Below are 71092 nucleotides of genomic sequence, written 5' to 3'. Positions count from 1 at the left end.
TCCATGGCTTTTGTTTGTTAATGTGGTTAGTGGTTGTGGTTGCTTTTTCTTTCATGCAATATTCTAGGGGTGAAAATGGAGAGCTGCGAGTTGGAGTCAGGAGGCTCATGAGACAGCAAAGCAACATGCCCTCTTCTGTTATATCTAGTCACAGTATGCATCTTGGTGTTCTGGCCACTGCATCTCATGCCATTGCCACTGGAACGTTGTTTTCTGTATTTTACAAGCCCAGGTCTTGTATATAACACTATGAATTTATTATTCATCTTATATTTAATGTTTTTAGTTCATGATGTTGGTGTTATTTACTTGTCATGTTTTGCTAGTGAGTACTGATTTTTGATACCTTGAATTAAGGGAACAATTTTGTTTGTATATGTGCATGTGGCTGCCTGCTTTCATGAAATTAATGAACTATTTTCTTTTTGCGTGATATAATTTGATTGGGATGATATTTGAGTTTGCTTTTGTTGCTTTACTGAGTTTAGACTATTTGCTGACTTATCAATATTTATCTTAGGACAAGCCGGTCTGAGTTTATTGTGAGTGTCAATAAGTATCTTGAAGCTCAAAGTCATAAACTTTCTGTTGGAATGAGATTCAAAATGAGATTCGAGGGCGATGAAGTTCCTGAAAGAAGGTGCACTAGCTGGTTGCTTCAAAATTGATATTTTGATTTTAGCATATCATGCAATCTGATAAATGTTCCTCTCCCCCTGAATACAGGTTCAGTGGTACAATTGTGGGTGTTGGAGATAATAAATCATCTGCCTGGGCTGATTCTGAGTGGCGGTCATTAAAGGTTTGTATTCATGGTTTTAGTTACTCTTCCGATGCTTACTTTTGTAGTAGGCATTCAGTAAATTCAATTTGTTTTAAATGTTGCAAAATCCTTTTTAATTTTAGTAAATATACCAAAAAGTAGAGTTATTCTTGCATCTCTTTGAATTTCCCTTGAATGGTCAAATATTGACGTTGCTTTGTTTGTGGAACAATCTAGTAAATGATATTTCCTTAGATGGTTGGAAACTCATCAATGGACGCATTGACTGACCTAAAAGGAGATGTCATAAAAAATACATTTAGCTGCCCAAAATGGCTATGATTTTGTATACATGTTGAGTACAAAATAGAAATGCTGACACCTCCAAATTTCTATTCACTAGGGTTTGAAAATTACAAAGCAGCTTTTGGTTCATTAATCTTATGATTTATAATGTATTTCAGGTGCAATGGGATGAACCATCATCAATTTTGCGTCCTGATAGAGTTTCTCCATGGGAATTGGAGCCCCTTGTGTCGACCCCTACTGCAAACTCCCAGCCGACACAAAGAAACAAGAGATCACGGCCTCCAATTCTACCTTCAACAATGGCTGATTCTTCTCTGCAAGGTGGCTTGGTCATACATAATTACTCTATGCCAATTCTGTTATCCATGCTTCTATTCTACATAATTATTTTTTTCTCTGTGCATCAGGTGTATGGAAATCACCAGTTGAATCTCCATCTTTCTCTTACCGTGACCCTCAACATGGACGAGACCTATATCCATCACCCAAGTTCAATTCTACTGCCAGTAACTTTCTTGGTTTTAGTGGGAAGACTTCTGCTTCCAACAAGTCAATGTACTGGTCTGGTAGGATGGAAAACTCTACAGAATCCTTTTCTCCTATAGCACTTAAAGAATCTGGAGAAAAGAGACAAGGCCCTGGAATTGGCTGTAGGCTCTTTGGAATTGAGTTACTGGAGAACTCTAATGCAGAAGAAAGTATGCCAACAGTCACTTTGTCAGGAAGGGTCTGTGATGATAGGTCTGTTCCATCTTTTGATGCTGAGTCTGACCAGCATTCTGAACCATCAAATGTTAATCGATCTGATATTCCTTCAGTAAGTTGTGATGCTGAAAAATCATGCCTACAGGAGTCACAAAGCAGGCAAATAAGAAGCTGCACAAAGGTAGCATAACTGTTTTTAGTGTAATACACTGTCACCCCCTCCCCATTTTCTTATACAGTCCCAGACCTTCTTGGCATATTTTTCCTATGCACTAGTTTTGTTGACTGTGACAGTTATATATATTCGATATTGCATCTTCAATTTACGGAACTCTATGATGATTGTAGCTCCTGATGATATATTTTTAGAATCCATCTGCATCATTGACAGCATCTGATACACAATCAGCAAATATAACGGGGTAGGAAGTTCTAACCTGTAGCAAATGTAGTTTATTCCCACCTGATGCACTATAAATTCCAATGTTTTCGTATGCGCCAGAATCTTTATCAAATGGTGCATCTAGGAAAAATGTTTCTCCTTTTTCTTTGAAGCCTCAATTGTAGTTTTGACTTCTCTACCATGGCCATTCTGCGATTTTGGTCCCCTTAATTTTTTGCGGCAATTGAATCCCTCAAAACGAAGTCCTGTTGTCAATCTGCCACCAATTACTAATAGAAGTTAATGACATGGCTAACAATTTATATATGTAGCATGACACTTTATTGAGCTGACATCTTGACGGAGTCACTAGTGACTATAATCTCTTTAAATCTCCCAACATTAATCTATTTAAGTAGATTAAAGTCACAAGTGGATTCGTTAAGATGCTTTACTCAATAAAGTGTCTTCCCGCCTATGAACATCGTTGGCTACGTCAATAACTACTGTTTGTAATTGGTGATTGATTGAATGAAGGATTTGAATTTGTTAATTAAAAAAAAGGGAGATTTGATTGCTACAAAGAAATTATTAGGGGATAAAAATCCTACATTTCCCGTAGTAGGGGGACCAAAAGTGCAATCAAGCCTTCGTAATAGAATACATAAATTTTCATTAGCCTGAATATTCTCTTAGAAGTTTGGGTGATAGAACCATAAGCATGGTTCAGGAATGGTCGAAGAAGGAGAAGGCCTTACAAGTTTATACCTGTACGCCTAGGACTGCTAGAGCTTAATTGTAATTATGAGGGAAACATGTAAGTGCAATGGGGAAGTTAGTTATCGAGAGTATAGCTGACATAGAATATAGATCTGATACAAAATAGAAAATGTAACGAGTACGTTCTATTTAGAAGTACTGCTTGTTAGAATAGTTAAGAGTATATCTAAAAATATCATGATTATGTGTTAGAATAGTTCAATGTATCTTAGATGATCTCTTAAGATGTTTCCATGATTATATCTTAGTATAATTTCGGGTACCTTAGATGATTTCTGAGGATTGGTTTTTATGTTTCTTTATATTTCATGATTTGTGTTTTTATTTAATTAGGACTAGAGTATGCTATTAGTATAAGTAAGGGATATCGCCTTGTCTTTTGTAACATGTCATTCATATAAAATCCAGTCTTTATTTTCTCTTTTCCGCCTTATGCTAAATCCCTATAATCTTTACATGGTATCAAAAAGGTATCGTCCTCCATGACCAGTCCCCTTTTTTTTCCTTTATTGAGTTTCCATAAATATGGAACTCTATTATAACAATGTTATCTCCATTATTCTTTTTTTCTTGTATATGATGCACAAATTCCGACCACCAAAACCCTAGACTAAAGACAATTACTAATTTTTTTTTCTTTGCTCTCTTTCCTGTTGGGTATTATTGTTGATTTTCCAATGCTAGCTTGGCATTGAGCGGGGAGATCAAGAATGAGAAAGTTAGGTCTTTCCATGCTGATGAGCAGTTCGACAATCTTACCAGTAGTGACTTTTCTTCCCATATTCATTGTGACTCACACCAGCCTTGTCTTTGTCCCAGATGCAACTTGGCCCTGTCTCAACTCATAGACGCGATGCTTTTTACATCATCTCTAGTCTTAGATGTGGTCTGGTCCTGTCTATCGCAGTTGCAATCTGGCCCCGCATTCGTCCCAATTTTTTTTCCTGAGTTTTAATTGGGTTTCTTAAGATTTTTTCCCCTATAACTTGAAGCTTCCAATTGTTCTTGATGAACTTGGAGAAGTTGTAGTTCTTGCTATCTATAATTGCTAGCTAGGAAATTTCCCTTGATGACCATTCTAGTGAAATCTCTTCTTCCTTAGTCATGTAACATTCCAACCAGCTCTTTTGGTTGATAATCATTCCAGTCATATTATTGAGTTACCTTTCCTGCAATGCTCATCTCTTTGACATTTCTAGCATCCTTGACTTCACTTTCTAGCCATGTTTTGTGAAGCCTAGATTGTTTTATTTGTAACAAGCTTAAAGCTTAGTAAGCTTTGGCTTAAGGGGGAGTGTTAGAATATCTAAATGATATCTCATAATATGCTAATTCTGTCCTAATTTCATCATCAGTACAATATTCCTTTTGTAGATAGGAACCGTTTCTTATCAGAGGTTTAAAAGGCTTCTATTTTGGGTGGTTCCAATTGAATTTTATTGTTCATCTGGTTTCTCTTGAACTAGATAGTGGTTTAGCATCCTCTATTAGAGGGAAGTGCCTGCATAGTATAATAAGATTATTTATGATACAAATTTAATATTATTCCAGGTTCACATGCAAGGTATGGCTGTTGGAAGGGCTGTGGATTTAACACGGTTTGATGGATACGAGGATCTGCTTAGTAAATTGGAACAGATGTTTGACATCAAGGGTGAGCTCTCTGGATCCACAAAAAAATGGCAGGTTGTCTACACTGATAATGAAGATGATATGATGATGGTTGGAGATGATCCATGGCTGTAAGATCATTTGTTTACTTGGACACTTCTGTTTGTGGCATAATATTATGCACTTTTGAATATATGTGTATATTAAATCCTTTCTTGCTAAACTGCAGTGAATTTTGTAGCGTTGTGAGGAAAATTTTCATCTACACAACAGAGGAGGTGAAGAAGCTTTCACCCAAAATAGGACTTCCAATGAACGAAGAAGTTAAACCAAGCAAAGCGGATTCTGAGGCAGTAGTCAATCCTGAAGACCAGTCATCTATTGTGGGGCCTGGTTGCTAATTCTCCTAGGTCTTCCAATACTTTTGTTGTTATATACAATAAATATTGGCAGGAAGTAGAACGTGAGAGAAATGAGAATGAACCTGGAGAGCACTTCATTCTGCATCTATGCTGGAGCAGCATGACAGCACCAACGCAGAGGGCTGGTTTGATATAATGCTGTTTGATCTACCTAGGCTTCCGGTATTGTGGGTTTTTTTTATTTTATTTCTTCTATAGCTCCGTTTTCGCCAAGAGTCCTGAGGCCCTTGCTTGTTCATTTTTTAATGGGCTGCGAGCGTGAAGATATGTCTTTGGTCAAGTACCTTACTATGTATGCATTTGTTTTTTGGTTCTTTTGTGTTTCACTTGATGTGAGGCATCGCATTTCTGTAGATAACTTAATATATGTGTAATCTTTGAATACTATTTAATGTATGTATATCGAGCCATTTTTTATCATTTCCTTAACTGAATGCACAATCTGATCTCTAGTTTTTTTTTTTTTTTTTTTTTTTTTTTTAACATTAACGATTTCATCGGCTGGGCAGTTTCATTTGAATCACTCTGATCACACAAAACTTGGCTGGCTATTAAATTAGATGATTGATGATCAAATGGTGGGGGATGAACCTCTCATATAACAAAATATCACAACTGCATGTGAGATCATCTCAGCCGTCTATAGGTAAATCAGTAGTGAAGAGAGATTAGAGAGAAAAAGCATTAGGGTAGAAAATAAGGAAATGATAACCGTTGATTTGTTCACGAATGGTTTGAATTGTCTTACATAAACTAATCACGTTAAATGAGATATGAGATTATCTATTCCTCTCGTGATGGGTTTCAGCGTATGATTGCTCAGTACTTACTTTGCAGGAATGGATCCTCGTGTCTCATGAGGTCATGTGGGAGGATACCCTTACATGACTTTACTTCGCATGAGGGGAATCAGTCTCCTCGATCAACATTGTATCTTGTGGCTTGTGCAACTTTTTCTATATTTTATTTTTTTAGCTTTTTATTTATTATTAGAAAGTGGGATTTCACTATATATTTCTCAAGATTAGCACAGAGAATGCCTAATGTAACCCGTTGGTTTTGTATTTAAGCTCCCAAAGCCAGTGTAATTTAATTGATAATTCTCAAGTTATTATGGTTTTTTGGCATTTTGCATTTTTCTGGAACTCATTTGGAAAATGCAGTTGTCTTTCCCTATTTTCATTTTAGAAAATAGATTGGTTTAGGATATTATGAAAATAATTAACTTTCACAAAAGAAAAAAGAAAAAAGAAAAAAGAAACTTCACTTGCGACTTTTTGAACCTTTTTTCTGGAATAAATTGAATTAAAAAAAAAAAAAGTGACATTAAATTGGGTGAAAAAAGTGGACGGTTTCAGTAGTTTCACAAGGGCAAAATCTCTTGATTCCATTGGTTTTAGGGATCAGAAGTCTAGCTTTGGACAGATCATCATGCCTTTCGTGTCTTTGAAGGCAAGTAAGTCCCTAGGCGCCGGGAAAATAAAATAAAATAAAATAAAATTCACTAGTAGTTTTTTATTTTCATCTATGTCAAGCTTGAATTTTTAAATCAGGTCTAAATTTTGTCTAAGTTCAACAATTAAGCTTAATTTTGAAGTCCAAACCTTAAATTTTTAAATTCGAATTAATTTTTGGGGCAATTCCAATTGCGCACCCTAGGAGCCATACCTGGGAATTGAGTACCAAACTCGGTACTTATTTTTTACCAAATTAGAAAATTTTCATTTCATATGAATTTATGCCTTTATTCATATTTCCTTTTATCTCCCAAAAATTTCTTCAAAGCGTTGATTTCCGTCAATCTAACGATTATAATTTATTGGGTCACACTTATTAATTAATTATTAAATTTCAATAAATTACAACCGTTAAATTGACAGAAATCAACGATTAAGATTTGATAGTAAGAGGTGGTAAGAAAAAAATATAATAAATATAACATTTTATTACATGAGAATATATGTATATTACATGAGATAAAATTTTCTTTAATAGATTTCATTCACTTTTTTGTGTGTTGAAGGAGATAATTTTATCTCACGCCCAAACATATTCGGTGTAAATAAATTGATGATCCTTCTACTTGTGGGCCTAAAATGGAATTATTATGTAACGGAAACTGAGCTGTAGAAATTAGAATAGTAGTGGATAGACAACGGTCAAATATTTGAAAACAAAGAAGAAAATGTCTTCAAAGCGCGCTCCTATTAACGGTAAATCGCTTTCCAAAGATGTTGTAATTGCATATTTGACATTGACATTCATATTCATATATGTATGCGACAACAGCATAAGCCAAGCCATATCCTCTCGTATTAATGAAGAACGTAATCAAGGCTGTGAAGAAACTCAAGTTGTGGGCCAAAAAGAAAAGGAAGAAGAAGAAGAAGACCCATGAGCATGAGCATGAGCATGAGCATCCTCCTCCACCACCCTGTCACTATTGCTGCTCCTCCACCTTCCAGCCATCTGCTCCCACATTACCTTCATCTTCATGGCTTGAAGCTGAACCCAACTATGGGACATTCTTGCCACCCCAGTCCCAGGAAGTGGTCTATCCAATTCAACCACAACAACAACCACAACCACAAGACATTGCTGTCAGCAGCAGCAGCAGCTCTAACTCATTGTATCAGCAATATATGGTTTCAGTTTCAGAACCAGTTTATGGCATTCCACTACTGCCAGTAACAAGAGAGAGAACAGCTGGTCATTTTGGATGTGTTTTTAGCTATGGTACTAATTTGTTTCGCTGCTTATGCCCATGTTTTCATATTCGAGAACTAGTTTGAATCCACTACTTGTCTCCCCTTTCGCAACTCATGCATGCTCCTCTCTGTCTCCCCTATTTTTTGTTGAAGATCTTTATGTACCACCCAAACAATATTAGCTTCTTTAAAGTGCTCGAGATAAAATATAGAAAACTTTGGAGATAGTGTTTGAAGTTTAAGGATGTAATAGTCAATGTTTAATCCTCCAAATCTTGGATAGCTGAACGAACAAATGCAGGTGGCCTGGTTCTAAACCTTATCTGCTTAATCTCAATAAACCAGACTGATTATATGTGAACTAGTTTATATTTATGTGTATCACTTGAATTTTTGAATCGCATATTGTGTGCACTGTGTTTATATGCAGTTATTAGGATGCATTTCATCGGGACAATGTTTAAGATTTTTTGATACTCAGAAGTATTCTGAAATAATACAAATTTATTACTATTCAATATTTGTTTTAAACTAAGAAAAGACAAAATATAAGATTCTGACAATTTTTAAGATTTTCATATTTATCATTCAATATTTTTACACTTTAATCTTAATAACGATTTATTAATAATGTTAATATATTTTCATATTTGCTTTCTCTCCTCAATACCAACTCAAACTCCTCCCCTTCTTCTCTCTCATTTTTTATTTGGGTTGTCATTATCATTTGCTGTTTGGTTCAAAGGCCTATTAAGATACAATGAATCGATCGTATTAGACACAGCAATTCAAACGTAGTCGGAAGCATTCTGGTGGTCTTCGTCTCCGACGGAATCTTCACGTGTCTTGAGAGTGCTTGGGCTTCGATGGAGTTCAGCGGGAATCACAACCTTAACGCCTTCCTTGCATCACTGACAAGCCACAGAGAACATGGAAACAAAGAATGGAAGAAGAAAAGAAAAGAAAAGGGCAAGATGCTCCAGAGTGGCAAGTATTCCACTGCGCATAGTAAAATATTCGAGCCTATTTTACATTTGCCAGTTGGCAGGAAAACATTACAACTGCTTCCAAAGCTCGGATAACACAAGGACAACGAGATAGCACTCCCGTTAAGTGCATTAGTCCAAACAAAATGAATAAATAAATAAATAAATTTTGACTTGACTGAAGTCTAACTAACAAGTACTGAGAATATCATACAAGTAGAATTAGGAGTGTCTCAGTACCAAAGTCGCAATTCTCAAGCAATGAAGAGAGTTGAGAATCCCAAGCAACAAAACTAAGGCTCTTCTAATCCCCACTCTTCCTAAATCCTTAAGAAATGGACTTTTCTAGGAAAACTAGAAAGCCTTGGAAAAGATTATTACGCGTTAAAATACCTTCTAGCAAAACCATCACATTAGAAAACATCCTGTCAAACATCATATAACCCTGACACTAAATTCATCTGTCTGCAACTATTTTCTGGAGTCACAGCCCTTCCTCAGTCATTGCTTAACCATGTTCTACCAATATTAAGATCATAACCAGTCTTCTCAATATAATAAAAAAATTTAGATTCTTTAGTGTGTTATAAGTAATTATATCTTCCTTTGCTTTCATGACGATGTCTATCCCCGCTTCAGTTCTTTACCATACCACTCTCCACTGCTCTCCTGACTTGCATTCTTAGTGTCTCCATTGATGGAATCCGATTTCTTCTGGTTTTTTAAGCTCTTCTTTTTGCGATGATATGCTCGTCTGTCACTCTTCCACCTAGACCAACCTCCATCGACATTGTCATTTTCATTCTCATAGTCTTTATAGTCTTCCTGAAGACCAGATCTTCTGAGTCTCAAGCTTTTCCTAGAGCCATCATGTTGTGCTTCCATGTCTCCTCTATCAAGCAAATCTTTCTCAGATTCAGATTCACCAATTACATTACTGTTGTCCCTGCTCTGATGTCTTGAGCTTTTCCTTTGGCCAATATTGCGCCTTTCTCTGTCTATATCCTCATCTAATCCAGCCTCATAAATCCAGTCACTCCTATCCCTGTTCCACTTTCGTGAGTTTCTTCCTTCTCTTCTGCCATGCTGTTTTCTAGTTATAGTAGCACAATCCAAATCAGAATCCTCTTGAAGGCTTCTGCCAATATCATCCTTGTTCCTATTAAAGGAGCTTTTCCTAGCGTGATCATGGTACTTTTCACTATCTTCCTCTTTATCAGTATCAGGAGTTCTGCCTCGCCATTTTCTTTTACGATTGTCTTTAAAGTTGGCATTCCATTCCTCATCCGGAGTTCTTTGCATTCTTTCATCTTCATGTTTGCTTCTGCCATAACGACCACTATTTAATCGATCCATATTCCTAGATCTTGATCTTCTTGAGTGATACCTGCAAAAGATTATGATATTATAAGAACAAGTATAAATTAACATGCAAAAATATACAGAAATACTGACATAATGAGACAAAATATGATAAATAAAATATATCTAGACAAAATGAATAACTTGGACTTCAATCCGAAGAAATTTATTTAAGTTACTTTTTCTCTACATCCACAAATTTTATTAGCCATAAATTGTAGTTATTTCCCTTGATGTAGCAAGGGAAAAAGCAAAGCTGTATAGTGTAGTCTTCAAAAGAAATTCTTGTATTTGATAGGAAGTTCTAGATAATTGCTGTTTTTTTTTTTTGGGTAGACTTTACAACGTTCTCCCTGGAGGATTCTTGACGTTGATCTTTTGAATGATCTACAAAAGCAACATTAAATAGAATTTCCATCCTGTTTGCTCTAACCCTTCAACCTTTACAGAACCAATCATAAACACACAACTATTTCTTCCAACATGCCCAAAATTATCATAAATTTCCTCAATATACAATCATTTACAAAGATTCTCAATTTGTCCAGTAACCAATTAAATCCATTGCATGCCATGGAATGCGGAACAATAATGTGAAAGCACACCTGTCAGAATCTGCTATTGACATGTTGCTGGAGTTCTTCAGCACACTCAAGTTTCCTTCCTCCCTTGAGGTCTCATAATCATCAGAATAACCAAATAAAGCGACCATCTTTTTTACCCAATGTTTTGGAGGCCGTTTGTCCAAATTAGCCCATTCATAGTCTCCACCAGGATTACGGAAACAGTGGATAAAATTGCAAGCTGTTCCACGGCAACAAGTCTGTTAAGATGCAAAAGAAGAGCAGCATCAACATATGAATGATAACGATTCAGCAATTCAAAACACTTTCTCACACACTATTCGATGTAAAAAAACTTCAGCTGAAACCAATCGAGAGCAAAGGTCATAAGATTTGCACAAATGTACCAGGCAGCAGTTGGTTGAATCCAAAAGACAAAATAAAGATAGTCACTGCTATACTTGTATACCTTGAAACCAGACTTCATATACTCGCCACATATGGCAACCTTCCATCTGGTCAAATTAACAAATGTACAACTTACCTGCCATAAATCATAGTCAGACAAACAGATGGACAATGTCAAGAAATTCAAGTATTCTGCACTTGACCGTAAAAATCCTAAATCTTTCGATCTACCAACCTAAACTGTCATCTGTCAGAGAAACTCTAAATTTCACATAACCTTTCAGTACAGAGCTGAACCTTCTCTGCCTTATTCCAACCTAAATATGGTCTACCATTAACCAGTATTGCATCAAATATTAGTTCAGGCTTTCCTTGGATTTAACAGGAGTTACAGCACATTAATACAAAACCAGGAAATTAACGTGTTACTGAACATACTAGAGGAGAAGTCCTAAGTATATATCCAAAGGCACACAAATTACTATCATACGTGGAGTTTTAATGAAATTCAATCAATCATACTTACAACATTCAAGATATAGGAATGCAATACCTGTTTCCCAGCAAAGTAGCGACCATTAACTGAGTTATAAGCAAGCAGAGCAGAATCCAAAGATTTATACTGTACATAGACATTTCCTCGCAAGTGATATGAACCATTCTTACACACCTGAGAGGGATATATATATATATATATATATATATATATATATATATATATATAATAGGATCAATGCCCTAGATTAAAGAAATTGTATAATCGGAAGGTGCAGGGAAATAAAAAAGAGATATCTAAAGACCTTCAAATTTGATTTTCACATCAGCTTCAGATTTCAGTTTACAAAATATTGTTCTTCTTCTATTTGCTTCACAAAATGGAAAAATTGATATCCCTTTTTTTGACTCATTTTTAAATACCTCCACAATTTTATTTTTTTCAAAAATGTTGGTTTACATATAATAAGAAAAGAGGGAAAAGGATAAGACATAGCAAATAAAAAAGGGCAACTTGGTGCTATAAAGCTGCTAGGCTCAGGGTCCAACAAGGGTCAGACCCATTGTGAGTTCATATTAGGTTGCCTTTACCTTACATTTGCAAGACATGACAAATACATACAGAAAATGCTTTAGTAAGTTGTCCAATTGATTTTTTTTCTTTCTCTATATAGATATATATAAACCATCACGGATTAACATTTATGATGTTTGGTGTTCCATATAGAACCTTGACAATTCTTTTCTATTTAAAAAAAAATTGATATGAAATAATGCCAAAATTGTTTGAGAAATATGATGTCAAAATTTCATGTGTAAAATACATAAATATATATGCATAGTAAAAAAGAACCTTGAAGTTGACAATTTCTCCAAACTTCAGGAACTCTGTGTGAACATCCTCATAAAATTCCTCAAAACAGCGTTCAACCTCCTCATCTGTACACTGAAAAAGTAAACAAAACAAGAATTTATGTATTAAAATATGATAAACATAAAACATATAGAGTAATAGTCCAATGAGTCTTACATGGATGGTCAAAATCAGTTTTACTCAAATATAATCTTGACCATCCGTGTAAGATTGAATGGTAAAGATCAACTCCTCTCACACTCTCACTTAATACGCCCCCTATCATAGTTGTTAAAAATGCACTATTCATGATTTGAATCACATGATTTGATAAAATTCGGTAAGTAAGCGATTTGTATCATGTATAATGTGATCTATAGGGGATGACTTTGAATTGTGCAATATATGCATGAATTGGTAAGAATCGCACCATTCAACAATTTAATTATTTTTTTTCTTTTTATGCGTTTCCTTCATTAATTCTCATAAAAAAAAAAGTCAAATAAGCATAAATTGTTAAATAAAAAAGAATTAAAGGAGTGTTAATGAATGCATTTTATTTGATTATTCAATTGCCCTATTTTTATTCTTCTCAAGCAAGACTTTCAAACAGTCACTCAGTCATATTATGTATCCTATTTGGCTATTTCATTGCTCTTTTTTATTTTTTATGAAACCAATGCTTAACACCTGTTGGAGAAGCAAACATCTTGCCTTGGCAGGGCCCAGTGTGGAGTCAGAGTCAGATCGAACTATGGCATATAGGCTGGTAGGGGTAAGTAGAAAGAGTTGCACCCTGACTAACAACTATAACTTTTGGCCCAGTGGTAACTGCTCGATCCAACACTTGGTATTAGAGTAGAGGTCATGGGTTCGATTCCCCGGGATTACACTTTGCAGAAGGTGGGTATTAGTGGGGGATTGTTGGAGAAACCAACATCTTGCCTTGGCAAGGCCCAGTATGGAGTCAGAGTTAGATCAACCCATGTCACTAGGGTTGGTAGAGAAAATTAAAAGAGTTGCGCCCTAACGAACAGCAATAGCTTTTGGCCAACTGGTAAGCGCTCGATTCAACAAAACAATCACTGCTCCCTCTATATGCACCTATTTGGCTATATCATTGCCTTATTTTAATTCTTATGAAACATAGGCTTCATACTGTCACTTTATATGACTCAATTATGATCTATGGTTTTGTTTTGTGAGAGTTATTGTCAAGTTGTCATATCAGTTTCTAGTTTAAAATTAGTACATCGAGCATTATACATCATTCATATGATATATTTCAAGCAATTATTCGTTGTGTCTTTGAATCTTACAATTCAATACAATTTATGATTCAAATATTAGTTTGTTGATTCGCAATTTGAATTGTGATTGGATAACCTTGCCCCCTTTATATACGTTTAAGTTGACGCCCATGTAAATAGTGTCTATGTTCGTTGTATGGACAAACTATAATTATGTAATTATTACGGTAATGAGGATAACCATGATCTCTATATTTATTACTTTTCTGGTTATATAATCTAGTCTCTGTTGTGTAGTTTAGACACACAGTTTCAGCCAATGTCTCATGTTTCCTCTTTACTTAACATGGTATTTAAAGCTTGACAAGAGGCAATCCTATTTTGTGCCTACCCGATGGATCCATTGCTAAGAGTGTAAATAAGCCAAGTCAAACTAGACTTTAGTTTAAATAGGCTAGACCTATGTTAAATATTGAGTTTGACCTGACTTTTTAGCCTGGTGTAACCTAAATTATAAGACTGATCTGACCTATATTAAAAAAATAAAAGGCCTGACCTAGACTTATTAGCCTATCAAGCCTTCAATATCTATTAATTAGAAAGAAAAAAGAATTACGATATAAGCTGGTCCGTAGGTTTGTAGGCCATACTTTGTAAAAATAAGCCTATGACCCTGTTTTCTAAACAAGTTGTTTTAAGACTTGAGCCTACTCTATATTGCTAAATTTATTAAACTAGACCTGACTTGATGTAAGCTGGATCGTACACCCCTGATAGGCCGTTTGACCCATTTATCCTCGTAACCATTTCTGGTTGATGATAATTTTTTTCGAAAAACCATATTTTCACTTCGGTTTCTAGTCTCTCGTGTCATGTCATCCTCTATACTCCTTGTTTTAGCATCATTTGCCGCCACCCCCTCTAAATCCGAAGTGCCTTTCCTTGTTCGGCCCTTCCCTGGTAGGCCTGCTTATACAGCCCATTGGATGCATCCAATCTTCGGTCTGCTTATTCTCTTCTCTGGTGCCGCCCTCTCAACCGCATGTGACAGCACATATTTCTAGCCACAAACAACTGTGTCGTGCTCTCCCACGCCTCCTTTCCTCGGATCTGGTGTTTACCAACTTAACCTGCACCCCGTTGGTGTCCATCCGACCTTTATCTCAATTGCCTAGGGTGCCCATGCCCTCCTCTACTAACATCTAGTCCTTTCCAACCTTTTTCTCCATTGCCCAGCGTGAACCATTGTTAAGAACTACTTCAACCCAAAACCTTAAGGTGTTGGGTGAATGTCTTTTTTAATGATTTACATTATTCTCTAACACACCCCCTCACGCAAGAGCTCTTTGAACTTGAAACGTGGATATTGCATAGGCCCAATTTTTTTTTTTTGGTTTTACTGATACCATGTTAAGAACTACTTCAACACAAAACCTTACGGTGTTGGGTGAAAGTCTTTTTTAATGGTTTATATTATTCTCTAACAAACATGGCTGAATTTGGTCCCACAGAGGCATCCAAAGATGTTCCGAAGGCTGAGGCCTCAATTTTCACCAACTATACGAGTGCACCTCTCTCTACAAACAAGTTGGTTGGTACTATGACACTTGGGCATCTAATATAGCTCTAGCTCAGCAGTTAATAATATATAGACCACCTCACTATAACAGCTGACTCGATCTATGTACCTGACCAGTCTAGATGGGCTAAGGTTGATGATCAACTATGCAGCACCATTAAAGCTACCATTCATCCTTCTTTGAAGTAGATCTTTTGCGAACATGTCACATGAGAATCAGTCTAGACTCAGGCTAAAGTATTCTATTTCAATGATACCCAACACCTCGATTGAGTACGCTGGAACTTCACGAGCGTCATTGCTCCTCGAAGGTTCAATGGTTCTATGTCTGCCTTGGGCAGATTCATGGAATGCTACATGACTTTAATGAACTTCTGCCCCCAACTGCAACCCCTGCCTAGGAGCTTGCATTGAGCTTGAGCAATGCAGTGCCTTCTTAATGTTACTGGCTATGTATGGGGGTTTACCCCAGAGTACTCCACCAAACATGATAAAATTTTGGGACCCTTGCTGTCCCAGCTTTGAACACGGTGTGATCCACCTTGCTATGTGGTTCAGCCAAACAAAACCGTTTGATGTGCCCCTGCTCCAGTTCCTGCTCCGGTCAATTCCTCAGCCCTTGTATTCCAATCATGCAACCATTCCTTATGACTTCAGAGAATTACTCCTTTAAACCAGTTTACTTAACTGGCAGCAAAAAGAGAGCCCCCTGCTCCAAGCTTCAGTTAAGGTTTTTATAATCAGCCTTTGAATTAGTTAAGGAATGATAAATATTCTGATACTGCATTAATGCATAGACCAATGTATTGATTTTTCAAAGTAACTTCAGTTTAAAATGTATTATTCATTTAGTATTCAAATTTGTAATGATTTTTTACATTATATTCAATCTGTATTGAAAATAGTACAATTTCATGAAAAATAATTCATTTATTCTATCTTAACCATCATCCCAAGGGCAGTAGTTAGCAAGAGTCTTTAAATAACAACAAGATTCATTGACTAAGTACCATGCCTGCTACAAGTCTGGAATTTTATGGTTGATAATGAAATATATAAGGTCTCAAGGTCGAAGTAAAATGGTCAGTATTATATATTAACCCCAAAAAGGTGCCAGCTGACATGAAGAGAAATACTCAACTAAGATGCACAATTCTATCTGAGACCATCTAATCACCGAAGAACCAATAAAACAAGAAAAAAGCACGCATGGAGGAATTGTAAAAGAGACTACAGAAATTTTGTTGACATAAATCACATAATCAACTTAGGCACAGCAGACTCAAACATGACACAAAAAATGTTAAAGTTATGTCTAGAATCCTCCCTCCCACAGACAAAAAATAAATTAAAAAATCACAATTGCGATGTATTTTAAGAATCACAAACTGCATCCGCTTTTTTTAGGTCTTGTTGCTGCAATCTCAAACCCTTGGAAGGTCATGACCATTAGCCTGCAACATAGCTCCATAAGCCATGACTCAGATATTGCACGACAATTACTTATGGTTAAGGAGCAAAAACATGTCAATTATTAGCGTAGGAAATTTTAGAAGCTATGACAAAGATTTTTTTTAAGAAAAAAATAAAGGATTTTGAATATACAATCTAATTATCTATTTTAAAAAATGTTATGTTGACATAATATTAATTGAAACATCATGGTAAAAGAATCTTAGCCTCCTACATAAGAAAAAAAAAAAAAAAAAAGTCATAAAAGTATGATGCTAATGGTATTAAACTCAGATAGTAAAAAAAGGTAGATAGATCAACATTTGATAGCTTATTCCCAAGCTCAGCTAGTAGGATACAACAGCTAATATCTTTAACTTCGAACAACCAAGGCCAAAACCATGAGCATCCACCAAAATGAATCTTGCAATGAATATCTGATTATTATTAAGTCAAAGAACAGACGAAATATCTATTAAGTAAGAGATATGAACTCAATAGACTCCTTTTACAAGGACAAATATCAGATGAAGCAACTGTACGAAGAATTCTGCAATCAAGAAAAATGAATTTCAGCCTATCAAACCATACACACTTTATGCACATGAGACGTAGGAAGGGAATAATTAGAATAGCTAAAAACCAACCACAAAAAGGAGAATAGTATACTTTATATTGGATTTCATTTTTTTTTTAATCAATAAATGAAGCACATCACATGTAGACAAAAGACATAAAAGGTTTATTATTTTATTAAAAAGGAAGAGGATTGATATAGAGTAACAAGTTGTAAAATGTAGAGCGTAAGTGCAGAAATTATGAGGATACAGTGGAACAGACCTCAAGGCCATCATCTTGCTCCCAAGAAAGGCCAGGACCATTGTACATGTTTTTGATAAGAAAGGTGCATGACTTATCAGGGTAAAGATGGACTCTGCTACAACGCTGACCAAAACGACATGCTCCGGTTTTTAAATGAAAAGGACAATGAGCTTTGTCCTGCCACACACAAATAAAGATAATAAGAAAGGGAGTGAGATATTAAATAAGCATATTGATTGAGAATGAGACTATTAAAAGAGGAAACCTGTTCAGTTCCAAAATTTGGTATTTGTTGAGCAACATTGTCGAGCAACTGTTGAGGGGGTGATTGCGGGGGAAAGGGATTTGATGTAGGTCGATTATCAGCATCCTGTTCCTGATGATGTTCCTGTTCCAGTTCCTGTTCCTGATGATGATAATAGTTCATAATTACACACAGATAGAGTAGAGGTGTAGGTGTAGGTGTAGATGTAGGAGATGAGAAACGCAATTCGAACATTACCTCGTGTTCCTTGTTTGGAGGTGGAACGGTAACCCTAACCCTGACTTTTTTCTTCTTGACGATGATCTCATTTCCTTGCCAAATAATCTGTGGAGGACCTTCTTCGTCGACATATTCGTATTGATCATCATCAGCAGCAGCAGCAGCGTCACCGTCAGTCTTGGATTCGGATTGCTGGAGAAGCTTGGCGGTGCGTTCTTCTTCTTGTTCCTTGATCATCTTCATGTTCTCCATCCAAGCCCTCTCTCTCTCCTCGAACTCTTTAATGTCCCTTTGGATCCTCTCAGCCTCTTGCTGCTCCATCAACTGCATCCTCCTCTGTTCCTCGGGATCGTTGAGACGCGCCTCTTCCTCCTGCCGCTCCTTCTCCGCCATCTCCTTTCTAATCTGCTTCCGCTTCATTTTCTTCATTGCTTTTCGCTTCTCCTTTCGACTCATCTCCTTCTTCGTCTCTTCCTCTCTTTCTTCCATACTGAAACTCAACTCAACGCCTCGGGATAAAATTACTAGACGCATTCTTTTGTTTTTAATTTATACAAAGACATTATTTTACGAGTAAATATCATTTTTTTCTCTAATAAAAATTACGGTCTCTACTTTAGTTTTTTATAAAAAAAAATTAGTCGACTAGTTTCTATAAAATTTAAAGTTGATTCATTTTAGTTCTTTTAAGGGAACTAATATGAGTCTTTTTTGAATTTGTGAGGACCATAATTTCAACTCAATGAGTCTATTTTAAATTTGTTAGGGATCTCAAGACTAATTTTTTTTTGTAGAAGACTACAGTGAAGATCGTATTTTTCGTTAGAGACAGAAAAAATATTTACTCTTATTTTTCATTTAATTTCTAAAATGTTTTTCTACGCTACTTTTTTATTTATTTTTGAATTTAATATTGTTGTTTTGTTTAAGACTTTAATGTTTTTAAGAAAAAAATATAAATAAGTTATTTATATTCACTTTTAAAATAATATTATTTTGTGTAAAAAAATTATTATAAATCTGAAATATATTATATTATAAAAAGGAGAATGATATTCTGACAACCAAATTGTGTTACTACAAAGTGACTATCAATTAATCTCACCGTCAGATCGATTATGTTGATCCAACGGTTATATTTATTTTCATCTTTGTATGGTTATGATTTCCCATATTTAAAGTGAAAGCATTAAATATGGGAAATCATAACCATACAAAGGTGGAAATAAATATAAAGTATTAAATTTGGGAAACCATGACATACAAAGATGTAAATAAATATAACCGTTAGATCAACATAATCGATCTAACAGTGAGATTAATTGGTAGTCACTTGGTAGTAACCCAACTTGGTTGTCACAATATCCTTCCCCTTATAAAAATATCTTGATTTTTGTAACAAAATTATATCATTTTGAGCTCAATATAAATAACTTATTTCCATTGACCGCAAATAACTTATTTACTTTGGCGGCACGAAAAACAAATCCTCTGTTTAATGGATTTAATTTAAAAAACTTATTAATCTCTGTTGTTGGAGACATCTTATCTCATATTATAGAGATAAATATGTCAACCTCTTTAATTTTATTTTTTTATAAAAAATAGACATCATATATGATGTAAGAGGAGATATTTCCAATAACAAAAAAAAATATTTTACCTCTTTAATTCTATGTAGATGTTTTCATTGGGTTAACAACTTTAATTAAAGCTAAAGTTTATATGTTCATCTTACTCACACAAACATATAATAACATCTAGGGCTGTTTGGTAGGAGTATATTTTTTAGAATCATAAAAAAACTTATTTGGGATTCCAATTAACTTACGTTTGTTAGAGGTTTTGCAAAAAAAATTTCCATGATTTCAATTTGTCCTGCATTTTCATTCTAGTGTAAAATAATGGTCAAAATACCATGAAGAAATACCACAAAGTAGGTGGTATTCGGTGAATCCGGTTTCTTGGACAAATCTACTTGTTTTTTTGGGACTTTTTTACCCTTTTTGTTGCTGAGTAATGTGAAAATTGCAAGCATACGTTCCACGAATACCTGGTCTCTGATCTTGGAAGACATAAGTGCTGAAGGGGTCCAATACATTGTCTTCCTGTCGACTGATTTGCTAATATCCGATGAGTTTTGTGCTTACCATCCGATACTTGAAGCTAATCTCCATTAATTTTGTTTTGTTTGTTTTGTTTAGTTACCCTTTTATATCCATATTGACCTTTATCTTCCATAAAAAAATTTCATTGCAGCCTATGAAGTGTTGGGAGAGATGTTGAAGAAAACCCAGGGAGGAAAAAAATCATCTTTTCAATGAAGATGGATCTATGAAACCCAGACTGTAAATCATGCAAAAGTAAAAATACAAAGGGGTTATTTTTGTAAAATAATCTCATTTTTCTATTAATATTTTCTAACCAACCAAACATAGAATCAATAATTTTTATCTAATATTTTCAGTAATATTTTGACCTATCAAACAATTTTTTGATAACATTCTCAGAAAACTCACTTTCCTATCATATTTTCGGAAATCGTGATTCTCGAAGAAAAAAAAAAATTCCTCTGAAATTTTGTGGGCTTTGTTATTGGGTCACGGTCCACTAGTCCAGTAAAATTACCCACGAAGACAACTGTCCAAATGCATGCCCAGTTCAAATCTTAGCATGTTATATTAACTAGTTTTCCTTCTGTCTACTCAATAAGATGAGTTTGAGGTATATCTACTATGACTATAGACTATAGATATCTTCATATGACATTATTGATAGGTGGTCTGAGAAACAATTCTGGCCATTCTGCTCAATCAAGGTTGCGGGAGATGACTCACTTCAATTTCACTATCATATTAGTGGCATGTTCTATTCTTCCTTCCTATGGTACTTGCAAGCTAGAGGCTTGCTTTTGCGTATAAGAAATGAAACAAAGCTCGAGTGCACACGGTCTGAGCTTGCTTTCCACTCTCACTTTAGTGCACTTGAATTCAGACATGAGACTCATTTAGTATATGGCTCAATAAGAGATAATCAAAATATAGATCTAATATAATTAAAGAAAAATATTAATTGAAGATATCAATCCTAATACGACGACATCATATTTGGACTTGGGCTAGAAGAAGCACATAAGATCTACAATCCTAATACTTACATGTAAATCTTATAAATAAAATCCACAAGTATGGAGGATTCTCTCTCTTTACCGTTATATTGTCATTGTGCACACACGTCATCCTTTTGACAAAAGTCATTTTCTTCTTATTTAAGAGTATCTAATTCATAGATACCTTAGAGAGAGCGCATCTAGATTCAAGATTAATTCATTGGTCCCTTAGACTTGACATATATGTCTCCCAGACATAAGAACATTGATTATAAATAGCAATCACGCTCTGAACCTACCAAGAACATGAAGCATAGATACGTACATATTAATTTTGAGTAATAAAGAATTAAGATGAGATCATTATAAGTAAGCAATTTATACAAGTAAATGTGCTGTCCCACCCCACTTGATGGCTGAAATCCCATATGTGGCCTTTGAGTTAGACAAGTTATCATGTATTGAACATGATAATGCATGGGACGTTCTTCAGGGTCACCAATAGCAAAGTGTCTTTACCAGCCTCCCATAATTGGTTGTGGTGACTTCTTTCCCTCTTTAATATGCCAATAGCCCAATAGTACTTGAATCTTCATTATATTATATTTTCTTTTAATATGTAGAATTTTTTTTTTAAACGGTTGCATACACAATAATTACCAAACATCATGTGTTTATTTTACTTATTTACTATTTTTTTATCCTAATTTTGTAAGTTGTAATTATAATAATATTTAAGTAAATCATTGTCATATAGCTTTATTAAGAAAGCAAGCAATAACAAGAGTATGTCATTTTAAACGCTATATCCTCGCCTCTATCTCTCTCTTCTTCGGTTGGACATTGTTTCTCTTCCTTAAGAATTTTTTTTTTTTTTTAATTTAAAATTGAAAAGAGAGAACGCCTTACCTAATAGAAGAAAGGAAGAAAGAGATCCTCTAAAAAAGAGAGAGGTAGAGGTGAGTATTTGGGACCTATTTTTTTTTTTAATTTTATTGTGTTTCGGAGCTATTGATATGAATCTAATGTGATGGTGCAAAAGTAATAATAAGGGTGGTAAAAAATCATGCCTTATAATAATCTAAGGAGGAACATGCAAATCGAGGAAAAAAAAAAAAAACAAGTTCCAAAAATCAGAGGTAAAGAAACAAAGAAATTCATATCATATCCATGCATTGTGCCCCTCTGTCACATCTCCCAGAACTACAAGCTGATTCAGTAAAATCCTTTGTTAGTCTGTAATACGAAGGGATTCCATGATGCTTTATAACTAATGATAAGGATTTTATGAAACAATTACAGCATAAATCATTATAAATTAGAAATTTGAGGTTCAGGATCATCTGTTTCTTTGCGGTGGTTGAAGAGAGGGAATAATCCCAAGACATGCTCCCGCATGAAATCATGCCTTGTCAGGATCCCAACAATTGGAGGAATCTGCACAATTTGTAATTAGAAATGTTACTCCAAGTCATCAATATATAAATTATCAGACACAAACACAGAGAGAGAAGATGAAGAAGAAACGTACTCCGGGTGTTTTAGGCACCACCAGCATGTGCCTGAGGCCAACCTGTCGAAAAAGAAGAGCAGCTTTTGCAAGAGACATTGTTTCCAATACCGTATACGGTGACATATTAGTAATTGGTTGAAGATCAACAAACATTTCCATTTCCTCTTCTGAAATGTCTAAATCCTCCAGCTTTAGCCCTTTGCCCGAACCTGGCTTTGCAAAATCATGTGCCATAAACATGCTCCTCGTAATGTTAGGCCCACTTATCAGCCTCTGCCGAGTGAATGTCCTCCTTTGTTTAAGAAGCACAATCAGATGAGACCTCAAAACCAACCCATACAACTTTGGAGCTTCCGAGAAAGGAGGCTTCTCAATTACGGGAAACCCATTATGTCCCGTCATCTTTAAAGTATGCACTATATTCCCCACTTTTTCAACGCTAGAAAAAGTAAACAAGGGTCCAAAAACAACATCACTAGCAACTAAATGTCTCATGTATGGCTCTGCATGTGCCTCCATATAAGGTAGCCCCTTCATTTCCATTATCTGATCATAAACACCTTTGTTAAAACAATCAGCCACGGACTTTGAAATAAGCAGAACTAGCATGACAGGCGGGAGCATGAGAAGGTTATCAGTGAGCTCAAGAAGTATGATACAAATAGAAACGGTCATTCTCATGGTGGCACCAAGAAAGGATGCAGCTCCAAGGAGGGCAAACAAACCTTCATCAAGAACAGTGAATGGTTTTAAGAGACTCCCCGCAAGACGCCCATATGATGCTCCGGCAAGTATCACAGGAATAAAGAGCCCAGAGGGAACGGCAATGCCATAGGTGATAATTCCAAGCAAGTATATTGCCACGAAGAAAATTACAAGACTAGAAAGCTTAAATCTGTTGTCAGACCCAGCAATGAATAGGTTTCGGATAGCATTTTCATTGGTTGTAAAAAAGAGGGAGGTAAGGTCATTGTAGTGGTTGGGTGGACATTGAGAGAACCCCACCACGCTTGCGCTTCGGCACTGATCCCCAATCTTCGTGTTAGGAAGACAAGGGACGCACTTTGATAGCAATGGAAGGCCCAATCGAATACAAGAGGTTACAAAGGAGATAATCATGACAAGTACAACTTTGAATATTGGGCCTCTCCTGCAATTAGTCATTAATCACCCACAATTAACACAGAAATAATATATATATATATATATATATATATATATATATATATATATATATATATATATATCAATTCATGGGAGGGACATAGACATAGACATACTCATTTATAATGGTGTGAGTGTGAAGGACCTTATCCACGAGATGATTGTAAAGGCTTCCCATAAGACCTCCAATAACTCCAAGAAATATAACTAAGAACAGGTCAGATATGCTGTACTCGGGCTTTGTTGAATTAACATCAAACATAATCAGACCTCCTTTCCCAAAAAGACCACATTTTCCTCCCTCACAATATTCTACCATAGTTCTCAGCACTACAGCTACTACAGCCGTTGTAAAGAAGGTGCGCCACAGAAGAGCACTCCTCCACCTGAAATTAAATATATATATATATAGAGTTTTATAAGAGTTATATTGTAAGAAAAGTGATTGTGTAATGTTATAGAAATTCGTTTTGCGTGCAGTAATTTTCTTTTTTTCTTTAAAAAGTGTGGGCCCCATAAAATATTTTGTGTAGAAAAATTTGTTGTGTGATGTTAAATGACAAATACAAACTCCGTGTATATATATATATATATATGTATGTATGTATATTATGATGCATTGCATGAAACAAAACATATATATAGGCTAGGACCTAGCTAACTAGGATACGAGAGAAATTAAGAGAGGACCATGAAGCTATTTCTTCAAGTGCGAAAAGGACACCACCAACAGGGGAACGGAAGGCACCGGCAACACCAGCAGCTGCACCACATGTGATCAAATCCCTTCGATCACGATCATTCTTAAAGTATCTTAGCCATTTCCACGTCAGCCGATATTTTCGAGAACCACCTTGTCCGAGTAAATTGGCTATGCAAGCACCAGTATGTACCATCGGTCCTTCCTTTCCCACAATAAATCCCGCAGCAACCCCAAAAATTGAACCAAATATCTGCACACTTCAAACCATATCTATCTTAAAAACTGCGTTAATTCCACATATTCATGTATGTATTCCTTTTTCTATTGTCTATTATTTTCATCAAGCAAAGCATGTCCCTAACCTTTACAAAGAGGGTACTCGGAGCCAATATAGAATGTGCATCTATACCATTAAGGTATGCCTTCACCTCGGGTATGCCAGACCCTGCTGCTGCAGGGGCAATGTAAGCACAGAGGGCTGCAGCAGCCATGGCTAAAATCATGTTACAACCAACATACACTGCAAAAGCCTGAACATACCTGTTCCACAGTAACAAAATATATCTTTGTTATTCCAAAATACAAAAACTGAACAATTGCTCCATAACATGTAAAATTAAGTCGTGTGTATCACACTGTTGTATAGAGACCAAATGATTAGCATTGGCAAACTTAGTACCTTAATGTTTCTTTTATATATATGCTATCCAACATTTTGTTCCTAATTAAGTTTTGTAAGGTAGAACATTTACTCAAACACCATTACAGATATATATAGACTGGAATACCAGATAACCCAAGTCTAAAAAATGAACTAAATCTACAATTATAATTTAATTAAAACTCAAAAAGATTGAGGATACTAGAAATTACAATTACATTATTAAACCTTAATTAAGAATATAAATAACGCACCGTAGTATAGGCAGGAAATTAGAAGCAAAAAACTCAACTAGCTAGTATAGAAATAGGATTGATAAGAATACACATACTTTTGTCTGAGCAAGAGATTGTTGGTGAGCAAAAGCTTGAAACCAGAAATATTCTCAACTCCAAGATTATTAAAGAAGGCAACAAACCCAGTAAATAAACCAATAAGAAGTGCAAATGTCCACTTTAGGACAACATACTGGTACATCTCAACCTTTGTTCTGGACCTCCAGTCCTGCTTGAAAAGATCATTCTCAATTGTCCTGCATGCAAAATGAACATAATCAGGCACAACTTATGCGATGCTTTTTTTATTAAATAGCATGACTCAAAAAACTACGACACCTCAAATGAGGAGAAACTCATAGGTGCTACTGTTCTTGCTCTGTATCATTAAATTAATAGCTCAGGCGGTACACGATAAATGATATTCTTCTTGTTCTAGGGACCACCTAAGAATTTCACTTAAACGAGTCCATGGTTAATTCATGAAACGTGAACTATCCGCTCTGATTAGTAACCATTTGGATTAATTTATTTTGAAAAAATAATTACATATTTTCCAGCTTCTTGAAAGAGCTTATAAAGGTAATTATTCTTCTTGTAAACATGACATTTATATTTTTTTAATGGGGATTTTGCTGTCAACTATGGAATTTATTGTGTTTAAATTACTATATTCTTTTTTTTGTTCCTACCTTAAAAGTTACACGTTTATGTCATACAAACAAACCGATTTTCTTATTAATTCGTTTACGGGACAAATAAATCGATTTTTTTTTCTCCGTGCATCGCACGGATAATCAACTAGTGTAAAGAGGTAACACGGATTGTGTAACGCCTCCCGGTACAATATTGTGGTTCAAGAACTCACATATACATAATACAAAAAAAAAAAAAAAAACTCACGTATACATTTTGATGAGAGAGTTTTAGGAAGTAGTGCCAAGAGCGCATGACTGTAAATCTTAAGGGTTTAACTACTCTTCTGTTGCTTTAGATAATTGTCTTCTGTCATTCATATATAGATAAATGTGCAATCTTTTTTTTGTTTTATTTTTAAAAAAACAATGGGATACATAGCTGAGTTTGTTAGTGTAGGAAATTCAACTTTTCAGAAGCAAAATGAGAAAAGTAAATCTCAAATCTTAAATATATTTTGGTAGGGTGAAAGATAAGAAATATAAATTAAGGCAGCAATTTCAATATGAGATTAATTTTTCCAACCCTCAACTTAAAACATTTTACAGTGTTTATATAATCATGTATCTAAATAATTTAGTAATATAATTTTATGATGCTGTATAAATTTTATAGTCAAAATTAAGCTCTTTGAAAAATATTCAAGCAACTTTCCAGCGATGGATCAAGAATTGAAAAATATATAATTTAAAAAAGGGGAGAAAAACGATGAGAAGTTTTTAGGTGCTGAGTCAAGAGTTCAAACTGCCCATAATTATGCAATAAGTGAAAAATGATCTAAATTATGATTGAAAAATATGAGCAGGAAGACAAAAGCAGAGAACTAGCAATAATGAAACTAAAAAAATAACATTAACAAGTACTGTAAAAGCTCACCTAGACGGCAAACATGTTTTTTTTTGGTACGTAAAAAAATAACTCATTGTACTAAAAAAAAAAAATAACTCATACATGGATACCGAAAATTAAAGATACCCGCAGCAAAATAATTATAATTTTCTTGGGTTCATCACAGCCAATAAAAAAACGGCAGCGGGAGAACCAATCAGAATCCTGTCTTTTGAGTTCAAGATTAAACAAACAGAAACTCACTCTGATATGGTGGACCATAATGTTGGCCCCCACGCCAGGAGAACAAATCAAAACGGCTTATCTCAAAGGTTTATCAATTTTTTTTTTTTTTTAAAACAAAAAACAAAACTCATTTGAATTAGAAGACAATTAAATTCGACGGTTTTAAATCATCAACATATCAATATCACCTTTATCTTGTCAGTGTTACATGAATCCAAATAAAATAAAATATATTGTATAACGAAGAGAAAAAAGTAGAGAGGATGGGAAGTTATAATACTCGTAGTCAAGACTCTGAATCGGAGAAAGTTTGGCTCCGACAAGAGCATACTGGGAAGTATTGTTGATCCTATGATCATTCTTCACAAGCAAGGGCTGTCGGAGCCTCTCAGCTGATTCGAACTCATTCTGAATCCCATCAGTTTCTCTCATCTCTCTCAGTAGCTTCCAAAACAATAATCTTGTTTTTTTCTTCCTATGTGTTGGGCCAGGACAGATTTAAATAATTATAAAAATCTTTGTCTCAAAAGAGTCTCTTTTCCCGTGTTTGGTTCAGGTGTCCCTCCTTTTTAAGATTAGACAGCTATAGATTAGACTGCTGACTTATCTGCATGTTTTAAGCAAATTATGCTTTCTGCAAAAAAAAAAAAAAAAATATTGGGAGACAAATAATATTACGCACAATGTTACGATCACATTTTAACTATTAATTTTTGTCAATCAACGATTATAATTTATTGTGAATTAATAATTAATTAATGAGTTTAATTTAAAAATGACAATCATTAATTGGCAGAAATCAACAAATAAGATGTGATCGTAATATTGTGCGGAACATTATTTGTGTGTCACAATAATTTATCTCGCAAAAAAAAATGTAAAATCAGAATATGGGAGTTACATTATTATTTGTCGCTTTCCTTTTCGTTTACTTGGACGTCATTCAACATGATAAAAGTACTTATTTTGCTTATTCCAAAAAAAAAATTACTTATTTTGCGGTGCGAGTTCGGAGTTCATGACAAACCGACATATTGGTTCCCAACTTTAGTTTTCTTTTAGATGCTCACAACCATAATCCGATTAAGATAAAAATATAATATAACACAATAATAAGAATTTATTACAGAATCTATACTATATTATAATTCAGAGCTATTCTCTGAAAAGTTTTGTCATGTATAATTTATATAATAATTTGGATTATTTTAAAAAGTATAAATTTCCATCTTAATCAAGTTTTTTAAAAAAATAACTTAATTAATTTAAATGTTAAATTAATAAAATTAATTTGAATTCTAATTTGAAATTTAAAATTTGAATTTAAATATAATAATAACATTAGATTCGATGACAATATAAACAATTAAGGAAACCAATTGATCGTCTCAAAATAAGGAAATCAATTAATTAGATTGATTGACTAGAATTAGGGAATTCAATTGATTGGATAAAAAAAACGAAAAGTTAGCTAATATGACTGGGAAGTGATGGGGTGCCAATCAATGGGATTGATTAGCCATCCTATTTAGTTTCCTTTTTTTCATATTCAAATGAGATATTTTTTTTATTTTGCTCCATCCAAAACCCTAGCCAAAAAGTACTCCACTATTTGGAAAGTTGGCTTATGTGCACATATTTCTTTTGATCTCTGTCTGTTTTTCTTCTTCTTTTTTCTCAAGTTGTGCTTCTGCATTATGTATTATCAAGTTGTTGTTCTTTTAATTTATATGTATTTGGAAATTTATTTTTTATTTTTTTGTAAACTATATGTTAATTTCTTAATTATGATTATTTTCTGAAATCTTCTGATATTCCTTTTTTTTTCCTGAACCTTCTTCTAATGGCTGTTTTTCATCTTCTGCAAAGTAGAGAGTAAGTGAGAAAGAGAGACAGATGCTCTTGAAATCTCTTCCAATGAATTTATTATTGTAGATTTTTGGAGTCACTAATGTAATATTCTTAGAGTTTATTATAGACACCATTCATTATTAATTTGCAAATCTCTTATCTCTTATCTATTTTATCTTTTAATTATTTCTTTAATATTTGTGTCCTAGAAAATTTTATTTATAAATTTTATTTAAAATTTGCGTTAATTTTTACAAAATAAACAAACTGACTTCTTTTTTTCTCCGTGCAATCGCACGGATAATAAACTAGTATTATTATATTATTAATTTTATCTATTATCTGGTATTAATATTTGTCAATTTTTAAAGTATTATAAATTTGTGCCATTTTAAGTGAAATTAATTTTTTGATTGTTTTTAATATTTTTCTCCTCTACAATACTTTCATTTTCTCTTTTCTTTTAATTTTGCGGATGAAAGAGAATATAAAAAATATTAAATATGTATCAAAATACTGTATTTTCACTTAAAATGACACAAACTTATATCCTTGAAAATGACAAACATTTTTGTATATTACTAAAAAGTAAAAACTATGAAGCACCGACACTTCAAAAACTCTGACGTGTCGTGTCCGACACTCCAATACTCGTTGCAAAGACTCAAAAAGGGTTCAAAGATTACGTTGCGTTGCATTTTGAATTCCAACCATTAGATTCGTTGAATTACGATTACCATTTTGTTGAGTTTAATATAAAGGTTTGTGATATCTTATATATGTTTCTTTATAAAATTGATAGGAAGTATAAGTGTAGCTATATTTTTTATTAAATTATTGAATATTAAATATAATATACACTACATAAAATAAAAATATTATATAATATCAAAATGTGTCATAACGTGTCAAAATTTAATATTTTTTAAAATAAACATGTTGTATCGTGTCGTATCCCGTGTCGGTATCGGTGCAAGATAAATTAAAAATAAACGTTTTACTATTTTTGATAAATTTTGAAAGAGTCAATTACTTGCACATGGCTTTTCAAAATTCAATTTTACATTTAATGATTAGCTAATTTGATACAAAATGAGGGACAAAGATAAATAGAACAGTACAATAGGAGTGATTGAGTCACATAATATTATTTTTGCATTATTAACTGATTGACAATTGATGCATATATAGGATTAAAAAGTTTGTGATACTCATTGATGAAATAATATAAAATTTATTTTAGTACTCTATATTACATACTATTTTGCAGGCAATAAGAATAGAATAATCAAAGGTAGAGATTAACGTTATATGATATATTCAATAACTTTTATTTTAATTGATTCCAATAAGGTAAGTTTTTAAAAATCAATCAAATCTAAAATTTCTTAAGAAATTTACAAAAAAAAAAAAAAAATTCTTAAGAAAAGGAGAATTATTTTAATGATAGTATATTACAATCCAATTATCATTAAACACTCTTAAAAGTAAAAGTAAAACTCCCTAAAATAAAGAAAATTCATTAAAAATCAATTGACAATAAATACACCTCAAATGAAGAAATAATTTTAATTAAATAGTGTCACAATTAAAGGAAAATATTATAAAAGAAAAGTTCTAATAATAATGATTACATATTACAGTCCAATCACTTTTATAAGAATTTTTTTCTAAATATAAGGATAATTCATTACAAATCAATCAATCATAAATACACCTAAAATTATAAAATTATTTAAATTAAATAAATATTAATAATTAAAGGAAAATTATATAAAAGGAAATTTGATATTTTATCAAGCTCAAAATATATAGTCAGAATTTCAACCCTTAACGTGCTTGATTTACATTAAAAATCATTTTTTTTTTTGGTAAACAAAATCATTAATATCTATGAAATCAGGTAAAAGGAAATAGTTTTTTTTTATACATAGAATAGGGATTTTTTTATCTTTGACTATATATCTCCACACAGTATTCATAAAAAAAATTATAAATATTAAAACGTATTTCATAAATTATTCATTATGCTTATATATATATATATATATAATGTTTTATACCAACTAATTAAATCGCAGGATTTGCTTAATTAAGTGGTAATATAAGTATCTGGACGGATGAATTGTCAAAAAAATGAAAAGAACATTTAGAGTTAAAATTAGATAATTACCATGCGTTGCTTAACTCGCTCACAAAGATAATTAGGGTTATCGAATAAAAAAAATAAAAAGGCAACAATCTCAACTAGAAAAACATAATATGACGATGGATGGCAATGCAATAAAGTTGATGTTGGACTGCTTTGACGATGATGTTATATTAATTTTCTTAACCAGGTTATATATAGTTCAGCGAAGAGATGTGAATGTATTTATGTGCATTAGTTGAACATCTACATTTACTAATTAATAGCTAAAGTTTGCACACATTCTTTTACCCTCATTTTATCAACTAACGTGCGATTATAAATTAGATAAAAACTAGTTTATATGATAATTGATAACCTTTTATTTCTCAATTCTCAAATGAAAATAAACTTGTATCCTATCAATCCTTACGAGATAAAAATTTTTAAGCACATATATATTTATCTAGCTATTTCCAAGATTCATACTAAACATCTTAGTTAAGGAAAATCACGCTTTTATGTAAATATATTTTCAAACGAAATTCAGAATAAACTTTTTATTTTGAAAATGACACTTTGAACATTTTTTAATTAGGTGATAAATTAATAATCCATATAAATATATGCAAATTCAATTCATTTGATAGAAGTTCATTTAATTCAATTCAATAATATTGTTATGATATCATCAAATACTTGAATTAATTGATAATGACTTATTCTACCTTAACAAGTAATTTAGAGTTTAAGGTCTAAACACGTAATTATCATAAAAACTTAGGGAGGGGTTATAGCGTTACTACCTTTTTTTTTTTTTACTACTTGTTACTACCAAATCTTAACCGTTGATTTCCGTCAATCTAACGGTTATAATTTATTAGAATTAATTAATAATTAATAAGTGTGACCCAACAAATTATAATCGTTAGATTGACGGAAATTAACGGTTAAAATTTGGTAGTAACAAGTAGTGAGAAGAAAAGATAGTAACTATAACCTTTCCCAAAAACTTAATAAGGAAAATTTGCCGCATTTTGCTTTCTCTCAATGCAACGACATAATTCTTTTTAGGTAAAAGTTTTAAAAATTCCTATAGTATTGTTTTTAATCACTTAATTCTCTATGATATTTTTCATCCACATCCATCCTTAACATTGTTATAAAATTAATTAAATATACATATTCTATCCTTTTTAGAAGAAGAAAATAACATGATAAAAAAGAAAAAAAATCAAGACCAAATGTTATGAAAGACTAAAAGAAAAAACAGTAAAAAAAGTCAAATGTGTCTAAATAAAAAAAATGTAAAAAAAATAGAGTAAGAAAAAATATAAGAAAAACAAATCATAGTTATGAATTTCCAATATATTTGCTTTTATTTTTTCTAATTTTTTGTCCTTGGTCTTTTTATTCTCTCTATTGAGATATGTTTGATATTTTTTATATATCTATTTTATTCTCTTTTTATTTTTAATTTTTTTTTACAAAAATCTTTACTAGATGGGGCAACATAATAGTAAAAAAATTAAGAAAAAAATAAAAAAAAATAGACCAAAAAAAAAACAGAGAACAAAATTAAATCTATCTAAATAAAATAGACGAAGGAAAAAATACATAAAATAAAAATAAAACTAAATATATTAGAAAATCATAACTCTGATTTTTTATTGATTTTTTATTAATTTTTTTATCTTAATTTGGACTATTTTCAATTTTTTTTTTAAAATTTTAGTCTTTTTTGTACTGTTGTGATTTTTAATATATTCGGTCTTATTTTTTCAATTTTTTTTTGAATAAATCACAAATATCCTCCATGGAAGGCAATTTTGTTCTGCGCAGGTCCAAAATTAAAGCTTTAAACCCTTATCGAAAAATGATATTGTGGAGGATCAAATGCATGCTTTTCCCACCTGCGTAGTTCTCATGCGCCAACTGAGATATCATCGTTTGATTTCTTCTATTTTCCTTTTTTTATACATTTATTTTCTTTCTTTTTTTATTTTGACACATGTGATTTTTTTTACTATTTTTTCTTTTAGTATTTTATTAAGTGTTCTAAATTTTCATAATATTTGTTTTATTTTTCTTTTTTATCACTTTATTTTTTCTTTTAAAAATGGTAAAATGTATATACTTATTAACAGTATTAAGGAGAGGTGTAGATGAAAAAATCACAAGGGGTTAAATGATTAAAAAAACCACAAAAATGTAAGTGATTCAAAACAATACCACATAATTTTTTTTTAACTTTTTCCTTCTTTTTAAAAGAAATATAGAAAAAGAGATAAAATAGAAAAATAATTACATTAATTACAATTAATAAGGCATTCAAATACTTTTAATTTTAACTTTGATGCAACGTAAAGTGTTAAATATTTTTTACTATAATTATTTTTTTTATTAAGTCTTAATTTAATCAATTTGAATATGTTACTTTTATTTAGATATATTAATAAATAATATTAAGGTATAAACTCATTAAATAATGTGTGTATATATAAGACAATTTAAAGTTTTTCTTGTAAGATATATTTATCTCTTATACATACATGAAAATGTGTAGGCTATTTTTTTTTCTCTTTTCTCCTTGTATTGCCCACATATTTTATGTGTGTATCTCCAACAATATAAGAAACTGTGAACCTGTATAAGATTTTTTTTTTTTTTTTTTTTTTGTAAAAACCCTATCTAAGATTTAATTTTGAGAAAAATATTTATGCTTTTGATGTAGATTTTTTTTCTACCACACACATAAAAGTGAGTAGATCCTAATATAAAGAGAATAAAGAGATAAAATTAGTGGAATTCATTAAAAAAAATCATTTCATGTTAAGTCCGACTAGCGAGTGTGCGAGTGTAGGGTGGAGGAAATCCTTGTACGCAGTCTTACCCTTGCATAATTGCAAAGAGGCTGTTTTCTGGATTCGAACCCATGACATTTCAGTCATAAACTAACAGTTTTGCCACTGCTCCGGTTCAGTAAGAGTGTGACAGATAAATTTTTTTATAACAAAAGCAAAAATATCAAATCCTTTAATTTTACATTAAGAAATACATTAAAATAAAATAATAAGATATTGATATGTTTCGCAAGGGAAAGTGTTTTGTCTTTTTTAAAAGGGAAAAAATGTTGGTAATTTTAAATGACATAAAGTTATGTCATTTTAAGAGAGAGATAAACACAGGATAAATTTTTTTATTTAAATTTTAAATTAAAAAAAACTACACACTTTCTTTCTCTCATGTTTTTTATTTTCTGTGTCTATATCTTTCCTAAAATGACATAACTTATGTCATTTAAAATGACAAACATCACGCACTTTTTTAAATACACAAGTTGTGTCATTTTAGCAACTTATAATTATGGATCACGGAAAGTTCATAGTTATAATATTAAAGTTGTATTTTTTTTTTCACTTTTCATGTCAACCAACAAGTTTTATAGAAAGAAAAAATGTAACTTTAATATTATAACTGTGGGTTCGCTTTTTCTGAAATTATTGCAGATAAGTTATATGCAGTAAGCTTAACACGACATTGTTTTGGAACGAAAATCATGATATTTTTGTAATTATAATTTATTTCAGAATTATTATAGTCTTTATAATTATAATTATTTAATTTTTTTAATCCTAAAATAACATCATTTTAAAAATAAATATAGATAACCGCGGTAAATGGAGAAATATTATTCAGGATAACTATCTACTAATAGATAGTTATAAACAGTTAAAATTATACTTGAGTTGTCCTGTAAATGCAAGTGTGGAACAGCATAGGAAGTCGAGAGGTGGTGGTGCAATTGCCAAACCGGCTTGTTCTGGTTGTGCTGTGATCCCTTTGGAAAAAGTAAACATCACGTGGTTCTTGTTTCCCTGAAAATTGAAATCCATACAGAGACAGAGACAGAGTCATGTCACGTTCTATGATAAGTGACTCGTTACTTGTTTTTTAGTACTTGCACATATACCTTTACCTTGGACTCATCCATAATCTCAACTTCAGTTCTCACCCACTCCGTTGACAATAAAAAACAAAATCCAACAGAAACAACACAGGCCTATAGATGTTCACAAACTCGGGCTTGTGCTGAACCACAAGAGCCGCGACAATCAAGCTTTACTTCCATAGCCCAAACCATACTCTGTAAGCCATTCCTCCACGACCCCCAATATATATATATATATATATATAAAGTAGAATCCTTTGATATCAGTGTTAAATTTTAAATTTGACACCTGATAGCCGTTAGATAAAAAAAGATCAATGACGTCACATGTTTATAAATCAGAGTCGTTGATCTTTTTTGATCTAACGGCTCTCAGATAAGTTGTCAAATTTGAAATTTAACACTAGTGTCAAATGATCCTATATATATATATATATATATATATATATATATATATATATATATATATATATCTGATATTTATCATTTTAGGAAAGAAATAGACACAGTGGTTTTTTAATTTAAATTTTAAATAAAAAAAATTATTTTGTGTCTATCTCTCTCTTAAAATGACATAACACTTTACGTTATTTAAAATGACAAATATTTTTCTCTATATATACAAAGGGATAAGTTATTCTATCTACCTTTCTCTATTATTCTCTAACACTGTTACATCAGAATTTCAAAAGGAGAGAAAAAGATAAAAGATTCTGATCTAACAGCGTTGGAGAATAATAAACAAAGATAGATAAAAAAAAATAGTAGATAGAATAACTTATCTCATATATAGATATATAATCGTAGAGGTTATTATAAAAAATAAATAAATCTTAGTAATCTGTAACGGACGGCATCTCAGATAGAATCATTTTATAAATCAAAACATCAGCGTGTGAATCTGAAATTTAATCTCAATTGACATTAATTGTAACATTTCCATTTATAAAATAATAAATAATAAATAATTAATAAAATTTATATTGTATTATATGGAAAGGGTAGAATAAAAGGTGCCAAGTGTGTACGAGAATGAATGGAGTTGAGTCGGTGTTAATGTTTTCCATTCATAGCGGTTATTGGTGGAAGTGACATTATGGTTAAGCGAGGAAAATGGGGGAAGTGAGAAAGTGAGAGGGTTTGTCTGGTTTTTATGTATAAATTGAAAAATTGAATCAAAGTGCGTGCGTGTTGTGTTGTTGGCGACTGTAATAAATTCATAAGAGCGACAACATTAGTCATTGTTCCTTTTTTTTTTTTTTTTTCTTTTCGATGGTCTCATCAACATCAACTACGATACCGATCCATCCGATTCATCCTCGGATCTGTCTCTGTTGATCCAATTGCCGTTGAAGTCAGGGATGGTTGAGTTTGAGTGAAATTAATATATATTCAATAATCGTGGTGTTGTTGTTGTTGTTGTTGTCGAGAATCGATGGCGAGGAATAGAGGAGGAGGAGGAGGAGGAGAGGGAAGGGAAAATAGAGAAAATAGAGATGATGGAATTGGAGGAGAGAAGCACTCGGGTTTGCTGAGATTGGCACAGATTCTTACATTTTTGGTTGTGTTTGCAGCAGGTGTTGTCATTGGCCTAACCACTAGTTCTCACATTAATAGGCATTTCATTTTACAACGAGACCAATACAGCACATTGGCAAACCCCATCTCTCATAATTGTACCATCACACTCACACAACCACCACCACCACCACCACAACCACAACCACCTTGTTTTGATTCTATCAATATTCAAACCTTTCTGCATCCCACCAACCTCACACATACCTTGTCCGATGATGCACTCTTCTGGAGAGCTTCCTTAGTCCCTAACAAACATGACTATCCTTATAAGAGAATACCCAAAGTCGCTTTCATGTTTCTCACTAGGGGACCATTGCCCATGTTGCCCCTCTGGGAGAGATTCTTCCATGGCCATCACAATCTCTTCAATATCTATGTCCATGCACCTCCTGGATATATTCTCAATGTTTCCGATTCTTCCCCTTTTTATAGACGCCACATCCCAAGTCAGGTATTCTCCCTTTTTTCTCATTCATATCTATATCTATCTATTTTTAATTATTTCTTTCTTGCTACTTTGCTTTGGTTACTGCAATTCTACACATGTCAAACTCATTAAAAAATTAGTATCTTTTCCATGCTGTTGTTTCACAACGTTTATGCATATTGTACGAGCATGTTTTATTAGCAGATTGAACAATCCCGTCAATCCTTAATGCATAGAACCAACATTAATTCTTGCAACGCATCATTAATATGATAAAATATATAGCTATGCTAGAAGCAAATAGGGTTGAAGGATGGACTAGGGTATAAAACTATAAATTAATACACCGAGAGGAACAAGTTGGAATAAGATATGAAGGAATTCCAATCTGGCACACTGATGTGTCTAGACTGCATCTGCGAACGATGCAGAAACTGGAAATTGACATAATCTAGGACATGTGAATTTCTCTGCTGGGATGTAAACAATGCTATTGGAATTCATGTTCAAGAAACTTTTGAGCTAACTTTAAGTTACTGAACATGGTGTCTTCAAAGTGGCAAGGAACTCTGTCTCACTATCACTTAATACATTTCAATTCATACTTACCATTTCGAAAATTGTACCTTCTGTCTTAACTTGATAAAGGATGCAACAATACAGACTTTACTTTGGATATGGATTCTTTGGCTTCTACACTTATGGGTTCCTTCTTTGAAGATTATATTGCTTGTGAAATGCTTGGCTAAAGTTCATAGATATCTATGCTTTTTTTTGTTCAAACAAACACTTGTTCCCTAGGGATAGCACTTAAGTGCTTACATGCTTAATGTCTTGCAACTATGTTGTCCAGTGGAGATAGTTAATAATGACATGTAATAAAATTCTGGAACAAAATTGGTTAGATCTTAGAAGCCGATTATTGGTGTGCAATGTGCATTCTTAGCAAGGTCTTTCAACACTTTTGAAGTAAGTTATACTTAAGTAATTAGATAAGTGAAACCCGACTTCCAACTTCCAACTTCAAGTAAATAGCAGTATTGAGAGAAGTAACAGCTTCAGAGGACGAGAGACATGTGTTGCAATAATCATCTGCTGCAGGAGGGAAGAAGAATAATAAGGTGCACTGATGGATTCTTATCCACAAAATATGAGGTTATGGCTTCAAATACATGTTTCTGGCATAAGATGATGAGATATAGAAGTAGGTTCTTTGATCTGTGAATTTTGAACAATTTGTGGAGGGGAAACTTTAAAGGGTTCAGATTTTCTTAAGATATGTCAAATGGCAGTGATAATTCCCTAAAATTTATAATCAATCACATTCATTATTTAAAAATTATAAGCAGAGTTTCTCATCTAACCACGTTGATATTTTGTTTTCTAGATTGATGTGATGTACATATGTTTAATGATGTAGTTGGAGTAGACACTCGTAACAAGCATCTTCATCTACCTATTTCTTTCATTTACTTAAATGATAAACTACACACTGATGTTGTTTGTCAAGGACTGGTGCTCATCAAGTTTAAAGAAGTCTATACCTCCTTATATACATATTCTTTCTTTCTATCTTAAGAGTGCCATTGTCATCTATGAAAATAGAGAGTATTCCCTCCCCAGTGTATTATAAGCAATCTAGCATTTCTTTTAAAACTGTAGCCAAATTTATTTTTCTGAATTCTGATAGATTCTTATGATTTGTGTTTTACATGTCTTGTTCAGGTTGTTTCATGGGGGACAGTTACATTGGCTGGTGCTGAAAGGCGCCTTTTAGCCAACGCACTGCTGGACTTTTCAAATGAGCGGTTTGTTCTCCTTTCAGAGAGTTGCATCCCAGTCTACGACTTCTCTACAGTTTACAGATATCTCACTGATTCTACCCACAGCTTTGTAGAGTCATATGATGACCCTTCCCGTTATGGGCGTGGTCGCTACAGCCGCAATATGCTTCCTTATATTAAGCTGAAACACTGGCGTAAAGGGTCTCAGTGGTTTGAACTTAACCGTGCTCTGGCTGTTGATATAGTCTCTGACACCCAATACTTTACCCTCTTTCGTAAATACTGTAAGCCTGCTTGCTACCCTGATGAACATTACATTCCAACCTTCCTGAATATGTTCCATGGTTCACTTAATTCAAACAGAACAGTGACATGGGTTGATTGGTCAATGCTGGGTCCTCATCCAGCAACCTATGGGGGAGACAACATAACAGTGGGTTTTCTACAAGCTATAAGGAACAATGGAACCCTTTGTCGATATAATTCAGACATGACATCCGTTTGTTACCTATTTGCTCGCAAGTTTGATCAGAGTGCACTGGAGCCTTTACTTAACCTTTCTTCCGAAGTGATGAACTTTTGAATTTTTTCCTTTTTTTATTGTATAAGAGACAAGATATGTAACTTATTTTTTGGGCTCTAGATTTTAGTAGAGAATTTAACAACTTCAACACTAAATCAGTATGTATTGGTATAGCTGTACAGGTATTGTTAGAATTTTGTATTCTCTGCTAGAGAATAGCATATTGTTGCAGAAACTGCATTTCATTCCTTCGAAGAAGGAATCCATCAATACAGAAATTTCATTACCAATGAGTCTCAATTCCTTGGGGTTCATGTTAACAGAAGACACAAACTTTTCCTAAATCTTCCGCTTTCAGTACAGGCAGCGTACAGATACAGTTACGTGCTCTCAAATAGATTCTTTCAATATCTAATGGCTAAACAATATTAAAAATGTCATTTAACTACAAACATTTATGAGCCAATGATTTTGTTAGTAAATTTGTTTTCAAGTTTGGCTAATTTTTTTCTTAATAAATACAAACACTTTATATAAATTTTTCTGATAAAAGATCTGTTCTAATATAAGGATTTTATTGATTTGGACTGGTAAAGCTATTCTGGACATGCCTTCAACAGCTAGGTTGATGTCAGATATTAGCCACTAAGATCGATCGGTAGCCTGCTTGTTTGGATTGGGGATCTATAGCCATACCTCTGCGGTGTGGCATTCCTAAGTTGCCAGCAAATACATTCTTTAATATAGTTTTTTATTTGGTCGTTACTCTTAAGCTACTTGGAGAGCTGAGGATTTGTGGAGGCCTGAGCAATGATGAGATACTTGACAATGATCAGCCTTTAATCATCAATAGAATCTTGCTCAATCAGTGTTTTTTATTATCACTGTCTCACGTATTCTAGCACTCGCTTTAAAGCTAGTATAAAACTAGAGCATTATGAAGTCTTAGCAAACCTTTTTCATTCTACTAAACATTTGTAACCATACAAGCAACAAAACTCGTTCTATAATTGACGGACCTTCAGAGAATTCCATTCAGATTATTGTTTGGAAGATCTGCAAGACAATGAGCAAGGGACTTGCACACATTGTATACCACCCAATAACTCAGAGAATGGATTCTTAATGGGTAAAGAAAGAAACCACTTAATTTGCATAATCAATCTTTGTAGCTGAAAAAACAACTCTTTTAAAAAACAAACTAGGAAGATGAATTTAGATGTCAACTTGCGAGTTAATTGTGATGTGCTTTAAAAGACAATAGAAGAAGCTTTTTCAGACAGTGAAAATTGGTTCAGTTCTATACTTGAATGTTCCAAGGTTTCAGCTAGCAAATAACTGCCCTGCGGTGTCTCTAACTAGAGGGTGAGATAAGACTTTCAAAATCGAGTTATGAAGTAAATTTTCTTAACCATGCAACGGTCAAACTTCGACTTTCTCTTTATCTCGTCAAGTTCACAGAAAAACAAGCTGGCACTGCAGTTTACCCAAATAGTAATGTCTGCATTGCCTCCGTCCAAAGTTTGGAATCAAATTATAACATTGGGTTCGCTTTTTCTGCAGATAAATTATCTGCAATAAGTCCAATATGATGTCGTTTTGGACGAAAATCATAGTATTTTTATAATTTTAATTTATTTCAGGATTATAATAGTCTTCATATTTATGATTTTTTAAAATTTCAATATCAAAACGTCGTTTTGGAAATAAATGCAGATAACTTAGAAAAATATTTTCCCCTATAACATTTGTGGCTGATTAAACACAGGCGCTGTAGATGAGCTTGTTTGCGAAGAAAATTGTCATTGTTTCTATCCAAGGTGTCTATGATCAAAGCAACGAGAGCGAAGTCGGCAGAGAAGAGAGGCAGGCCACAGGATATTTAAGATTCTACCATGTTCGATGTGATTTCAAATTCTTACGAAAATAATAGATTACAATGCTGATCATTTTAAAATTCTTGCATTGAAGTATCCAAACAAGATGTTTTATCATAAAGACACTCCAATTCTCTTAAAAATACATTACCTCCTTCAAATCCTTTGTGCAAGAACAGCCCAAAATTAATATCCAGTGCATTATCGAAATATAGACTATTAAAGGCAAAAACCTTAACCTTTGTTTCAGGTAAAATTTGGAAGATTATCAATGACAGTACAGAATATAAATATCTATGCCAGATATTAAAGGTTGAGTTACAAGAATGAATTAAAATGACATGTCGTATAAGACATGCATTACATGTTATGGACCAGTAAATCAAAATAGATTCTTGTATCATCATCTATAAACTCACAAACATCTAGCGATTCTGAACACCAGAAATCAGCATCATAAAACACTTAACATGAAAATGATAGAGTATCTGCTCTCTCAATTTAAAAGAGAACCAGTAGCACTAAGAACTGGCTTGAACTCCAAAAATCAAGCCGCTACCTGTTCAGGGACTTCTGATTGCTGTTGATGTGATTCATCAAAGTGAGAAGGGGTTCCTGATGATGGGTTATAAGGTCCTGTCATCTGAGAAGATGATCCTGGGGCAATATAGCATGGCGACGTCATTTGAGCAGATGCTCCATGTGATGGAAAAGATGACCCTGCCATTGGAGTTGTTCCTGCCGATGGATATGGTTGATCTGCCATTTGTTGGGGCCCACGTGGTGTTCCGTAAGGTTGATGTCCTGCCATTTGAGGTGAAGCTCCAGATGGTGTATAATGTTGTGCTGTCATTTGAGGGGCTACCCTTTGCGTATGAGGAGGAAGTTCAGATGGAGGGTGGTAAGGCTGTCCTGACGTATGAGGAGAAGGTCCAGCTGCATAAGAACGAGGCCCAATCACTGAAGGCGATACTCCCCATGAAGGTTGTCCTGACATATGAGGTGAAGGTTCAGCTGCAGAAGTGCGAGGCCCAGTCACTGGAGGAGATACTCCCCATGAAGGTTGATGCATTCCAGTCATTTGAGAGGGCAGTGGTGGGCGCTGCTGCCCTGATACTTGAGCTGGAGGCCCAGAAGGTGGATTATGCACTCCTGCCATTTTAGCATAAGGCGGTGGTGGGCGATGCTGTCCTGCCATTTGTGGTGGAAGGCCAGAAGGAGGGTTATGCGCTCCTGCCATTTGAGAAGGAGACCTCACCGGTGGAGGACCGTATGCAGGTCTAGGGGCTGATGGACGAGGACTGTATCCAAATCTGTTCATGTCTAGCAGTCTCTCAATCTCCTCACCCCTCCCAGCATTCTTAAAAGCCTCAATCACCAATTCCCGCAAGGCAGAAGTGACCCCAACACCATACCTCATAACTTGATCGAGCATCTCTTGGCTTTTATCCAACAAACCGTCACCACAGAGTCCCTTGATTACAACCTCGTAGCAAGTAGGGTCTGGTTTGGGATCTTTTTCTCCCATTTTACTCAAAATTTGTGCACAATCAATAGCTTTACCATTCTTAATCAATTCATCAAACACCCTGTTACCAAAGCTAGCAACCACCCTCAGTCCAGCATCCACCATTCTGTTGAATACCCTCAAAGCATCATCGATCCTCTCCATTTTCAAGTAGGCATCAATCAAAGTCCTATGAGTTGGCACATCCGGGCTCAAAGATTTTGAGCACAGTTCTTCGAATAGTGTTTCTGCTTCGGATAGCATCCCATTCTCACAAAACCTAGAAATGATATTATTGTAGCCAGCAACATCCATTGCAAAAGGCTTAGAATTTGGCTTAGTTCCGGCCTTCTTAAAAGTTGCAAGTGCTTCTGCGAACTTGCCAAGCTTAAAGCACTCATTGACCATTATATTGAATGTATCAGAGTTTACAGCTTGAAAATTGGGAGGGGTGTGGTTATCTAACATCTGATCAAATAAAGCCCAAGCCCGTTCTTCCTTGCCATGGTTAAGCAAGACCTCCAACAAGACATTGCAAGTAGCAGGGGTCATCCTAAACTGCCTGTCCATGAGGGACTTGTAGGAGTCCATGGCTTCCTTATCTCTGCCCTTATTAAAGAACCATTCCATATAAGTAGCATTGACAACCCCATCATAAACCAAACAACGCTCCTTGAGCTCATCAAAGAGCTCATTGGCCTTGTCCAAATTCTCCAAGTTAAGAAAACCGGAAATGAGATTATTATAAACCAAGGAATCAGCACCGTGGCCTTTACTCAACATCTCACGCAAGAGGTCAACGGCCTCATCAATGCGACCGGATTGTATCAAACCTTTGGTAAGATGGCGATATGTAACAGGGGATGGACTGAAAGGCGCATTGGCAACGACGTGGCGATAAACCTCAAGAGCCACATCAACACGACCCTCATCGCAATGTGCATTAATCACGTTATTGTAAGATACAATATTGGGAACAATGTTGGATTGGTTGAAGAAGAAGTGGAAGAGAGCAATTGCCTCGTTATACCTCTTTGCGCGGTACATGGCGGCGATGATGGCGTTGCACGTGAACACCGTGGGTCGAGTCGAAGAGAACACCGAGTGGCGGGCGATGGCGGAGGCCGCATCGAGGTCGCCGGCACGGATGAGGGATTGGACGCGGTTGTGGAGGCTCAGGCGAGGTCCCACCAACGACGAAGTGGAGTCCGGAAGGCGAGGAGCGTTGGGGTCACGCGAAGGAGCCTGGTGCGGTGGAGGCCGAATCGCGTTCAGAGGAGGCTCGATACGGAGTCGGCGCTTGCGGCGGCGACGCTCGGCGGCGGCTTCTTCTGCTGAGGAAAAGGCGAAGGAACGGCTTTGAGAGAAGATAGTAACAGAGATGGGTTGGACGGTGGAGGAACGACGGAGGGAGCGGAGGAGTAAGCGGCAAAGTGACATTTTGAGATCAGATGAGACGAACAAGGAACAAAGAACAAAGCCCTTAATCTTAAACCCTAACCAGTTACCACTTGACTCTCACTTTGTCTGCAATGCATCGTGGTTGTGACACTGTTCCAAGTCTATTTTAACAAAAGAGTAAACACTATTTTTAGTCCCGGCAATATCTACGAAGTCCTTTTCAGTACCGGCAATAAAAAAGGACCAAATTGGTCCCTGAAAGTACAAGAAAAGGGTCACTCTACATATTTGGGAGTTGACATAAGGACTAACATGACCCTTTTTTGTAATTTCAGGAACCAATTTGGTCCTTTTTTATTGTCAGGGACTAAAAAAGACTTCGTAGATATTGACAGGGATTAAAAAAGGTGTTTACTCTTAACAAAATGTCACGTCCACGCACTTTTTCCCCAAACTGCCACCAAAGCAAGTTTGTTGGGAGTTGTAGCGAACTAGGTAAGGTGATGTGTCAGCAGCCTGATGGATTCCAAGGTTGTTGCTGGCAGAGGCGAAATTCAGTGCAATTAATGCCTCACCTGTCAGGCCACGTGGCTTACATGCATGGGAGGTCGCTGGTCACATTAGCGACTAGCTTGTCACGTGGCTGACATACACCAAGTTCGCTGGGAGCAACGAACTTGGAGTAACGGCTACTCTTCTCAGCCTTATATAAACCCCCCTCCCCATCCGATGAAAAATAGGTTAGAAAATTTTGACATTGGCATGTATGATAATCGTATTAGCTGTAGTAATTTATATTAATGTATTATTTAATAATAGCTTTTTGTTTAATATTATTGATAGGGTTGAATTGTAGGTTAGAAAATATATATTCTAATGGTTTTAGATTTTGTATTTAATAAATTATTGATCATGCAATAATTAATATATTTGAATTAATTAACATTATTTAGTTATAAGATTGAAAAATAGGTTAGAAACATTTTGAAAATAATGTATGTATTTATTTATTTATTAGTAATTAGTATTTATTTTTAGATATTATATAATTTTTGTATAATATAATATATATCTTTGTATGCAAGTATTTATTTTGTAAATATAATGTAATTTAAAAATAATATTTTATATTAAATAACAATATTTATTTATTTATTTCTTAGTAATTAGTATTTAATTTTTATTTATTAGTTAATTTTTGTATAACATCATATATTATTGTATTTTATAATTTAATATATTATATAATTTTTGTATTACACAATTAATCTTGTTAAATTATTGTATTTTATAATTTTTATTATGCAATTGTTGTTACTAATGCATCAAATAACATTATTTTGTTATAGGTTTGAACAAATCATTGTAGAATTTTCTTTGTGTTATATTATTTAATGATTAGGCATTATTACCCAAATTTTAGTATGTCATTACTAGTGTTATTAATTGTTGTAAGTATATTAATGTGGTTATTATTTATTATTTAGTATGTAATATTCAATTATATATGAATTATAGAATAATTAAATAATGTTGAATATTTATTCATTTCTTAGTAATTATTTATTTATTTTTTGTAAATAGATCCATGGAGCAGCAGGACCCGCACATGACTTTCATTGACCCTGGTCCATCCTCGCGTTCTCTCCTGACGTTGCAGGACAAACACATCTCCACGCATGTGTGGAACGCATCAAATGAAGCAAATGCACGTGATCGTGTCCTCAATGTCAGACACGCTGCGTCACACGATCATTTGGATATACCCGAGGATATCCACTCTTACCTTAGGCAGGCAGGGTTTTATCACGTTGCACGTCTGCGCAACCATAAGGTTAGTGATACGCTCACTTTATAATAGGTGAAATTACATTTTGTATGTTTAATAAATTGTGAAAGATTGTAATTTTAATTTTTTTTGTCAGATTGATCACTCACTCATCTCGACCCTTGTTGAGAGATGGCGGCCTGAGACGCGCACATTCCATATGCCGATGGGTGAGGTTACGATTACCCTAGAGGATGTCCACCATCTGTTGGGATTGCCCACAGATGAAGAGGTTGTATGTGGCCGCGTTGGAGGCCATCCCTTCTCGCAGCTGGTTAGAGATTTCTTGGCGTACAGCCGGAGCGAGCGCGCGACTTGTATAAGAACCAAATTTCGCTGACATTTCTGAGGGAACAGTTTCTGCATTACGATCAACATGCTGGCACTGAAGTTGATCGTATGAGATACACACGTGCTTTGATCTTGCGCATACTGGGTGGTTGCTTGTTCGTTGAGGCTGCATCAAGCTTTGTACATGCGCGGTATCTACTATTTCTGGATGATTTTCAGCGGACGGGGACGTATTCTTGGGGTTCCGTTGTACTGGCTACCTTGTACAGGGAGTTGTGCAAGGTTACTGAGCCAGGACAATCTGATATGGGGGGATGTGCTCTGTTACTACAGTTGTGGGCATGGGCCCGTTTCCCTACTATCTCACCAGCACTCCCTGAGATCACTGACGCGCAGGCTATTTTTGGGGCCAGGTCTTTGCCTTTTGTGTTTTTTGTTTTCTTGTTGTCAATATACACAATTGTGGGCTAACTTCATTTTTTGTGTCTATTACGTATATTAACGTAATTTTATTTTTCTTATTGTTTTGTAGATTTAATATCTATACGTCACGCCGGTTTCGGTTCTCCCACATCAGACGCTATCGTCATCACATTGACGTTATGCCCATCCGCAGTATACGGTGGAGGTCATACGATGGATTCGCTGCACATCAGCCGTCGTCCGAGGAGGCGCGCAGATGGTTAGCTGTATGCCCACTCATACACTATCAGATCATTGTGTACCAGCAGCCCGATAGAGTGCTGCGGCAATTTCATTATAGGCAGCCGATACCGAGCGATCCATTCAATGTTCGGAGCTGCTTACTATCACCCTGACTGGTAAGGGTGACGTAGACTGGAGGGACCGACATGGACTGTATATAGCGCAGTGGCATTCCAGGGATGCCCTCGTTGTTCAGGGTTTACAGCCAGACGAGGGAGATGGACATCTTTCTATCAACAGCACGTACATCCATTGGTATTTTGAGCATATGCGTAGATGGATGATGCAGAGATCGGCCATTCATTGTCATGTGGTATGTAAATTTTCGACGTTTCATTACAGTTTTGAGAACTATTTAATAATCATAATGACATCACAAATTTAACATTTTTCCGCAATACAGAGTGATTGCATTGAGACTGTTGTTCATATAGCTTCGGACGAATCGCAGGGAGCATTCACTTACCGCCAGATATACGACGAGGCCCTTCAGGCTATGTTTGCATTCGCAGAGTTTAGTAGACTGACAGAACCTGGAGAACTCGTCCCTCCGTCGGCAGTTGTGCAGACAATGGAGCCTCCTCGTCCCGAGCGTCGTAGCCAGCGTGCACGCCACGAGGGATTGCCACTACATCATCAGACTCCTGCAGTGGCTGATCGGCCTGTGCTTGTGCAGTCTCTTCCACCGCGTCCTGTCGGGCAGTTTTATGCACTAGCTTACCCTTCAAGTGGCCCGTCGCAGCCTATCCCGCCCACAGGCGGTCCTGGGAAACCTAGTGTCCCATCGTCGCAGTACGGGTACCCTTGGTTTTCAGCACCGTCGCAGCCGTACCCTGCATATCAGCATCATTTCAGCCCCTCGTTCCCAGGTCATTATTGACGGCCGTTAATATACCGGCATGTCGATCAGAAACAAGACATATCCCCTCTTTCTGAGTCACATGGATTCGTAACATCGCCAAAAACCAGGACCAGTTGTCAATATTCTCACAATTAACAACAACAAATGCAACAAGGAGGACGTAATTGTTACCGTCAATGGCTGTAGCAATCAATAGCGTTCCGCGGTATTTCCCATACAAATGTGTCCCATCGATCTGGAGCATAGGCTTACAATAATTAAATGCATCACAACACTGTTTAAAAGTCCAAAAAACCCTTTTAAATACCTTGTGCGAGCCATCGAGGCGACCATCGATCCTATGTTCATTCACGTTCAGTTTATAAACAGACCCTGGAGAAAACAATAACATATAATCCAACTATCTCGGCAGGAATGCGTACGGCTCATCCCAATCCCCAAAAACCCTCATAACTACCTTCTGCTTTGCTTTCCAGGACTTTCTGTATGATATATGAAATCCTAGACACGATGCAATCCTTTCCTAGATTAAGCCAATCTTTACGCTAGGCTCTTCACGCACCATTTCTGCGGTGTGAGAAACAACACCATATTAGTGTTACGAAAACGGTAATTATTGAAACATAGAGAGTCTGGTTGACTTACCGATGATCAATGAACAAATGAAACTAGAGTTAAGTTGTTTGTGATCATGTGAAAGTGTTTGACTAACACATGTATGGATGTTGTTCCATATGCCTATTATCCATTCATGACCACCTTTTTTAAGATATGCTCGCATTCTCCATGGACAACCGTCATTGTGATTTTGACAAATCATTATTAGCCTTTTTGTATCACTTTTTAGCACGACAGTTGTGCTATTCTTTGCCATACAGTATTGTTTGATGGCCATTTGCACATCCTGTTTGCTTTCAAACTGTTGGTCCTTATAGAGTTCTTGACCTATTTGCCAATTTGGTACTTGTGCCCCATGCATGTCATCAATTTCTTGATCGGGGTGGGCCCAGTTAATGTTCGTGTAAAGTGGTATTTTCGCCCAAAATGGTACACTATCCTCCCCTGGTTGGCACAACTTCAAATTTAATTACTAATACCATTTCAAAAAACAAATTAAAAACAACGGTAAATAACCTTACCTGGAGCAGGTGGTGGGTCATGCGTACCAACAATTCCCGGTGATGGAATCGGTTCAAACAATGCAGTAGACAACTCCATTTTGAAATCACCATCAACGTCTGTATCCGATGAATCACTGTCAGGGACAAGACCTTCATCAACATCCTTCTCGGAACTCTCAGTACGCCATGACGGATCATACATGTCATTAGCAGGAATCATATCTAAAGGCATTGTTAGTGGGGGTGATGGGGGTCGGGGTGAGACATGCTGTTGTGCAAAATGTAAACAAATTTAAATCTTCCACACAAATACGCAAGTGCACGTGTCACAAGTAATAAAGGTATGTGTGAGTCCAAGTATCGTTCCCACGGAGATAAGTGTCAAGTAATGATTATTTAGGTGAAGAAAGTGAGTAAAGTGATTGATTATGATTGTTGGTTTTGTAAAATAAAAGACAACTAATAACAAGAAAACAAGAAACTAAAATAATAGGTATTAAGATGATGGATGAGATATAGGTCAGGATCAATTTCCCTGATACTGCAATACTGATCTGATGCTTTAACAATGCTATATCGATGTTTAACTAGTAACCAAACATTAATGTATGCTGAGACTTTTGGCCAACCTAACATATATACCCAATAACTAATTCCCACATCTCTATGGCCAAACTAATCACTGAATTGTTAAGTTCAAGTTCTAGGTTATGTGGTGTGAATGATCTCTCTACCCACAACTTAATTAAGTTAATTTAACTCGATTAATCCACACTATTCAACAAGGGTCTGGATTCGGAAACCTCTCGGCCCCAACCTCCTCAATATCACATATGTATCTCTCGACATGCACACATGAATAAGATTAAGCAAACTCGTTGAATAACTTATTAAACATTAACATAAACAAAGTTTAGGCATACATCTCAATGTTACAGCATAGGTACTTTATCACCTAACCTATGGAGAAATTTAGCTCATAATGAAATTAAATAAAACAGAGAAAAGAAAGAAAGAATTCATTGGAAAACAGAAAAGAAGTTAAAAACAATTGCTGCAGGAAGACGTCGCCACTGCCTTGCTCCAGCACTGCTCTTCCTCTTCCAAGAACCTCACTATCTCCCTCTAAAACTCTCCTCCTTGCTTCTGACCTTCTGAACCTTGAACCTCTCTAACTGTGTTTCGAACTGTTTTTCTCTCGTGGAGGAGCTCTTCTTAAATAGGAAAAAATGGTTGGGCTTTGGGCTTTAGGAGTTAAGAGTGGAGATTCATGAATCTGGTTGCTGCAGCGTTATCTTATCCCTAAATTCTTGGGCTGTTGACACTTGATTGGATAAGATCTTAATCTTCTTGATTTTCTTGTGCCAATATTGTTGTTGGCCGAACAAGAGTTTGTTGTCCTTGTTCTTTGGGATTTTGGGATAAGACTCAATCTTTGAAATCGTCCTTGATCCTTGGGATTTTCGGATTTGTTGGCACTTAATTGGATAAGATCTTTATCTTCTTGGATTTCTTGTGCCAATGTTGTTGACCGAATCAAGGTTGTTGTCCTTGTTCTTTGGGAATTGGATAAGATTCAATCTTTGAATTTGTCTTTGACCCTTGTGATTTTCTGAACTAAATCTCCAGAAACTTCCCTTGCTTGCTGGTGTATTGTTGAAGAATAACTAACTTTTGAAATTCAAAAGTTCGGTTGTCCCTTTGTCCACGCTGTCATGCTGTAGCGCTTGCTATATCATTACTTCGTCAACTTCTCTGCTACAGCATTCCTACGTCAATTTTCCCTGCGAAGACAAACATTCAACAAGTCATCTTTTCTTACGCAAAATCAAGGGATATTGTCTTATTTTCCATACTTAGTCATCTCAAAGCACTTAATCATAAATATACAATAATTAGCTCAATTATCATGCAAAACGGTTAACTTATATGGAATTTATGCAACAAATTCATCATAAAAATAACAAATTAACTCTCATTTGGGAGAGTTATCACATGCATATCATCCGGAGTTACTTGCGGCTCCCTGTTAATGTCTATGGAGTAACTGGTAGGGACGAAACTTTGAGTACTTGCCTCTCCACCGGTGTTTAGTTCCGCAAACAACTCGATGTATGAGGACTCCTTTCCGTGCTGTCGAAATGCATCAACTACTAATGACACATCTTCATCCTCTACCACCTCCACAGCAACCCATTGCACCGGGTTACCAGAAGCGCATCTAGCAATCAGTCGAGACAGGGATTGACCTCGTTGTAATCTCAACTTCTTGTATATTATTTTCTTCAGCTCAGTATATTTGCAACGTGGACTCATGCGGAAGATCTTCGTATCTCCTTCAAACACTTGACCGTTCGGTCCAAAATATCTTCTCCCATTGTAATATAGAAGGCATATTACATCATTGTTACTCTCACTCATTATGTAATGAAATAGCAAAAAGTAACAAACAAAAATGGAAACTTTAAGGAAAACAGACGAGAATGACTTTGGGAGAGTGGGAGAGGGGTGTATAAATAGCACTGAGTTCGCTACCTAGGGCAGCGAACTGTAACTGTCGGCAAGTAGTTCGCTTACCTAGACAGCGAACTTCTAGGGGACTGCCACGTGGCACACAATTCGCTGTAGGGGCCATCGAACTGTGTCAGTGGCTGCCACTTGTCAACTAGTTCGCTGTCCATGTAAGCGAACTGTGTGCCAATTGACACATGGCGAGGAGTTCGCCTGTACTCCCAACGAGCTGTGTTGGGGTCAGACACGTGGCAAAAGAAGTCCGCCTTGTCTGTCAGCGAACTCTTCATACGTGTCAGCATTTATTGCACCCAAGTTCGCCTGTGTCAGTAGCGAACTTGAGCACCATCAGGCTGCTGACACATCACCTTACCTAGTTCGCTACTGCTCCCAGCAAACTTGCCTGTGTGGCAGTTTGGAAAAAAAGTGCGTGGGTGTGGCATTTTGGTAAAAAAGACTTGGAACAGTGGCACAATGGTCACTGTTCCATGCATCGTCACATCGGAGAATATATATATGGTTTTTATTAGTCTCATTTAACATAAGATAACTAACATGTAGTTATCTTATGTTGTAGAGAGAAAATAGGTGGGTCCCAACATTACAAGAAAAAAGAAAAAAAAAGTGGGGTACGGAAATCGAAGTTAGAGAAAATAAGAGGTGTTATCTCATGTGAAAGGTGAGTAATATTTCCCTATATATATATATATATATATATATATATATATATAAAGGAAGGCATGAGTGCAGTAAATCAAAATTACTATTGATATATGTTATTTCTTATATAATTCTAAATTTCATAGTTACTATCTTCTTTTTTTTTTGATTTGATTTCTTTATTTGTTACTATCTTTACAATTATTAGAGATTACAGACGTGGATAATTTGTATGAAGTTATAGGTTTACACTATTATAGAGAGAGAGAGAGAAATTGTGAGGTTAAATGTACAAATACATTATGTCCAAATTAAAATTTAAGAATAAAAAAACATTTATATTGACTAAGATTCTTAATTCATACAAATATGAAAACAATACTCATATTATCTTACAATTTTAATTCTTGTTTTATGTATTTATATATGGTTTTTCTTTATATTTTAACTATTACCAAAAAAAATTCCTTAAAAAATAAAAAATAAAAGCATACTATCAATCACTGGAGAAATTTTATAAAATGATAGACATTGTTGTATAATATGTGAACAATAAGAAACAACAATAACTACCCAACATTTTTAAAATAAAAGAAGTCACCTGCAAAACTAATTCTTCAGGGAAGTCATTTAATTCTAATTTTTTAAAAATAATTTCACTTAAAACTCTTTTTTAGTCTACTTTTATCCTTGATTTTTAGATTATTATTCATCTATTAAACTCTTCTAACTAGGGCTTTTATTAATTTCCTTTTGATGTATGTCCAAATTATTTGAAGCGCAGTTTTATCATCTTTTTCCCTATAAATGATTTTAGCCATGTGTATCCAAGTTATAGTCAACAATGATCAATGCAATAATTTCATTTGTGTAACAGCTCATTTGCACAACGTACACATTTGAATGGCTTTTCCACTTATGTTACTAAATATATGAGAAGAATGTAAACTTTGTACAAATAGTTTTCTTTTATTGCAAAATCTTAAAGCAGATAGGACATCAGAGCTGAGCAAGTAAAAGTAAAAAATTGAATATGATTACTTCCTGTGTGAAGGATACTTATGGTTTATCTAAAAAAAAGACTTGAAGCAATTATTCACTACCTGCGAACCCTATTTTTATTATGCTCGGGTGCAGCCACTATTCATGAGGCACAAAAACACATTCAGGAAAACTTATGTTGAAATGAAAAGTTTTATCCTAAAGTAGCAAGATATACAGAGAATAAGATGTCCAGCTAACTGGAGCCGAAAAATAACATTTCCAGACTGTTCAGCCATGTAACCTATTTACATTGTCATTCACTGGGAAAAAATCTATGATCCCACATTTTTCTGTTGTCATATGAACAAACACCTCTATACCACACCCTATGTACACCAATATTCTAGAGAATGAATGGCTTAATCATAAAACGAAGGTAGAAGAGTTCCTTCAATGATCGCAAAGGAGCAATGTTCCCGTAAACTCTCTGAGACCCCACACCTGAGATATCAAATCACAAGCTCCAACCAAGACTGGATACCAAGCATACGTTTTATTCACCAAAATCTGAGTCACGGGACTTGCATCAATTTAAAACGTTGACTATGAACATGAACACTGCACTTGGATTTTGATCAACTAAAGTCTCACAAAGTAGACTAATGGCTAGTCTGGTTTGCCTGTTGTTCATATGGATCAATCCAACACTTGTCCTTCTTTGCCGCATCTTTCCATCTTTTCCCAAAAACCTGCATGTCAACGTATGACTGCATCCTAACCTGCATGTAGTAGTAGATTGATTTGTTAAATAATGGAATTGGAGTTAAAGTTGTATAAATCTACCTTCTTCTCATAAACATACTTACTTTAACTCTAGCATTATCTTTATACGAATTTGATAGCGCCTGCAACCCAAAGGACAAGCTCTTAGTAATAATTTACATTGCCAATCAAACCACAAATAAATTTACCTGCATGAGAACACAAATGAGATTTAATTCAAACATTTAAAGTTGATATGTTGTCAACCTGAACTAAAAGGAAGTGAATACTGCAAGCATAACATATCTTCAACACAGTGAACTTTATTAAAAAATGTGTTTGAATTTCATAAAGAACTGTGCTGATTGTTATCCTTAAGTTACACATATTAAAGAAATCACTTGCCTCGTTGCCGTTTGAGCCCCCAAGAGTAGGCAGACCCAGATGAACTATGTACTCAGAATCAACCACACCAACATTTCTCATTCGATCGCCCTGAAATATTGGAGAGAGATGAATAACAACCACACTGGAAGGTTTTAGTATGAAATGAATATGCTGTTGTGGTGCAAGTTACCTGTGCACAATAACCAAGTTGCCTATCCAGGCCCCAGGCATGGATTAAGTCATTCTGTAGACAGAAAGATGATCAGATGAAAATGGCATAAAAAAAGAAGCCATCAAGAATTGTAAGATTGAACAAGCCCTACTGAACAAAATAGCAGTAGCTCACCAATCACATACGAAAATAAAATTGCATCACACCCTATAGTTGAATATATACAAGAAATATATGAACAATATATACATTCTTCTCTGCAACTGTGTAATCATTTTCCTATCAATCAGCTGAGAGCAATATCAAACAAATTATGAACACAAATCTCAGGTCCAGATCATTCCCAGAAGACGAGGCAGAAAGAAGAAGGTGCAAAAGAAATTAGAACCTTAACAGCCACAAACCAAGCATAAAAAGTTTTAGCTTTGAAAAAATTGTTCATTTAAACTGATCTACTGCAGACTACAGTTTCTCCTAAAGTACATAATTTTAATGCTGCTACCTGAGTGACTTGGTCAGGTGTAATCCCAGACGACAAAACCATAAAAAGTTGGAAATTTTCAAAAATATTGTAAAAAACCAATTCAACCCAAAAGCTTAAGCTGGTGGGTGAGAGCTTTTTAATGATATATATTATTCTCGAACACGCCCCTTCACACGAGAGCCCACTAGGCTTGAAAGGTGGACAATGCACAAGCCTACCTACATGTACTAAGAAAATTCCACAAGAGAAAGTGGGGGGCAGTGAGGATCGAACTCGGGACACGAAGCTCTGATACCATGTAAAGAATCAATTTAATCCAAAAACTTAAGCTGGTGGGTGAGGCCTTTTAATGATATATATTATTCTCTAACAAATATAAAATTCAAATTTTAAAAAATTATAGTAAAACCTTGATATCATGTCATATAATGTTCTCGACCAAAATTCGTTTATCACAATTTTCACAGTATGGTTCAGTACCAAGTTAAAATGGTTTTTCCATACCTGGATCAAATGCCATACACATTGCCAAGATTTTTTAGAAAACACTGGTGCCATCATTTCTACCCAACTGCAAAACAAGCTCATTCTTATTAAATTACAAAACCTATTTAATAGCACAAATGATCAGAATGAAATAAAAAACAAAGAGAAAACAGGATACAGACTGTGCAACTGTTTACCCTATGCAAGGAGGACCAGTGCTATTGTCATCACACCTTCCGCTACCTTTAGACTTATAATACCTTCTGTATAGAGATAATACCAAAGGCGATATTAGCAATTGTTTGAAAAAGACAAATTATTACAAAATATCCAGTGTAGCACATAGGCACAGTGACACAACCTCAGGAGACAAATTATTTAAGGGAATTGTAAATAATTTGAATGTATGATAGAAAAACTAATTGCAGGTGTTCACGCAACTAAATATGCACAATTTTGGTACATAAACATTGACAACATAAATAATAAGGGTAATCTTGGTGCAGTAAGTTTTTCCACACTTGCACACTTTGCAGAGATGCTACGTGTGCCTGTGTGTGAGTGTGCACATATCTTTTGAAATATAACCTGCAGAATAACAAGGAACTATGTAATATTCTAGTTCATTAATAGAGTATCACGTTGGTTATATTGTAATAATTGCTGGTGTGTACCCAACAAAACATAGGCAACTTTGGTCCATATATATTGACAACATGTAAAGAATCAATTCAATCCAAAAGCTTAAGCTGGTGAGTGAGGGTTTTTTAATGATTCATACTGGTGGGTGAGGACTTTTTAATGGTTTATACTATTCTCTAACATGCCCCCTCACACAATAGTTCATTGGGCTTGAAGGGTAGACAATGCACAGACCCACCTATCTATGCTAAGAAAATTCCATGAGAAAAAGTGAGGGGCGATGCCGGTGAGGATCAAACCCGAGACACGAGTCTCTGATACTATGTAAATAACCAATTTAAGCTGGTGGGTGAAGCCTTTTTAATGGTCACAATATAAATAATAAGGCTAAATTTTTGTGAGGTAAGTTTTCCCACACTTGCACACTTTACATAGATTCTACGTGTGTGCATGTGTGTGTGATCATACAGATATATTTTGAAATATAACCTGGAAAATGACAAGAAACTATGTAATATGTTAGTTCATTAATGGAATAGCGCGCTGATATACAGTAATAAAGGTGTAGATCCACCAAAGCAACACTATTTGTTGCAAGGGGCCAGAGGAAATATGATAAACCTGTGCACTTTTGACCCCGCTTTACGAACTGTCAGTGGATGATGTACTTCTGATTTAACAGGATCCAATGCAGGCTGTGATATCTCAAGTCCCTCTTCTTTAACAATAGATAAATACCTACCAGATAATCAAAAAGTCAATACATGAGATTAGGCATAAAATAATCACTGTTAAAAAAAATTACCACTTCTTATCAAATATAGTCAACTAAATACTCTAAATTTAGTATAATCCTACTGTCCTTGACACAACTGATTGCAAGCAAAAGCTACTGTGTCAGCCAAAAAATTACCAAACTTTAAAGGACATTCCATAGGTATATTGGAAACCAATTGCCTTGACAAAGAAATTCAATTTCTTCACCAATGATGACACATGCAACTCTTTAACATAAAAGATAACAGTATTTGTTCGCATGTTATGTTATATGTACGAAATTCAAATTCATAGAGTAAGAACTTTATGTTGTTGGCGCATGTCTATGAAAATGAAAATTTTACAAGACATACAAGAGTGGCTTACCTTTTTGGGTCAAAATTATCAACAAGAAGGTCCTCATCCCAGAGAAATATATAATTGTATTCAGCAACTATGTCTGGATGCAAAAATCGTTTCGCAAACCACCTATGCCATCATATAGCATTATTTTGTTCAATAATTACAAATGAATTCAATCTTCAGAGTAGATGATTACAATTAGGGAAAACAATTCATATATGAGCTGATTATACCATTTTGTTTGATTAATAGCAGACACATGTATGGCACGACTACTCCAAGCTAAATTCTTCCATTCATCCACAAAACCATCATAATGAAAAAGCATCACAACAAAATCACTTGAAGGGAACTGCCATCAGCAATGAGTCAGCAGATATAATATGAGCTTTAGATCAAATTCAAATTGTATAAATGAAACAGCAATCACCTTTTCAACAATGTTACTGACAACTTCTTTCTGCTTAACTCCAACTGCAATGGCCAACAAGTTCAATGGACGCTTTGAAATTTTCTGAAGCAAAAAGAATTTCAAAAATAGCATTAAGAAGAATTGAAAATGGAATGTAAAGTACATAAAGAAAAATAATAAAGTGGGACCTGTCAACCTATAAAGTTAGCAGGATTTTAAATGATATATAAATAGCCTCTAAGTTGATATATTTCGTAGAGTATTGACTTCCTTTGATTTCATGGCACTACTTATGTTCTTATAGACAAGAACACTTTCTAAGAGCAAGATATATATTTTTTAAAGCACTAACAAGTAAAAAACTATTCTAAATAATGTCCTAGCTATTGTTACCCTCCAGTCTGATCTGCATAATCAGCCAGTTTATACCATCCAATTTACAAAACGAAAATAACGTTCATATTGTACAAGTCTTCATTTCTTTCAGGGAGATCATCATTGAGGGCACTCCCACTCTCCCACAACAGGAACACATTGAAAATACATAAAAGAAAATAAAGAAGTGTTCACTGTTAAAGTAACATATTCTTGAAGATGAACAAGCGTCGACAAGCAGACATGAAAACATATCGATTTCCAGCTTTTGCTATCATTTACTCAATGTAAACTAGGATTGATTTCGAAAAGAAGAAAAAAAATCAAGAGCCAAAATCAACTTATGAATTATTTAATAATCATATTCTGACATGTCCACACACCAATTCTTACTATAGTAATAATAAATAAAATAGAAGTCAATATATAAAATTAATATACTAATTCTATATATCACTTTACTCCTTCATGATTGAACTCCAATTGACCAACTTTCAGTAGAAAAAAAAAATATTTCATAGATGGACTGGATTTTACAGTGGATTAGCAACATTTTATTGTATGCAGCTTAAGACTAACATTATCAGAGTCTTGACTGAATTTCTATACAATAAATGAATTGTCAGAACTTAGTATTCATTTCACATACATTATTTATACCGGAGTCCCATAAGGGCCGCATTTCCAAGTTAGATGTTCTAGCAACAATTTCTTCAGGCAATGCCTCACTTCCAGAAGGCCAGCATTGTCTCTAGGGAAGGGGAAATAGGAACAGAATTAGAGGTAATTCCAAAGTAGTAACAACTTACAAGTTATATAAAAGGATTTGTTCCCACCAAGAAGACAAACCTTGCATGCATTGGGTTTTGTTTCCGGCATTTTATAAATTAGTCCCCATCTTGCTAATCTCTGCATGTATAATGCCCATAAGTATTTTCAACTAATCAAAACCCAAATTTCAAACAAACTGTTCCATAAAATATTGCAGAAGAACATAAGATTAACCAAAATTTGACACATAATGAAGATAAAAACTATTAAAGCCTAAAATAAAACTGAGAACTTCTTGTTCGCACAAAAATGATATGCAACTGACAGCAATCAAATTATGTGGAAGGTGGAATGTTTAAGTCCAATTCTTGACCTTGAACTCCAAGCAAATATATATGTCAATATCTCAATATAATTTCTATCAGGTAATTCTTTAGTATTATACAACAATTTCAAGAAAAATAAAAAAATCTGACCGGTTAATTGTTCTTTTCCTCTGACAAGATCAGAAGAACAAAATTTTTGTTAGACTGTCCAAGTTTCTGAATCTTCTTAATTTTTTTAATCAATTGCAAGCAGCAGATACAAGCCAGAAGATACATCTTGTTGATCCTCGAATGAACAGATATCAACCAGCATTATATTTTTCCATCATTTACCAAAAAGTAACAGCTTGAAGAATTGTTTACAGAGATAGTTTTAAACTGTGAAAGTGAGCAACATGTTCTGAATTAACTAGAAAATATCAGCTCGTATACAGTATATTTTTCCCAGAGACATATCTACTGCAATACTAATATAGCTATTATATTTTTCTACTAAAGAAGTAACCACCGTTGTACCAACACCATAACAAAATTTCCTATAAAATTCCTAATTTTCTATCTAGCAATTTAAAATTAAAACTTGGGGAAAGAAAAGCGTACTTGTTTGTATTCCTTTGCAACGAATGCATCACCAACGAAATAAGCACCACAAATCAAAGAAAGCACAATGAGGAAACTACAAAGGAGCAACTTATTCTTCAGGTCTGGCAAGACAAAACCCTGACAATGACAATGGTTATAACAACTTGAGAAATTATTACAGTTCAATAAAGTAAAAATGATTTCTTATAACCCAGCCAACAAAGCAAAGCAATCATAAAATGTAGAGGAACGGGCAAAAAGTGGTTTAAAGAAAAAACTTTAGTCATTTTGCTCCTGCTGCAGCATAACAATAAAAGTAAAGCAAAGACAATTCTCAGCAGGTCCAGGTCCAGGTCCAACACAAGGTTATTTTTATAAACCTTACCATACCACAAAGGATGTGTTGAGATATATAAAATCATTAATGTAGCCTCACCCAATAGCTTAAGCTTTTGGGTTGAATTGGTTCTTTACAGGATGCAATTCTTAATTTAATTGAGCATGGGAAACACAGTGCCCGAAATAATCTTTGTATCTCGGTGAAAATCTGTAACTAACCACCTAATAACAAATTGTGGACGGTAAGTAGAGGGAACTACCAAACGTAGTTCAGGAATAATAATAACTTGTGAAACATACATATTCTAAGGAGATAGGAAAAGTGCCAAAAATGATTTCCCCTTTTCTCTTGCAAAAGCCATAAATAAAACAAACATCTCACATGCAATTTAGTCATCTAAGCTGCCAAAAACACTCCGTTGACCCGAGACTCGCAAAAAAAATAAAAAAATAAAATAAATAGAGACATAAACAGATTTTGAGAAGACAAGAATACAGAGGTACATGAAGTTGAATGAACAAACAAACATGTTTGGGTTTTGGGTAAGTCCTGAGGGAATTTCAAGTTCCCATTAAACCCAGCAGAGCCACCCAAACAGATTAGAGTGAGAGGGAGGGAGGGAGCTTACGGTTACAGAACTCAAAGCCTTCATTTGATCTTGCGAGTGAAGAGGGGGAAGTACATAAGATTAATAGAAGAAAAAAAGATAGCTTTTCTTTTTTGAATGCAGGGAAGAGAAGAATAATGGGAAAGGAAAGAATAGGAATAGGAGAAGAGAAAGTTGCTTGGAGAAAGTAAGGGAGAAAGGAATCAACAAGTAACGACAGAGAGATGAATGAAACTCACAAGACTCGACTTCAACAATACCAAAACTAATATAAAATTAAAATAGAAAAAGGGTATATATATAAGGTATTATATCCGTATTTTTAAAATTTGGATAAAAAAATTTAAATTCAAAATTATAAAAAAAAAAATTGAAAAACATATATGGACATTGACGTATAACTGAAGAAGCAAGCTTTTGTAGTTAAAATAATCAGTTACATATACATTAATAAATAATCTTTTAATATTTTTACCAAAGTAAATAAAATAAAATATTCTTATAAATTATTATATTTTTACTTTAATGTATCTGTATTAATAACTGTGTTGTTTAGTTTATAATAAAAAAATTTAAGACGGGGCATCTTTAAATTTTTTTTTTTTTTTTTTTAAGATCAGTGTCCCTTTCGGTGTTTGGGCGAGTTACACGGAGCACGTTTGCAAGCATCGTGTTTCATTTCATGTGTGATTCAGCCATGTTTCCAGTCACGCCGCGTATACAGTGATCCATGAAAGAACAACACTTTTTTCCGCAGTCCTTTTCGCTTTTGTTTTTCTTTTCATTTTTTAATTATTACACTGTGCTTTCAATGTCTTACTTTCATCACCTTTTTTATTCTTATTATTATTTTCGCGCAAACTAGTTTTAATTTTAAGAGCTTTTAATTTATCCCTATCATTAAAGAACAGTTGACTAACTTGAATGACCCATAATTAAAATTATTTAAAATTATCTCATAAGAAATTCTTAAAATGATACTTACTCAATTATAAAATTTAAAAAAATCGTATAGTTTTTGTTTAAAAAAAAAATCATAGAATCCAGCCTTACACTCTAACCTACTTCAATATTTTAAAATTATAGAGACCCAATTAAGAAAATTTGACATTATAACTTTTAAAATATGAGGACGTGTTTGACCATTTCAAAATGTTTAAAGGAATTTTTTAAAATAAATAATAATTTATATTAAAAATTAAATAGAATCAAAATTATTACAAAATAAAATTAGATGGAGAGAAATTCTTAGATTTTATTTTTGTTACAAGAAAATTGGTAAAAAAATAATATGAATTAGTCTTTTAGCTCGTTGATCATTCACTTGCTAAGAAGTAAGAAGTCAGTGTTGTTCCCCTCAACAAAAATTTAAGCGTGAAATACTTGCAGCCAAAAAGTCGTGAATTTTCATTTCTAATAACACGTGATTTTAAATTTTTATTATTATTATCACTCAAGTGAAAGGACAAATTTTCAATTATGAAGTTTTTCTTTTATCTGCTCTTTTTTTTTTTTGTAATATTATCTGCTCTTTTTATCTTAAGTGATAATACATTTAATCATGATGACATGTAGGGGCCGTTTGGTATGCGGTATTTTGTAGGATTCCCGGGAAACTGAATTTTTTTAAATTTTAAATTTTCGAATATTATCGTAAATATTTAAATTTTCAAAAATCATATTTTTGAAATTTGAGATTCCCGGACAAATAAAAATTTCTCCTGTACCAAACACCCCGTAGAGTCTATCAAGATATTCGTAACAAATTCAGATTCAGATAAACTAAAATAATTAGGTGAGTACGAAAGATAAAGTAAATATTTATTATCATATTTTTTAGGTAAGCACTATATTTAATTATTTATTATCATATGTTAGTCCACTTAATTAAGATATTAGAGTGATTAACGCATCTTTAAGGGAATATTATGTGTTTCTGTTTTTTTTATTAAATAGAATAGGCATTAAGTGGACTGCCACGGGACCCTTGTAATAAGGTTGATTTTAAATTTTAAAAAGAATAACCAATGGCCTATACTAGCATTGATTGACGGAGTCCTTTTTATTGAAAAACTCAGGCTTTTTAATGGTACTAAAACAATTATTTAATGAAAAAAGGCTAGAGCTTTTTTAGTATTATTATAGTAATTACATCATTCTCAAATTAGTAAACAGTCGGATTTAAAGGGAAAAAATACGAAAAGATTTAAATTTAAATGGTATAAAAAATTTCTGATTTGAAAAAAAATGGAGTATCGAATTCAGTACTTAAACTATATTAAAAAAAATTTCCTGTATCACGTTCTTCTACTTGCTATTCTCTTTCTTAATGTGTTTACCATTAAAAGATTAATAGTAAGCAATCACTCCCTTTATAAATTTCTACCTTTTTCCTTTTATCTCCATTTCCTTCTTAAATTGAGAGGCTTTTGAATAGATGTTTTGATAAGCATATACAAATTTTGCACAGTTTTCACAAAATAAAATTCAGAATATTATCTAATTTAATCAATGAAACACTATGTAATTTCATTAAATTCTATTGATTATAGTTCAAAAGTAACCATCTTTAAACTCTTATAAGAATATGGGCATCCTTAGCAATAAGTTATTTTCAATTTGGCTTTCTAGTAAGCTATGGTTGAAATTGCAATCCCATACTAAGTTGTGCATGGTTATCCCATAATAATTTTTAGATTTAATAGTTTTATTTATCTTATCTCCTTGTATATATCTTAAGGATTGGTTATTTAAATGATGGGTTTCTTGTCCTATATTTTATTCAAATTTTCATGTAGAATTTTTTTTTTTTAATATCAAGAATAGTCCATGATCATCTAGAATTTCTAACACCTTGACACCCCTTCTAAGATTCCAACCTTTCCCATGCGGGCGCCAACACATATCCTGACTTCTCTATTGACCAAAGTTTAAAGAATATTTAATGTAATCGCTCGATCATGTGTCATAATTCATCACGCTGATAATAAAAAGATCTTCCTCCCTTGTTGCATTCAATGGGGGAGGGGTACCGTTCATATTTAAAATTGAATTAATATTTTTTATTTATCTCCTATACATATAAAAATATATGTGTAACTTACATGGAATCATATAAAGAGAAAAAAAAATATAAGTCTTTCACACACACACACACATATATATATATATGTATATATATATATATATAAGGATATTGTAACAACCAAATTATGTTACTACCATGTTACTACCAATCAATTTCACCGTTAGATCGATTATGTTGATCCAACGGTTATATTTATTTCGATCTTTGTATGATCATGATTTCTCAAATTTAATATTTTATATTTATTTTCACCTTTGTCTGATTATGATTTCCGATATTTAATGCTTTAATTTCCGATATTTAATGCTTTCACTTTAAATATGGGAAATCATGATCATACAAAGATGAAAATAAAAATAACTGTTGGATCAACATAATCGATTTAACGGTGAAATTGATTGGTAGTAACATAACTTGGTTGTTACAATATTCTTTCCCATATATATATATATATATATATATATATATATATATATATATATATATATGTATGTATGTATGTATATATATATATATATATATGTATGTATATATATGAGATAATTTAATCTCCTATCATAAAAACTATTAATCTCTTTAAAAAATATCATCTTTACTTTTTATAGTGGGCAAAAGTCTAAGGAGGCATTTGGTAGAGAAAAAAAAAATTTACCTGGAAATCACAATTTTTAAGAATATGATGGGAAAATGGGCTTTTTCACCCTTTTACCCCTTGTTAATTAATTAATAACTATTTTGCCTCTGATTCGAAACTATTTATCAATCTGCCCCTCTTTAGTCGACTACCTTACATTTTTAATTGACTAAATGACCAAAACAGACAAAAAATGGCTGCTGGGAGATTTAGTCGACTAAATCTCCCTATTTAGTCGACTAAATCTTCATATTTTACAAAAAAAAAAAAAAGTCAGTATGATTTTAATCGATTAAGTAGAGAGATTTAGTCGATTAAATCTCCCAACAACCGTTTAGTCGATTAAAAATGCAAGGTAGTCGATTAAAGAGGGGCAGATTGGTAGATAGTTTCGAATCAGGGGCAAAATGGTTATTAATTAATTAATAAGGGGCAAAAAGGTGAAAAAGCCTGGGAAAATGAGTTTTCTGAAAATATTACCAAAAAGTTATTTGGTAGGCTGAAATATTCTCGAGAATGTTGAGTTGATTTTCTTAATACTATGTTTGGTTATATTTAATTTTTCCTTTCCATAAAAATCGTAGAATACCACTTTCTGGGTAATATTTTTAAAAAAAATTACACAAAAAATACAATTCGGAGAAAATCAGATTCTCGAAAAAAAATTAAAAATCTTATTCCAAACGTAGGTAATAAAAATTACCACATTTAATTTTCCGAGAATCCTAAAAAAAAAAATTATGTACCAAACAGCACATAAGTACATTTAAAGTTTTGTTACATATTAGCTTTTACAATTTTAACCTTTTTTTTTTTTTAAGACAATAAGTTAAGCGTCAGAATAATTTTTACAGTTTCACGTAAAAAATTATAAAAGCTTATATCCAAAAAATTATAAGACCAAAGACCTGAACAACTGAAAATTGTAGGCATCAATTACTTATTTGAACATCAATATATTTATGATAAGTATGTACTTTGAAACTTGAAAGGTTCAGAAACAAATTCAAACTCCTCAAAAGCAAAAACTGATGGTAACAGTCTAAACGCTGCGTTTAAACTTGAAGAATGGAAGACAACAATAGGAGGAGTGTGAAGAAGTTGGTTCCGATTCCGAATATCGTCGGTCTTGTGTTGTAGGGGGGTGTGATGTAATTAGGGTTTCCCTCCATTTCTTCACAGTCACCAGTAATAGTCACAGTGACATAGTCACAGCGCAATTTACCCGTTCTTTCATTCGGTCTACTCCTCAACTCGTTTAGATTTTCTCATTATCGTGCGATACGGTACGATATTTTCCTTCTTTATTTTTCCAGCTTTTTCATCTGATCAACCTTCAAATTTTACTTTCGAATTTGTTTTTGTGTCCTTCATTGGCTATAGCTTGAATTTTCATTCTTCTTTTTTTCTGTAATTGGTTATTTGTAGGGTTTGGGGTGCTGATAATAATTAATAATAAAGAAAATTGTGGGTTCACTTCGATAAGTCCTGTGAATGGCAATAGACAAGTAGTTGATCAATTTTGTATTCAATGGTATTTCTGTCTTCTGTTATCATAATATTATAAGGATTACTTTTCTCCGCTCAGGAAATGTGGACTTTTATTTACCTCACTACTTATTTGAGTACTCTTATTATGAATGGCCATTCATCTTCATTGTTACTGTTCTTACCCCATATTAGTCCTCTGTTTACCAGGAATAGGGAAAAAAAAACAGAACTCTTTGCATTGATTTAATGATGTAATTATTGTGCTGATGATATTCTTTTTATTTTTTAGATTATTAGGTATGATGTTCTATTATTTTATTTGAGATAAAGATTATTCTGTTCCTTATTCTTTTTCCCATTCATTGTGATATTGCTTATGCCTTTTCCTATCTGTTTGTGGAAGCTAATTATTTTTAACCTTGTTTCTCCCCTAAAATATTGGGCATAGGATATCTTAAATTGGTCACTGGAAAAATATATAATGTCTGAAGAGGCTGGGTCCATGTTGGCAGTTTATGATGATCCCTCAGACCAACGCTCACTATCTTTGGATGATACAAGCAGCACGGAGGAGTCCCCTGATGAAACCAGGCTCTCCTTGGAAACAGCTAATGATGCTATTCCATATATTGGTCAAAGATTTTCCACTCATGATGCTGCTTATGAATTCTATAGTGAATTTGCCAAGAGCTGTGGATTCTCAATTAGACGTCACCGTACAGAGGGAAAAGATGGTGTTGGAAAAGGACTTACTAGACGCTACTTTGTTTGTCACCGTGCTGGCAACACTCCTGTCAAGACATCAACCGAAAGTAAACCTCAAAGAAATAGAAAATCTTCTCGATGTGGGTGTCAGGCTTACATGCGGATAAGCAAAACAACGGAATTTGGAACTCCAGAATGGCGGGTGACTGGTTTTGCCAACCACCATAATCATGAGCTTTTAGAACCAAACCAAGTTCGATTCCTTCCTGCATACAGAACTATATCAGATTCTGACAAAAACCGAATCCTTATGTTTGCCAAAACAGGGATCTCTGTTCATCAGATGATGAGGCTTATGGAGCTTGAGAAGTGTGTAGAACCTGGATATTTGCCTTTTACTGAAAAGGATGTAAGGAATTTACTCCAGTCTTTTAGGAAATTAGATCCAGAAGAAGAAAGCTTAGATTTATTAAGAATGTGCAGAAATATTAAGGAGAAAGATCCTAATTTTAAATTTGAGTACACACTTGATACAAACAATCGTTTGGAGAATATTGCCTGGTCATATGCCTCATCAATCCAATTGTATGATATCTTTGGTGATGCCGTGGTGTTTGATACAACACACCGCCTGACTGCATTTGACATGCCGATAGGAATATGGGTTGGAATGAATAATTATGGAATGCCTTGCTTTTTTGGCTGCGTGCTTCTACGAGATGAAACCATGAGGTCATTTTCCTGGGCATTGAAGGTAGTATAATGAACACGTCATCGTTATTTGTATCATTTGGTTTTTGATTCAAATTGTGTTGTGGCATCTTAGATTGTTTATTGAAATACTGTTTTTTCGTAATAAAATAAAATAAATGGAAGGACAAAAAATTCTATATCAAAGGTTGGTGGGGCAGTTTTTGGGATATACTAATGTGCAGATGGTCATAAATGAAAGCCAATTCAAATAACTGTCATAAGAGTTTCTCGTTGAGTAGTCTACACGTTGGTAAATGTGTGTAAGTATCTTATGCTAGTGACCATTTTTCTTCTTTTTCATTATTCTACAATGGATAAAGTATTTTACTTGTGGATGAGGATTTCTTTCTTTTTTACTTTCACTAGTGGTCTTCTTTTTCATTATTCTAAAATGGATAAAGTATTTTGCTTGTGGATGAGAATTTCTTTCTTTTTACTTTCAGTCCATTGTGGAATCTGTATTGATTTTTGAGAAGTTCTACATGTCTTTAATTTACATAGGTTTTTGTTTTGTTTTTCTTTTCTTTTTTTTTAATCACCTTCTTGGAAGGCTTTCTTAGGGTTTATGAATGGGAAGGCTCCACAGACTATATTGACGGACCAAAATATATGTCTCAAAGAAGCACTGTCAACAGAAATGCCCACAACGAAACATGCTTTCTGCATATGGATGATAGTAGCAAAGTTTCCATCTTGGTTTAATGCTGTTCTAGGGGAACGTTACAATGAGTGGAAGGCTGAATTTTATAGACTTTATAATCTTGAGTCAGTTGAGGATTTTGAACTAGGCTGGAGGGAAATGGTTTGTTCTTTTGGGCTGCATTCCAATCGGCACATGGTTAACTTGTATAGCTCACGTTCACTTTGGGCATTGCCATTTTTAAGAAGCCATTTTCTTGCGGGAATGACTACAACTGGTCAGTCAAAGTCAATTAATGCTTTCATTCAACGGTTTCTAAGTGCACAAACTCGGCTTGCACACTTTGTAGAACAGGTATTAATCTTTCTGCTTCTCTTGGTTTGGATAATGTTAAATTGGTTTCAACGAGAATAGAAAGAGTAAGTTTTATACTACTTTTTAGAGAGAGAAAATCTTTTATCTTTCTGTTAACTTCGGTTTGCACAATCAGGTAGCTGTTGCTGTGGATTTTAAAGATCAAACTGGTGAACAACAAACCATGCAGCAGAATCTCCAAAATGTTTGCCTCAAAACAGGAGCCCCCATGGAATCACACGCTGCCACAGTCCTCACTCCTTTTGCCTTTTCTAAGCTTCAAGAACAACTTGTGTTGGCTGCACATTATGCGTCTTTTTCAATTGAAGATGGTTTTCTTGTGAGGCACCACACAAAAGCTGAGGGAGGTCGGAAAGTTTATTGGGCCCCTCAGGAAGGAATTATAAGTTGCAGCTGCCACCAGTTTGAGTTCTCTGGAATTCTCTGTAGGCATTCTCTTAGAGTTCTTTCAACAGGAAATTGCTTTCAGATTCCAGATAGATATCTTCCCATTCGTTGGCGTCGAATCAGCATGCCCTCTTCTAAACTTCTTCAAAGTGCACCAAATGATCATGCTGAAAGAGTTAAGTTATTACAAAATATGGTTTCATCTCTAATTACAGAATCTGCAAAGTCTAAGGAACGACTAGATATTGCAACCGAACAAGTTTCCATCCTTCTGTCTCGCATAAGAGAGCAACCAATTCCATTACAAGGCACCAGAGATATTTCTTCCATTAATAGGAATGTTTGATTCCGGTATACAAGATATGGTTGAATTGGAAGTCTGTGGTTCTATGAATGGGAGGCACACTAAAATGTTTTTGAGAAAGCGTAGTGATTGGATTTGTCATGCTAGATTGAAACTATTTGATGGGGGAAAGGTGTCTGTTGGCTTGAAATTCTTCTGCAGTGAAATTTCTGTAGATTGGTAAACGCAGTTGCATTGTATCCCAAGGATTTCTATTCTGTACAGATGTATAGGAAATTTGTTTATATGCATCATTGTATTAATTGCAATCTATCTACCATAGTTAAAAATTTAGAGGATACGGTGTTTGTAATCGGGATTTCAAGGTTCGGATGTAAGAACCATCTCAATACAAATATCCCATTAAAATGCGCCAAAGATTGGTGAGTGTTGGTGCATAAAATCCAACTTAAGCAAATTTCCATTCAAGTTTCCATTTTTAAAAGAGGGTTAATAGACTCTCATGAAATAGGAGATACTCGTCCCCGCAATAGATGTGTGGCCCCGTATTTAAAAAAGAAAAAGAAAAAGAAAGTAAAGGCTTAAATTTGAATGGGTGAGGGCTTTAGATAATATTTTCTAACAGAAGAAAAACACTACCATTTAAAATATGTATTTCTCATTTTATCCCAGATTTTGTCGTATTTCATACAAGGTGTTAACTTTGTGAGTTGATTTTTTTAATGATTCTGTGTTTTTTTTTTACACTGAACGGACTGAGGAAAAACTTCTGTATTTTTTTTACACTGAACGGACCGAGGAAAAACAACTTTAGATGAAGGAAAAATTAAATCAAGTGTAAATTGTGGATGAGTTATCAATGTGAGATAAGATGTAATCTAAAAAGTTACAATTTAACTCAGTTTCAGAATTAAATTTTAAACATTAAACAAAATATTTAAAATTTATAAAAATATAAAAATTAAAAAAAAAAAAAAAAAAAACTCTTAAAAAACTGTGTTGCAATTCTCTTTGGAGAATTGGAGTCAAGGAGTGAAGAATCCTATATTTCGCATTATCATCTTCAATGTTTTCGTTTTTCATACCGTTTCATTTGGTTAACATTGGCCAACACGCTTGAGCTATCATCCGATAATGATTTGATTCCTTCATATGCAAAGCTTGTAAAATTTAAAGCTGAATCTTCTTTTCATTCTTGGATAGAATTTTGCAAAATTTCGTATTCTTCTTTCGCAGCAGCATATACGTTTGCTACCTCCTTAAACATCAAATCATCCAAACCATGTTGGAAAGCATATTGGTCTATTTTCTTTTGACTTTTTAAATGCCTCCTTTTATTTTGTTACAAAGTGGCCTTGTTTTGTGGTTTATTTAGGTTGCCTGTGCTTAGGCTGCTATTGCCAGCAAGCATCCTTGGTTGTGGCCAGGGTTAAGAATCCTACAGGCCAATAGCCCACAAATATTTATTTAATGAGTTAAAGCAAATTACTTTAGTTAATTAGTGAAAATTATAAAGGAGTTTGCATTTGTCATTTAACATGACACAACAAACTTTTCTACACTCCCAATATTCTGTGGGACCCACACTTTTGGAAGAAAAAAGAAAAAAAGAAAAATACGGCATGCGAAACGAATCTCTAGAACATTACACAATCACTTTTCCTACAACATAACTCTTATAAAACCCAATTATAAAACGTGTAAGGTTTCTTAATTTTTCTTACATTTCTAAGTATTTTGAAGTTTGTTGAGTAAGAAATAAAGTAACTAAGTTTCTCTTCGTATACTTTCTTCCGCTCTAACATAGTATTATCATAGCTTGTCAGTTTGAGAGATGATAAATAAAGGAATGTTTCCATGTTAATTTTTTTCGTTGTACAAAAAAAAAATAAAAAAAAAAATTACTATAATAGTTGGTCTCGTCGCATGAAAGCATTGTTTAGATCATAATAATAATATACTTTGGGGATCGTAGAGACTGGGGACACTAAACGTCGCCTGTCGTGGAGATTGCTAGCATCAGACATTGAACTTAAAAAGCCTTTCAAGCAATGTGCTTCGATTCTTACCAGTAGAACATTATGCAGAATTTGATTTTCCAGATAGAAATGGCATTTTTCATAAAACT

The 71092-nt window shown here is 34.1% G+C and overlaps 8 protein-coding genes across 9 annotated transcripts in view; 4 read left to right on the top strand and 4 right to left on the bottom strand.

Moving 5' to 3' along the window:
* LOC133318097 (auxin response factor 1) overlaps positions 1–5376 on the top strand; it is a 10411-nt gene extending 5035 nt beyond the window's left edge. For both annotated transcript variants that reach the window (XM_061520045.1, XM_061520046.1), the window contains exons 9-15: positions 68–232; positions 521–640; positions 727–802; positions 1228–1393; positions 1480–1958; positions 4491–4681; positions 4780–5376. In XM_061520045.1, the coding sequence (XP_061376029.1) occupies positions 68–232; positions 521–640; positions 727–802; positions 1228–1393; positions 1480–1958; positions 4491–4681; positions 4780–4951 (1369 nt within the window). In that variant the 3' untranslated portion in view covers positions 4952–5376. The remainder of the gene's footprint in view (positions 1–67; positions 233–520; positions 641–726; positions 803–1227; positions 1394–1479; positions 1959–4490; positions 4682–4779) is intronic.
* A 1914-nt stretch (positions 5377–7290) lies between these two features.
* On the top strand, positions 7291–7764 carry LOC133318041 (uncharacterized). The gene has a single exon (XM_061519969.1). It carries the CDS (start codon positions 7291–7293, stop codon positions 7762–7764), a length of 474 nt encoding a protein of 157 aa, XP_061375953.1.
* A 958-nt stretch (positions 7765–8722) lies between these two features.
* LOC133318046 (zinc finger CCCH domain-containing protein 5) lies at positions 8723–18430 on the bottom strand. Its single transcript, XM_061519981.1, has 8 exons — positions 17953–18430; positions 17716–17856; positions 17469–17627; positions 12348–12440; positions 11553–11669; positions 11061–11135; positions 10634–10851; positions 8723–10053 (listed from the first exon to the last, which is right to left on the bottom strand). Exons 1-8 carry the CDS (start codon positions 18421–18423, stop codon positions 9291–9293), a joined length of 2037 nt encoding a protein of 678 aa, XP_061375965.1. The 5' UTR covers positions 18424–18430; the 3' UTR covers positions 8723–9290.
* Positions 18431–22230: 3800 nt separating this feature from the next.
* On the bottom strand, positions 22231–27567 carry LOC133318087 (chloride channel protein CLC-c-like). Its single transcript, XM_061520035.1, has 7 exons — positions 27410–27567; positions 25416–25616; positions 24786–24963; positions 24411–24673; positions 23837–24106; positions 22575–23706; positions 22231–22480 (listed from the first exon to the last, which is right to left on the bottom strand). Exons 1-7 carry the CDS (start codon positions 27559–27561, stop codon positions 22355–22357), a joined length of 2322 nt encoding a protein of 773 aa, XP_061376019.1. The 5' UTR covers positions 27562–27567; the 3' UTR covers positions 22231–22354.
* Positions 27568–36495: 8928 nt separating this feature from the next.
* On the top strand, positions 36496–39482 carry LOC133318062 (glycosyltransferase BC10). Its single transcript, XM_061520003.1, has 2 exons — positions 36496–37092; positions 38794–39482. Exons 1-2 carry the CDS (start codon positions 36496–36498, stop codon positions 39433–39435), a joined length of 1239 nt encoding a protein of 412 aa, XP_061375987.1. The 3' UTR covers positions 39436–39482.
* Positions 39483–41495: 2013 nt separating this feature from the next.
* On the bottom strand, positions 41496–44269 carry LOC133318075 (pentatricopeptide repeat-containing protein At1g10270). The gene has a single exon (XM_061520018.1). The coding sequence runs from the start codon at positions 44197–44199 to the stop codon at positions 41800–41802; it is 2400 nt and encodes a 799-aa protein (XP_061376002.1). The 5' UTR covers positions 44200–44269; the 3' UTR covers positions 41496–41799.
* Positions 44270–53390: 9121 nt separating this feature from the next.
* Positions 53391–60792, bottom strand: LOC133318076 (uncharacterized). Its single transcript, XM_061520019.1, has 14 exons — positions 60609–60792; positions 59659–59778; positions 58811–58870; positions 58611–58712; positions 57605–57688; positions 57408–57526; positions 57199–57300; positions 56677–56793; positions 55611–55676; positions 55432–55498; positions 54462–54515; positions 54290–54379; positions 53989–54027; positions 53391–53901 (listed from the first exon to the last, which is right to left on the bottom strand). The coding sequence occupies exons 1-14, from the start codon at positions 60630–60632 to the stop codon at positions 53782–53784; spliced, it is 1164 nt and encodes a 387-aa protein (XP_061376003.1). The 5' UTR covers positions 60633–60792; the 3' UTR covers positions 53391–53781.
* Positions 60793–65410: 4618 nt separating this feature from the next.
* Positions 65411–69371, top strand: LOC133318069 (protein FAR1-RELATED SEQUENCE 11). The gene is made up of 4 exons (XM_061520010.1): positions 65411–65595; positions 66249–67259; positions 67809–68252; positions 68389–69371. Exons 2-4 carry the CDS (start codon positions 66282–66284, stop codon positions 69004–69006), a joined length of 2040 nt encoding a protein of 679 aa, XP_061375994.1. The 5' UTR covers positions 65411–65595; positions 66249–66281; the 3' UTR covers positions 69007–69371.
* Positions 69372–71092: the final 1721 nt, after the last annotated feature.

The sequence above is a fragment of the Gastrolobium bilobum genome, unplaced genomic scaffold, assembly GCF_033153095.1.
Source record: "Gastrolobium bilobum isolate Gb01-03AN ecotype WA unplaced genomic scaffold, APGP_CSIRO_Gbil_v1 utg5420, whole genome shotgun sequence".
Lineage (NCBI taxonomy): Eukaryota > Viridiplantae > Streptophyta > Magnoliopsida > Fabales > Fabaceae > Gastrolobium > Gastrolobium bilobum.
The sequence above is the reverse complement of the archived record's forward strand: the minus strand, read 5'-3'. Positions and strand labels throughout refer to the sequence as shown.

What these genes read in the sequence shown, in the direction of transcription:
- LOC133318041 (XM_061519969.1), top strand. Translation starts at nt 7,291, where the DNA reads ATGAAGAACGTAATCAAGGCTGTGAAGAAACTCAAGTTGTGGGCCAAA.
- LOC133318046 (XM_061519981.1), bottom strand. Translation starts at nt 18,423, where the DNA reads ATGGAAGAAAGAGAGGAAGAGACGAAGAAGGAGATGAGTCGAAAGGAG. An exon ending in GCTACTTTGCTGGGAAACAG is followed by an intron (nt 11,136 to 11,552) that starts GTATTGCATTCC and finishes GATTTATGGCAG; the next exon opens with GTAAGTTGTACATTTGTTAA. An exon ending in TCAATAGCAGATTCTGACAG is followed by an intron (nt 10,054 to 10,633) that starts GTGTGCTTTCAC and finishes AATCTTTTGCAG; the next exon opens with GTATCACTCAAGAAGATCAA.
- LOC133318087 (XM_061520035.1), bottom strand. Translation starts at nt 27,561, where the DNA reads ATGAGAGAAACTGATGGGATTCAGAATGAGTTCGAATCAGCTGAGAGG. An exon ending in CTTGAAGAAATAGCTTCATG is followed by an intron (nt 24,107 to 24,410) that starts GTCCTCTCTTAA and finishes ATTTAATTTCAG; the next exon opens with GTGGAGGAGTGCTCTTCTGT. An exon ending in TGGTGCCTAAAACACCCGGA is followed by an intron (nt 22,481 to 22,574) that starts GTACGTTTCTTC and finishes CAAATTGTGCAG; the next exon opens with ATTCCTCCAATTGTTGGGAT.
- LOC133318062 (XM_061520003.1), top strand. Translation starts at nt 36,496, where the DNA reads ATGGCGAGGAATAGAGGAGGAGGAGGAGGAGGAGAGGGAAGGGAAAAT. An exon ending in GACGCCACATCCCAAGTCAG is followed by an intron (nt 37,093 to 38,793) that starts GTATTCTCCCTT and finishes TGTCTTGTTCAG; the next exon opens with GTTGTTTCATGGGGGACAGT.
- LOC133318075 (XM_061520018.1), bottom strand. Translation starts at nt 44,199, where the DNA reads ATGTCACTTTGCCGCTTACTCCTCCGCTCCCTCCGTCGTTCCTCCACC.
- LOC133318076 (XM_061520019.1), bottom strand. Translation starts at nt 60,632, where the DNA reads ATGAAGGCTTTGAGTTCTGTAACC. An exon ending in TTGCAAAGGAATACAAACAA is followed by an intron (nt 58,871 to 59,658) that starts GTACGCTTTTCT and finishes TTATACATGCAG; the next exon opens with AGATTAGCAAGATGGGGACT. An exon ending in GTGTATGGCATTTGATCCAG is followed by an intron (nt 54,516 to 55,431) that starts GTATGGAAAAAC and finishes TTCTGTCTACAG; the next exon opens with AATGACTTAATCCATGCCTG.
- LOC133318069 (XM_061520010.1), top strand. Translation starts at nt 66,282, where the DNA reads ATGTCTGAAGAGGCTGGGTCCATGTTGGCAGTTTATGATGATCCCTCA. An exon ending in CATTTTCCTGGGCATTGAAG is followed by an intron (nt 67,260 to 67,808) that starts GTAGTATAATGA and finishes CCTTCTTGGAAG; the next exon opens with GCTTTCTTAGGGTTTATGAA. An exon ending in TTGCACACTTTGTAGAACAG is followed by an intron (nt 68,253 to 68,388) that starts GTATTAATCTTT and finishes TTGCACAATCAG; the next exon opens with GTAGCTGTTGCTGTGGATTT.